General features: G+C 38.7%; 2 protein-coding genes and 2 pseudogenes across 2 annotated transcripts; 2 read left to right on the forward strand and 2 right to left on the reverse strand.

Annotated features, from left to right (window-relative positions):
- Positions 1–24,185: 24,185 nt before the first annotated feature.
- On the forward strand, positions 24,186–27,244 carry LOC145066047 (phosphatidylinositol:ceramide inositolphosphotransferase 1-like). The gene is made up of 12 exons (XM_079013201.1): positions 24,186–24,612; positions 24,720–24,809; positions 25,213–25,299; positions 25,407–25,475; positions 25,588–25,668; positions 25,783–25,854; positions 25,980–26,037; positions 26,160–26,262; positions 26,352–26,447; positions 26,547–26,593; positions 26,694–26,809; positions 26,905–27,244. Exons 1-12 carry the CDS (start codon positions 24,580–24,582, stop codon positions 26,980–26,982), a joined length of 930 nt encoding a protein of 309 aa, XP_078869327.1. The 5' UTR covers positions 24,186–24,579; the 3' UTR covers positions 26,983–27,244.
- A 3,400-nt stretch (positions 27,245–30,644) lies between these two features.
- On the forward strand, positions 30,645–32,608 carry HCEF1 (high cyclic electron flow 1). The gene is made up of 4 exons (XM_079013200.1): positions 30,645–31,141; positions 31,493–31,717; positions 31,841–32,347; positions 32,436–32,608. Exons 1-4 carry the CDS (start codon positions 30,725–30,727, stop codon positions 32,505–32,507), a joined length of 1,221 nt encoding a protein of 406 aa, XP_078869326.1. The 5' UTR covers positions 30,645–30,724; the 3' UTR covers positions 32,508–32,608.
- On the reverse strand, positions 32,504–34,551 carry LOC145067366 (laccase-7 pseudogene; annotated as a pseudogene).
- Positions 34,552–34,865: 314 nt separating this feature from the next.
- Positions 34,866–37,705, reverse strand: LOC145067367 (laccase-24-like; annotated as a pseudogene).
- Positions 37,706–72,089: the final 34,384 nt, after the last annotated feature.

A 72,089-nucleotide genomic window follows, 5' to 3' on the forward strand; every position in this document is an offset into this window, starting at 1 on the left:
ATATTTTAAGTTTAAATTCCACTATTTTCTAACAATAAAGATTTAAGAATAAACAGTGACTCCCATAAAACCAAACTTGCAGCAATACCAATAAACTCAAATTAATAAGAAAATAATTAGTGATAAAGCCCATAATGTGTTTAAAGGAAATTATGCTCCACGAGTTCTTACATTTCAAAATTCTTCATCATTTGTTTTAACTCATGAAAATCAAATGTAAAAATCAATTAGGCACAAAAACATGCAAAGATCAACCGGTAATAAAAAAAAGGAACAATCAATTTTGAAAGAATCAGCAACAACCTTTCGCACGATAAGGTTTTCATTTTTAGCATTAGAAATATACATGTGTATGCTCTTAACAATTGTCTCTATCGCCGACAACATCTACAAAAAAAAAAGAACAATCGATTTTAAAAAGAATCAGCCGCAACATGTTTCGCACGATAGGGTCTTCATTTTTGGAATCAGAAATGTACATGTATATGCTCTGAGCAATCGTCTATCGCCGACAACCCTGTTGTCATCGTTTTCGTCAATAACAACGCAGATCGGAGCTTTTGCTCGGCCGAAAAAAATTTCTATGGTGGACGAAAATGTTGGTGTGCAGATGAGGGAGGCGATCTTATTGAAGAAACCCTAAGTATATAGAGAGAGAGAAAGAGAAATACGGGAAAATGGAAGTAAATGGGTGAGAGAGTGAGAAATTATAGGATCATGGAAAGTTGTAATTACTAACATGCCCTTCTAACATTTTGAAGTTACACTTAAATGCCAAAAAATTTAGAATTAACATAAATGGTCCGTTTGATAATAGCCTTAGATTTTAATATTTATATGGTTCAGATTTGTTCTCGCATTCTCAACCTTTTTGGCGTTCTCATTTGAACCTACTCCTATCTATATATATATATATATATATATATATATATATATATATATATATATATATATATATATATATATATATATATATATTATAATTAAGGTTCAACATGCTTAGAATTGATAATTTTACTCTATTTCATGTTCCTTGTTTGGTTGTGGGCCTAGGGTGAAATTATTTATTCGACCGCCTTTTTAATCATTATTATAAAAATATTATATTTATATAAGTATAAAACCATTTAAAACTTGTAAAACAAAAATGTTATTTTTGCAATCTATTTCAGTACTATTTGAACATAAATGTGAATTTCACGGGACAACCGTATCATGGATTTTATAATTTAAATTTAACGAATTATTAACAATACAAAAGTTTTCGTTATATTCAAACACAAACATATAAACTATAATAAGTATAGTTTATGGAACTTACATATTATTTTTCAAAGTTCATAATACAATACGGAAAATCGACATATAAATTATAATAGATATAGTTTATGGATCACATGCACTAGTTACTTACTCATAAAATATTGTGGATAAAAAACATATAAGCTATAATAAATATAGATTATGAGATATACTTACAATTTATCTATTACAAGATAACTTTTCATTATTTTACATATAACTGTCCATATAGCATTTGTGAGACACGCTTCACGTACTTATTTAAGTACCAACCAAGTCCTGAAATTATAATCAGAGTCTCCTGGAGGGAGAGCGTAACACTTGCGTATAGATCTATACGGGATTGACAATCCCACACCTTAACTATTCGTTACAGTTAGGCCGGCAAGCCTGGGGTGACAAAATATCGTACCGATTGCGACGCCTGGAGAACGTCGTGTTCAGACCATCTTAGGTCATCAAGCATGGTTATGATAACTCACAATTTGGTATTAAACAATACGATTAGTGTATGAACAAGTAAACAACTTCACATAGTTTTATTAAATAATAAAACTATAATACAGTATTTTACATTACAACTGGTAATTCTAGACACTCACAATTACACAATTTTTATAAAGTACAAATGCAAAATACTATTCTAGTACAGAGAAAACATACTTTTCATGGTTTTATGTGAATTAAAACTACATTATACTATCTTAGAGTACAATAACATTTACATGTTTTGGTCTTAGAGTATTAAGACTACAACACATTACAACATAAAATATAGGATTTTCTGGGAAAACATACTTACATTTTCAAGGAATAAATAGCAGAATTCAGTTACAAACATGCTTATGAACTAATAAACTTAATTGTTGACACTCTTTTCAAAACTACTTGTATTCCCAAGAAATATTCACAGGTTTTGAGAAGACGGAGCTCCATAGACTCATGTCTTTTAGTTTTTGCTATACATTTTGGTGTCAAGTATACATTGATTTGAACACGGATTTAAGACTATACTTTATCAATGTGATGGTGGTTGTAATTTGATTACTATTATGCAATTTTTGTGATACTATACATGACGTCATCCGCCCCCGAACGTTTCCGCCGTTCCGGTTAGGGGGTGTGACACACACCTATCCATACTTTCCTCATCGATCAGCCCCGGTCCTACAAGACTTACTCATAATAATATCCTCAATACCTGCTCCTCAGCGAAACAACCGCACTAAAATACTCCCTAGGATATCCTAGGATTCCCACCCACCTCCCTTGCCATCAGCTGCTGAAGAACCCCTACTAATGTCGTCTAACCACTTCATGAATACAATTACATGCAACAAAGCTTAAATAATCTTTTGACTAAAGGACTCAACCCTACACTAGTTCGACTCAGACAAGAGTTGTGCAATAGGTCCAAGTCCTTCATTCTAAGACTATTTAACATTCATAACATGTGATTTAATGTATTCATTTGATGGTTAACTCACATTAACATGGGTCCTACAAAGCACAAAGCAAGCAACATTCGAGCAGAGGATCCGACTGGCACTAAAACACAAAAAAATCAGACAAATCCTCATACTAAAGTCTCAATCTCTATCTCCCAACATCTTGGGTGCACCTTCGCCCTGCCCTCACTCTCTCGAGAGTGGTTAATCATTCCTCACGTTGACCCGCTATGAACCGCACCCACTCATGAAACTTCGACCAACCCTGCAGCCACTCGTGCATGCTAATCATACATAACGTTGGATCCTATAGACAGTCGAATACTTGATAAGCCCCTAACCAGACAAGAATAGGAAATAAAGCTAAATCAAGAATTCTCAGGCTATAGAATATTTGTTATGTATAACTATGATGCACACACTAAGAAACTACAGTAATGATGTCAAATTCATATAAGGAAGACCCTAGGCTATCACACATCATATAATCAGACAATTCTCTCATGCAATTCCTGAAGATCCCTAGCCTATCACTAGCATGTTGTTCTAACATATTATAATGTTAACTAACAGTGTGGTAATTTGGGGTCACTTACTGGCTCCGACAGATCGTACACATCACACCCTTCTCGATTATTTTGAAAACAATTTTGGAAATTATTTATTTATTTATTTATTTTTAAATCTTTTCATTTCCTTAGTTTGAGACTGGATTCACACGAGTGTTCCTCTAATTCACTCAAACCAAGACTCTGATACCAACTTGTAACATCTTAAAAATTCAACAAAATTTAAACTTTTCAAAACGACCCTTTTATTATTAGACATATTACAAAAACCATTGTTTTCAAACGTTATTTAAAATCAGTGTCTCCCAAGATCCAATTAGTTGTAAAACCAGGGTTGTGTACGGTCACGCCTTCGCCTTGCCACAACCATCTAAAGCACCTGAAACAAACTGTAAGCACAATGCTTAGTGAGTTCCCCAAAAATACCACCATACAAACAGATAACATATACAATCGACATGCTCAAATACGTATGCCTGGCCTAATCAGCCTCAGGTTGGAATACCAGGCATGTCTACGATAGGCTCAGTCATCCCCGGGATGAATACCCTTGTATCATAAGTGGTTTGGTCCAATCAACCATCTGGTTGGAATACCAAACATGTCGGGTCTAATCAAACATCGATTTGGAATACCCCAGACCTATTGATGCACAAATCAGTCCAGTCTCACCATATATCCTACAATCATATCGGGTCTAATCAACAATTAGGTTAGAATATCCCATGCCCAGTTAACCATCTGGTTGGAATGGAAGTATACACACCCAATCATCCTTGGGATGGAATACCCTCAGGTCCAATCAACCATCAGGTTGGAATGCCCCCGGTTTATTGGCTCACGCACATAGCAGTAAAACCTCAACCATCAATCAACATATAACCAGTAAACAGACAATCGAGCAAATCTACATACCACTAAGCATAACAACATCCTATATACCAAGATACTGATCTAACATATCACTACAGTACAATAACATGCTCAATATGATATTGAATCCAAAGGGCTGACCTTGGTGCCTTTGATCCATAAGTATAGTGAGAAAAATTCACCTCGCACTGTCGAATCCCATAGAAAGAATCTTTGGCCGCTGCCTCGCTAAAATTCTTACGCTGCAAAATACCAAAATATTAATCCATCAATAATCAGATTTGGTCCACACTAAGTGCCTAAATTAGGATAGAACACCTTTTTACCCTTTACTCAACATGACCCAAACCTAGGCCCAAACCAACAATCCAAAGGCCTAAAGTCCAAATAAACACCCAAGGCCCATACATGGCCCAATTTTCCAAATTGGGCCCAAACCCCTTACATGATCCTTGCCTTAAATCCCAATACATTCCTAGTCCAAAATAATAATTGCATTCAGATGGCCCACAAATCCCTAAGCATCAAATCCCAAAAGAATGGCCCAAATCGAAGCCCAAAACGTCCGAAGCCAACTGACTGAGTATGCGGGGCGTACTCAACTGTATACTAAGCGTACATGCTTTAGGGCTTGTACGCCGTGCTTACAGGCTTGCACGCCCATCGTACTCCTCCCATTCAGTCGTCTTTCGCATTCAACTCTTAATCCCTTAAGACATTGCTCCAAAATGTAGATCTGACATCTTGAGCTGGATTATCACGTAAAGTTGCTAACTTTACATTCATGCATGGCTAATGTAACAGCCCGGATTTCCAGGTATTTTATTGTTTTGTATTTTTGGTGTTTTGAGAGGGGACTCGGCGAGTTGGAGCTCAGACTCGCCGAGTAGGGTCGCGATTCTGGACGCGGGATTCGTCTGGACTCGGCGAGTCCAGGATATGGACTCGGCGAGTCCACGCTGTTTAATGAAACCCTAATTTCTCGGGTTTGGGACCTATTTAAAGGGCCTTATGGCCGTCATTTGCACCCAACAGTCCATAGAGAGAAACCCTTGAGTGCTTTAGCGATTTGAGAGAGAAAGGAAGCATTTCTTGACATTTGTGTGTTGTTTAGCAAAGAAGAGGGAGGCTCTAGCCAAGAGGAGGCAAAGGGGACTGCTATTCGGTGGATTTGAAGCTTAGCCCTTCAATCTAAAGGTATGATTTCGGCTCATCTCCTGTTTTGTGAAGTATATTTGATTTTAGGGTTTCTTGTGACCTTGTTGAGTTGATTGGACGGCCAAATAGCCCCTTGCTAGTGATGAGACTTCGGATCTGGATCCATAGAGGTCCAGAGAGCCTCATTCATCAAGCTTTATATAGAACAATGGAGGTTATGACCTTGAGTAGTGAGATTTGTTGATGATTCTTCATATATGGTCATATAGAGGTTGTTTATGCACAAAGTCTGGAGCTTTACGTGGTGAATCATTCTAGGAAGGCCAGATCTATGAATTGTTGGAATAGATCTGACCTTAGAAGCAAGTTTGAATGATTGCATGGCATGGACTCGCCGAGTCCGATGAGCAGACTCGGCGAGTAGCTTGAAGATTGCCTTGGACCGACCAGTGAGTGGTCCAGTCGAGTCATGGATTGACCCAGTGAGTCAGGGCGAGTTAGAGAGGGTTGTCAAGTGGTCTGAGTCGAGCTGGGACTCGCCGAGTCGTTCTTGAGACTCGGCGAGTTGAGTCGAGGTGGCCCCGCGATTCTTCCAGGTGGAACTCGTCGAGTCAGGGGGAGTACTCGACGTGTAAGAAGGGAATCCTAGAGAGTTGGTGAAAACGTCTAGACTCGCCGAGTTGCCCTCGTGCACTCGGCGAGTCCGGTCAAAGTTGACCGTTGACCGTTGACCAGAGTTGACCTGTGTTGACTTCTTAAGGATAGTCAACCTTAGAGATAAAAAGTGTTAATTAGAGACATATGATGTTATAGGAGGATTATAGCTCGGAGGATCGGGCACGAGGGATTCAGGATTTGTGAGTCATCGAGATCCGCGAGGTGAGTCTTCTCACTATACTTTACCTTGAGTAGGTAATCAGAGTTATGTGTTAGTGTATGTATGTTATGTGTGTGTTATGTGTTGTACTGCATTATTTCTATGTGATTTATGCTGTGCATGATTACAGAGTTGGAATCGGAAGGTTCCTAGAGTTAGAACCTGAGGGTTCACAGAGTTGGGTGCACGGACCCATAGAGTGATAGCCTCGAGTGGCTAATATGTGTTTATGTGGTATTTTGGGGAACTCACTAAGCTTTGTGCTTATAGTGTTAGTGTTGTGGTTTCAGGTACTAGCGATGACCGTGGGAAGGCGCCGGCTTGATCTGTACACACGCAGGGGACTTTGATATATTTACATTGATCTTGGGATTTTGTGTAATGTGAATTGAGATTCAAATCTGATGTTTTTATGAAATTAATGAGAAATGTTTTTTTTTTTTTTTTTTATATTTTTTTAAATTTTCGGTGTTACAAGTTGGTATCAGAGCCTTGGTTTGAGGGATTCGAGTACACCTTCGGGCGTATTTGAACTCAAACTGAGGATTTAAAATGTATTTTCAAAAAGAGTAAAAGATTTTTTTGAAAAACGCAGAGCAAGAGATGTGTGTACGATCAGTCAGCGCCCGGACGGTGATTTCCCAAAATACCTTTATATATTATGTGATATTGATATGATGTATCCGCATGCTAGAGTAGGCTAGGTATTGCTATTAGGACTAGGGTGGCCTGATTTGTGATGCCTTAGCCTAGGGAGATGTGAGCTGCTATGAGATGCTTGAGAGTGAGTAGGTAGCAGCGAGGGGCTTATGAGAGATCTATTAGAGAGTGGTCTATGCATGATAGAGTACTTGAGACCTGGGATCCAAAGAGAAGGACTTGGAGTGTATTCCGGTGCGGTGCGGACAGTAGTATTGGGCCCGTACTACTGGAAGCACCGGGGCGGTGTGCAGCCCAAGTCAGAATCTTTGGAATGCCAAGAATCGAGGAGGAAAGAGTTGACGAGTGTGAGCATACTCGTGTGGATTCTAATTTATCGTATGTTGTATTTCAGAGGTAGATCATGGTGAGGACACGTTTGATGCCCGAGAGCAGTGGTACCAGTGAGGAGGAGATCCGCCGGATCATTCAGGAGGAGGTGGCTGCGGCCATCAGGGCCGAGATACCGGAGATGTTTGGGTCTATAAAGACCACATTGATTGAGACGTTTGATGAGCGTTATGCCGCTCTTTCTGAGGCTGCTGCTGCAGCGGCTACCGCAGCGATTGCTGCTGCGAGGCCGCAGGGTGGGGATGCGTTGCTGTTCCGTGAGTTCAGCAACACAAAACCACCAGAGTTTGATGGTACTCAGGATCCGGTGGCAGCTATGAGGTGGATATCTGATATTGAGGGGTGTTTCTTCACTTGCTCGTCTCCTGAGCATTTGAAGGTCCGGTTCGCGCTGAACCAGCTTCGCTTGGGAGCGAAGGACTGGTGGAAGTTCGTGACGGCGCATTATACGCCTGCTGAGCTTTCTGCGGTGACCTGGGAGAGGTTCACCACCATGTTTCGGGATGAGTACGTTCCCCAGGTGGAGAGGGAGCGTTTAGCACAGGAGTTTCTGACCCTCAAGCAGGGTACTGAGTCTGTTACAGCGATCACGAGGATGTTCCACGAGAGGGCGATGTTCTGCCCTGAGCACGTGTCCACTGAGCAGGCACGTATGAGCCGCTACTTGAGCATCTTGAGGCGGGATATTCGGGAGTTCGCTGCGAACTCCTCGTACCGGACATTTGCCGAGCTTCAGGCAAATGCCCGGAAAAGGGAGATTGAGCTTGAGACTCAGGCCAGGGAGGAGGCGGAGTCTCAGGGGAGGGATCGGCGACCGGCACTGTCGCAGCCGGCCGCCAAGCGGGCCAAGCCTGCTGATCCCAGACCAGGGAGCCAGAAGGGCCGCACTTGCGGAAAGTGCGGCAAGGGTCATGACGGAGTTTGCCGAGCGGGGTCTTGCTACAAATGTGGCAAGGAGGGGCACATGGCCAAGGATTGCCCCAAGGGGTTTGCAGTGTGCTTTCACTGCAACCAGACCGGACACCGGAAGGCCGAGTGTCCGCAGTTGCGCGGAGCATCTCAGGGGTCTGCTCCTGTCGCCATCAGAGCTACAGAGGGTCGGCCTGTGAAGGCCGAGGCGCCGAGAGCTCGAGGGAGAGCCTTCCAGTTGACTGCGGAGGAGGTCCGCGCTGTGCTCGATGTTGTGGCTGGTATGTTTCCTTTCGTGTATTTATTTTTGATATATGATGTTATGCTTATATTATGTCATGCGTAGGTACCTTTCTTATGAACTCCGTACCTGCTTTAGTGTTATTTGACTCGGGTGCGAGTCGGTCTTTTGTATCTTTGGCCTTTGGTCAGCATATCAGTGTTAGTCGTGAGGCATTGAGTCGGCCTCTGAGAGTTTCCATAGCTGACGATAGAGTGATTTGTGCCACAGAGGTTTTCCGGGGATGTGTGTTAGAGATTTTCGGGGTTGAGTTTCCGATTGATCTGATTCCTATTGCGATGGGTGATGTTTGTGTCATTGTGGGCATGGACTGGTTGAGCCGATTCGGCGCGGTTATCGACTGTGAGCGTCAGCTGGTGACTATATGAGACCCTAGTGGGGGAGTTCTTTCGGTGTACGGCGAGGGTACCCGTTCGGGATCAGCCTTTTGTTCGGCCGCTAGGGCGAGGCAGTGTCTACAGCAGGGCTGTAAGGGTTTTGTGGCGTATGTGATGGATACGCGAGCGACTTCCGAGAGACCGAGTTCAGTTGGGGAGGTACCGGTGGTGCGTGAGTTTCCAGATGTCTTTCCCGAGGAGCTGCCGGGAGTACCTCCTGTGAGGCAAGTGGAGTTTGGTATTGATTTGGTTCCGGGGGCTGCGCCTATAGCTAAGGTGCCTTATCGTCTTGCACCTCCAGAGATGCAAGAGTTATCCTCGCAGCTTCAGGAGTTGTTGGGGAAGGGATTCATTCGGCCGAGCAGCTCGCCGTGGGGAGCACCTATTCTGTTCGTCAAGAAGAAGGATGGTTCACACCGGATGTGTATTGATTACCGGGAGTTGAACAAGCTGACGGTCAAGAACCGTTACCCGTTGCCGAGGATCGACGATTTATTTGATCAGTTGCAGGGAGCCTCTTGGTTTTCCAAGATCGACTTGAGGTCGGGATATCATCAGGTGAGAGTGCGGAATGAGGACGTCCAGAAGACAGCATTCAGGACGCGATATGGGCATTATGAGTTTGTGGTGATGCCTTTTGGGCTCACCAATGCCCCGGCGGTGTTCATGGATCTCATGAACAGGGTATGCAGGCCGATGTTGGATCGGTCGGTGATTGTATTTATCGATGATATTCTGGTGTATTCGAGATCTAGAGAGCAGCATGAGGAGCATTTGAGGGAGGTCCTTGGGGTATTGAGATCGGAGAAGCTTTATGCAAAGTTCTCCAAGTGTGATTTCTGGTTACGGGAGGTCCAGTTTCTAGGACATCTCGTTAACCAGGAAGGGATTCTGGTCGATCCGGCCAAGGTTGAGGCGGTGATGAGCTGGGAGGTGCCAAAGTCACCCTCTGAGATCAGGAGCTTCCTTGGACTAGCAGGGTATTATCGGAGATTTATCAAGGATTTCTCCAAGATCGCAGTGCCGCTCACCAGATTGACCCGGAAGGGTGTTGCATTCTCATGGGGTCCCGAGCAGCAGACCTCCTTTGAGACACTTCGCCAGAGGTTGTGCGAAGCCCCGGTATTAGCTCTCCCGGAAGGGATGGAGGATTTTGTAGTATATTGTGATGCATCGATTTTGGGGTTGGGTGCGGTGTTGATGCAGAGGGGTCATGTGATAGCATATGCATCGAGGCAGTTGAAGCCTCATGAGACGAGATATCCCACGCATGATCTAGAGTTGGGGGCAGTAGTGTTCGCCCTCAAGATTTGGCGCCACTACTTATATGGGGTTCGATGTACGATATACACGGACCATAAGAGCTTGAAGTACTTGATGGATCAGCCCAATCTAAATATGCGTCAGAGGAGGTGGTTAGATGTGGTCAAGGATTATGATTGTGAGATCCTGTACCACCCGGGCAAGGCCAACGTGGTGGCCGATGCGTTGAGCCGCAGGGCGGAGAGCACTCCATTGCGAGATGTATGTTTGAGATTGACCATGATAGCTCCGGTGTTGGATGCCATTCGTGGGGCACAGGCCGAGGCTGTGCAGCCGGAGATGCAGAAGAGGGAACGGGTCGTTGGTTTGGTTTCAGAATTCGTTACGGATGGGCGAGGGCTTATGACTTTTCAGGGTCGGATTTGGGTACCGTTTGTGGGTGGTACGCGCACTTCTTTGATGGAGGAGGCTCATCGTTCGAAATTTTCGATCCATCCGGGGGCCACGAAGATGTATTTGGATTTGAGGAAAGAGTATTGGTGGCCCTGTATGAAGAGAGACGTCGCATGGTTCGTTGAGAGGTGCTTGACCTGCCGTAGGGTTAAGGCCGAGCACCAGAGGCCGCATGGCAAGTTGCAGCCATTGGAGGCTCCCGAATGGAAGTGGGAACAGATCACTATGGATTTCATCACCAAATTGCCGAGGACGGCCAGAGGAGTTGATGCAATTTGGGTGATTGTGGATAGGTTGACGAAGAGCGCTCACTTTCTTGCCATCAGTGAGAGTTCTTCAGCGGAGAAGTTGGCGGAGTTATATGTGAGAGAAGTGATATCTCGGCATGGGGTGCCGATCTCGATTGTTTCAGACCGTGATGTGCGCTTCACTTCCAGATTCTGGAAGAAATTTCATGAGGAGTTGGGTACTAGATTGCATTTTAGTACCGCATATCATCCCCAGACAGACGGTCAGAGTGAGCGGACGATTCAGACGCTTGAGGACATGCTTCGAGCATGTGTGTTGGATTTCGGGGGTAGCTGGGATGCGTATTTACCCTTGGCAGAGTTTTCCTACAACAACAGCCATCATTCGAGCATTGGTATGCCACCCTTTGAGCTGTTGTATGGTAGGAGGTGTCGGACCCCCATTTGCTGGGGAGAGGTTGGGCAGAGAGTGATGGGCAGTACAGAGATCGTGCTTCAGACGACAGAGCAGATTCAGCAGGTCAGACAGAGGTTATTGACCGCCCAGAGCCGACAGAAGAGTTACGCAGACAGACGCCGATCCGAGCTTGAGTTTCAGGTCGGCGACTTCGTTCTCCTGAAGGTCTCTTCTTGGAAAGGAGTGATTCGATTCAGGAAGAGGGGCAAGTTGGGGCCCCGGTATATTGGGCCATTTCGCGTGATTGCAAGGGTAGGCCGGGTAGCCTATCGTTTGGAATTGCCAGCAGAGTTGGGGCAAATCCACGACACTTTTCATGTGTCGCAATTGAGGAAATGTATTGCCGATGAGTCGGCAGTAGTTCCATTAGAGGATATTCAGGTGGATGCGAGCCTGAATTATGCCGAGAGACCAGTAGCCATCCGAGATCGGAAGATCAAGGTACTGAGGAACAAGGAGGTACCTCTGGTGTTGATTCAATGGCAACACCGGAAGGGATCAGAGATGACCTGGGAGCCGGAGCGCGAGATGCGGGAGCAGCATCCGGAGCTATTTTCAGAGTGAGACTTCGAGGGCGAAGTCTAGTTCTAGTGGGGGAGAGTTGTAACAGCCCGGATTTCCAGGTATTTTATTGTTTTGTATTTTTGGTGTTTTGAGAGGGGACTCGGCGAGTTGGAGCTCAGACTCGCCGAGTAGGGTCGCGATTCTGGACGCGGGATTCGTCTGGACTCGGCGAGTCCAGGATATGGACTCGGCGAGTCCACGCTGTTTAATGAAACCCTAATTTCTCGGGTTTGGGACCTATTTAAAGGGCCTTATGGCCGTCATTTGCACCCAACAGTCCATAGAGAGAAACCCTTGAGTGCTTTAGCGATTTGAGAGAGAAAGGAAGCATTTCTTGACATTTGTGTGTTGTTTAGCAAAGAAGAGGGAGGCTCTAGCCAAGAGGAGGCAAAGGGGACTGCTATTCGGTGGATTTGAAGCTTAGCCCTTCAATCTAAAGGTATGATTTCGGCTCATCTCCTGTTTTGTGAAGTATATTTGATTTTAGGGTTTCTTGTGACCTTGTTGAGTTGATTGGACGGCCAAATAGCCCCTTGCTAGTGATGAGACTTCGGATCTGGATCCATAGAGGTCCAGAGAGCCTCATTCATCAAGCTTTATATAGAACAATGGAGGTTATGACCTTGAGTAGTGAGATTTGTTGATGATTCTTCATATATGGTCATATAGAGGTTGTTTATGCACAAAGTCTGGAGCTTTACGTGGTGAATCATTCTAGGAAGGCCAGATTTATGAATTGTTGGAATAGATCTGACCTTAGAAGCAAGTTTGAATGATTGCATGGCATGGACTCGCCGAGTCCGATGAGCAGACTCGGCGAGTAGCTTGAAGATTGCCTTGGACCGACCAGTGAGTGGTCCAGTCGAGTCATGGATTGACCCAGTGAGTCAGGGCGAGTTAGAGAGGGTTGTCAAGTGGTCTGAGTCGAGCTGGGACTCGCCGAGTCGTTCTTGAGACTCGGCGAGTTGAGTCGGGGTGGCCCCGCGATTCTTCCAGGTGGAACTCGTCGAGTCAGGGGGAGTACTCGACGTGTAAGAAGGGAATCCTAGAGAGTTGGTGAAAACGTCTAGACTCGCCGAGTTGCCCTCGTGCACTCGGCGAGTCCGGTCAAAGTTGACCGTTGACCGTTGACCAGAGTTGACCTGTGTTGACTTCTTAAGGATAGTCAACCTTAGAGATAAAAAGTGTTAATTAGAGACATATGATGTTATAGGAGGATTATAGCTCGGAGGATCGGGCACGAGGGATTCAGGATTTGTGAGTCATCGAGATCCGCGAGGTGAGTCTTCTCACTATACTTTACCTTGAGTAGGTAATCAGAGTTATGTGTTAGTGTATGTATGTTATGTGTGTGTTATGTGTTGTACTGCATTATTTCTATGTGATTTATGCTGTGCATGATTACAGAGTTGGAATCGGAAGGTTCCTAGAGTTAGAACCTGAGGGTTCACAGAGTTGGGTGCACGGACCCATAGAGTGATAGCCTCGAGTGGCTAATATGTGTTTATGTGGTATTTTGGGGAACTCACTAAGCTTTGTGCTTACAGTGTTAGTGTTGTGGTTTCAGGTACTAGCGATGACCGTGGGAAGGCGCCGTCTTGATCTGTACACACGCAGGGGACTTTGATATATTTACATTGATCTTGGGATTTTGTGTAATGTGAATTGAGATTCAAATCTGATGTTTTTATGAAATTAATGAGAAATGTTTTTTTTTTTATATATTTTTTTAAATTTTCGGTGTTACAGCTAAATGAAATTCTTAAAACTCAAAAGGACTTATAGGTGACTAAATGCATGCAAGTGACCAAAAATCCCATAAAACTTGCACCTTTATGCTTAAAGAATCCATAACAAGCTTAAATCTAAAAGAATAAGTCCTTAAAACGTCCCAACTCCTCAAACCAATCCAAAAAGGGACCAAAAGCATAAAAACCAATATATAAAGAGATCTAAGCATGGAGAAGGCAAGGTTTGAACTTGATACCTCAAAAAGCTTGAAACAAAGGTGATGATTCTGGATCTAAAACCTTCCCACCAAGCAAGGCACTTCCAATATTCTTTAATTCCTTCACAAAGGGCAAAATAACCACCAAAATCTTCTCAAGAGCTCAAGAATATCACAAGGAAGGCTTAAGGGCCGATTTACGGTTTTAAGAGGTTTGGAGGCTGGTAAAGAAGCCAACCCAAAAGACTTAAGGTGCTTAAATATGGTACAACACACTTAAATTAGGGTTTCTTTCACTCCTCGTACGCCTAACGTACGAGGTCGAGGCTTCGTGATCCATCTACTAACTACGCTCAACGTACGTCAATGTACACCTCGTGTAATGGTCCTCGCACCAATACACCCACGTACTTCCCATGTACGCCTCGCGTACTAGGGTTTTCCCGAAACCCTAAATTATTCCGAGGGCAATAACTTCTTCATTACAAATCCGATTTCTACGATCCTTATATCCATGAAAAGGTAACGAGAAGCTCTACGCTTTTATCATCTCATAATTGCCTTAAAACTTCCCGAATAAAAATCCAATTTCCATAAAAGCCCAAACCGACACTTTACCAAAATACCCTTAGCCTCCAAAACACAAACCGAACACCCGAATAACCTCAATTACATTACTCACACCCAAATAGGCCTATATATCACCTTTCCAAAGGCCATAAGCCTTATGATGACCAATCTTCGGGCCACAACCCTGAATTAGGAATTGATTTGGAACAGAGTGTTACACTTTGCTTTATAACAACATGAAATATTCAAACATAGAAATCAGAGCATGTAAGATCTTTTTATGATTTCTTGGACTTTCTAGAGTTTCATCTCCATTTCAGGTGCTAATATTTTTTCTTTGAATTGATTCTTCTATAAAGTCATTTGTCGTTGCTCTTGTTGCACTACACATGGAGAAATAGGTTGGTATATCATATTTATTCATATGTAACTATGTGTCATTTGGTCTAATTTGATTCCCTTCTTTACTTGAAAAGAATGTTATGCTCAAATGTACACACATACCAGTGAGCTATAAGAAAGACTGGATTCTCTCACATGATATGAACATTTACGATTGGACATAAAAGAAGATGAAGCAATCCATAGAATTAAAGTATTCGAGGTCGAGTATTTTGACTATTTTAATGTTTTGATTTCTTCAAATTTATGTCAAGATGTTGATAATTACATGCATTTAGTGTTAAATAGGTGTATATTTTTAAAGTGAAAGTCGTAGCTACAAAAAGTCAATTGTAGATTGGGTATGAATGTATAATTTAGTAAGATCAAACTTGGATGTATTTTGGATATTTAGCATCCATATGCCACGAGGTATACTACATTATTAATTTATTACATAATGTTTTAAAATGTAATTTGTTGTGGATGAATTTTTTGATGAGTTGCAGCATTTAGATGGAATCGAGTTTTGATGTTTAGTTTAGTTAAGAAAGCCATGTTAGAAGTTCTGACCGAGTTACCTTCTAACTGAAACTTGTTATTTGATTTTGCATCTGACTGACTGTGCAAAATGATTATATTACCCTCAAACAACATTTTTATAATATATCAATAATCGAATTTTCTTTATTTTATATCATTAACCTCCAACATTTAAGTTCATTGCAGTTTTCCAAATGATTCACAAGTAATATATAATCCCAAAAAGACAACACATGAAATTCCAAATTGAACTCCAAATGATTCAGTTTCAATGAACGTATGAGAATCAAAACTTCAAAAATAAAGAACATAATACAAAATTAAAAAACGGAACACATATTGATTATTATTGAGTATTGTTTAATAGTGATACCAAAATAATTATCCATTTAACTAGTTATCAAATACAAAAAGGGTTCCAATTGTAGACCCACAAACAAAAACACGAGCCTTTGTCAAAAGAATAGATAATGCCATCACAATCTTCTTGAATCTCTAAACATAAACTATAGATTTAGAGAAAGAAGTAGTAACTTGAATTAAATTTTTTAGGAAGTTGAAAATAAGCAAAATTGAAATCGATTTCATTAATTGATTTTACTGAAAATAAGCAAAATTGAAATCGCAAGCAATCAAACCTCAATTTTATGAAATTGATTTCATTTATTGATTCAAACAATTGATTAAAGAGGAAGAGGACCCTTGGTGAGGGGTGGAAAAGCTATGTGATTGATTGAAGGAGAACTTGTGTTCTTGAAGGAGGTGAACGGCGTTAGAGAAGACGATGGGGAGGAGGTGTCCGACAATCGATTGCAGAACTGGTGGTGGTGGAAGGAGAAGTTATGTGTTGATTTGAAAGAGAACCAAGAAGGAAGCATGGAAAATGAGTATAATAGAGGGGTCATCGAATATTTTTTCTTGGACCGAATCAACACAAAAATAAGGACTGGATCCTTAATTTGGACCGAGTCCAAAGGTGTAGAAAGGAAAACAAACAAGCTACTTCGGATTGAGGACCGGGTCCTAACTCTTGACCAATTAGTAGACAAATCAAACGACCCCTTTGTTATTTCCGTCAAAAACACATTTATAATTATTAGATTACCTAATTTTGTATAAATAAATATCCCTTTGAAATTTAAACTAACATATTATATTTTATTCCAATGAATATTTTTCGAAAATGACAATTGTTACTGGATCGACATTTTTCCTTATCAATGTCAATTATCAACCCAAAATTACAATATCTTTTTTTCTAACCCAACATATGTACGTACAAAAACATGTACATATTTTTTCAACCAAAATCATGTACACATTTTAATTTTAAACCCAAAAAAAAACACAATTATATTTGTTTGCCGGAAAATATTCGCCAAAACAACACCATTTGTTGTCCGCCGCTTTGCCCGAGTAAACAACTAAAATATATATATATATATATATATATAAAAGTCACCCGTAAATAGTTTGTTATTATATCTCTACTAACTAAATTAACAATTTATTTGTATTCAGCAAAAAGTGGTTGAGAAAATGCAAAATCTCAACCACAAAAGCCCAAATGTGAATATAAAGAGACAGAGATCGTACTAAACTAAATTTGAAAATGGACATAACTTTTAGAGAGTTTGGGTGTAACATTATGTTTTTATGACTAAAAGCTTTTGGGCATTTTGGTAAAATTAATTTTTTTCATAAATTCAATTAAAATAAATTGCTATGAGATAAATGAATAAATCAAATGAATATTTTAGAATAATAAAAATAATAACTTGGTTGTTAATTTAAATAAAACATGATAGATGATTTGGCGTTAGATAAGACTTTTGTAAAAGAGAGACTAATAGTGACAATTTAGTGAAACTTGTTTTTGACCCGAGGGTTTGACCAAATAAGCATCCCGGACTAGGTTTGCATGAGTATGATGGTGAAGGACCAATTGTAGGGTAAAGATAAGTTTTATTAAGTTTTTAGCCAAATTAGGGACCGATAATGAAAGAGAATTAGAGAGGGGGACCAAAACTGCCAACTGTGCCAAACTCATGGAACGCGTCGCGCCCCTTGGGATGCGTCACACTTTTGTCGCATGACTAATTTGTATTAACGTTGTTGGCTACTTTTTTTACTCATTCCTCCCCACTCAATTCTAGATTCCCTTCCACCTCTATGATCGATTTTCCCCACTTAATCCCTAGTGTTTTGGTGATATCGCATAAGAGTTAGTTCCTTTTCCTATTTTTCTCCAAATTCTCATTAGGGTTATGATGAAATGGTAAATCTAAATTTCGTACTCCATTGGTGATTTGTATATGAGATTAATGATGTAGTTTATTTCCTTAATCCATCTCCAAGCTCCAACCAACAAATGGTTGTGAGATTTATGAGATTAGAGTTGTTTTGATGAGTTTCCTTAACCATCAATGGTAAAATCCGAAATCATGCTCAAATCAGGTTGTTATTAGGGGTGTCAATTGTTGACACGACACGATAAAAATACACGACACGAAACGAAATCTGAACGAAACTGAAATTCGAATTCGTGCTCGTGTCGTGTTAAGTGTAAAAAACACGATGTCGTGTCGTGTTCATGTTTAAAATTCGATACGAAATTGACACGATATAGTATTTATTTGTCGTGTTTTTCGTTTTTGTCGTGTTCTCGTGTTATGTATGATTAAATATTAAATAAATAAACTAATTTTTTTTACTATGTTATATTTGTCGTGTCGTCTCGTGTCGTGTTTGTTGTTTTTTAATCGGTTCGTTTTCGTGTTAGTTAAAAAAAACACGACATTGTGTCGTGTCGTGTTCGTGTTACGTTAAAAATTGTCGTGTCGTGTCGTGTCAGACAAAAACATGACACGATGACCCGATTTGCCACCCCTAGTTGTTATTGTGAAATACTTGATGTGACTCTATTCCTTGATCCAACTTTAAGCTCTAACTAATTAATAGTTTTGAGATTTGTGAGTTTGGATGTGGTTTGGTTGGTTTCCAAAACCCTAGATCTTCAAATATTAAAATGGTATGCCAAGTAATGATATAAGCTTGAATTTGTGATTAGATTGCTTATGTTCTTTCAAATCTATGATACATTTGTTAATTCATGATTCATGGTGAAATTTCTAGTGTTTGATTCAAGTTTAGCTTTCATGTGATGGTTTGGGTACTTTCAAGCCCTAAGTGTTTTAGATCAAGTTCCATGGTTTCAAACAATGATATGAGTTTGATGTTATGCTTAGATTATGTATTCTATGCCAATCTATGATGCATTTGACAAACATATTTATGCAACGCCTTACTTGAAATTGGAATTCCTAATCTTGATGATTGTGGAACTATGTTCCAAGTTTTAATTCATGTATTGATCTTAGTTTTGTATCTAGATGCCATTCTATCATACTTGATGATTTATATAGCAATTTATCCATCTGGTGTCATAATTGAGAATTAAAGGTTTAAAAATTTTAAGAATATTGGTTTTTGGTGATGGGTTATGTTTCAAGCTTCAAGTTTCATAGCATCCTTATTCCTCTATGATATGGTTTTGGAGCATTTATTGTAAGTATGGAATCAAATAAATTGTCTTTTGAAACGATTCCTCAAATTTTAAATTTTTTATGCTCTTTGACCTTTAAAATGACTTTTATAAAAAGTCTAGGAGTTTTAAAGTTATTTCAAGGATATGAACCACTCGAGGATCATTTCTTATGTCATTTGAAGTAATTAAACAAGTATTTTAAGTTTTTGGGATCATTGAATTTGTTTTGAAGCCTTAGTGAAAGTTGATTGACAAAATGAGAAATACGACCCAAATTTTATGTTTTCATGTTCATTAGTAACCACACATTTCTTGATTGTTCCATCTTATCCTTGTAATCTTTATGTGTTGAGCATAAGTCACTTATTTGGTCTCTTTTGGCATCCTAATTTCACTTTAGATGATTTTGGCATATTTTGTGCTTAGAATATTAAGTTGACCCATAGAAGAGTATTATAGTATTTTAACACCTTGTAATGATACTAGGTCTTTTATTTGGGAAATTTGGAGTTGGAAATAGCATAGTCCATGATTAGAAGATTTGTGGTGTTGCAAGCTTAGGACTTAAGGTGAGTACACTCACCTTGGAACACTTGTCCCCACAATGAGTATCTTACTTGTATTTTCCATTATGTGCTATGTTACATGTATGTATATTATTTGGAAACTACATGTACAATATATGCTTCGTTTTGTCGTTGTGATAGTTTATTTTTTGGGACGTCCTTTTTGAACTAAGGACATGTTTTTGACAAATGGATTTATTTGTAGGGGTTAAACTTATACTTTAGTATATTGGTTTTGGGTTTTGAAGTTATCTAACATGTACTTGATTTCTAGTTGCCCGTATGGGGATTAGTTGTGCATTCATAAAATTATATTTTCATAATTGCTTTTGGTTGATATAAAGCTAAAAATGCTTATTTTAAGAAAATAGATTTTTAACATCATACTTGTTGCATACATGCATATCATGATATGATGGGTGTGATTTTGTGGTCTCGAGTACCCAATGGGGATTAGTTGTGCATGTACTTGATTTCTAGTTGCCCGTATGGGTATCCAATGGACAATTGTTGTTGATTGTCGTTTGTCTAGGAGTATATTTTTAGACAATCCTAATGAGCACGAGTAGAGGCTCGCTACCCCTCGTGTGACCTAGGTTGGATGGCCCCTAGTGCCTTGCTTGTGAGTGTTAGCGCGACTCGACAATTTTGACTGTCGTGCATTCTTCGCAACCGACCATCATTATTTTGTTATCGAATGCGAGTACAAAGTTGGTTGCATGTTATAAGTTATTCACATACAATGATTGTTGTGAGTTGGACTTTGAGATTGAATTGGGTTGGGGTAATTGCATGCATTGCATTATCCATTTGGATTTTTTCTTCCTAAAAGTATATATTTTTGGACAAGTATCAAGTTTTGTACACTTATTTATTGATCGAATTATCTTTTCTGAGTGTTTTGTAACTCACATGAGTATTATTTGATCTATAAGGTCTTGTTTGGATTTTGATTACTGAGAACATTTTTATTTGAGGAACTTCTACCATATTGTTTATTCACTTGTGAAGTTTATATGAGATTTGTCATAAACGACAACGTACTTTGACTTATGTAATATTTCACCCCCAAGCTAACTTTTGATGTTGAGTTTGTTGCTTTGAGAATGTATGGGCTTGCACATTGATGTATGAACCATAATGTTCATTTATACATCGTCCATAATGTCTAGCCATGAGATCATACTCGCTAAGCTCCTCATAGCCTAACCCATTTGTTGATAAAATTTTCCAGGTTAGTAGATATTGTCAGAAGCTTAGGAGACTCATAAGCTCTGGATATTTAGCATAAACAAGCCTTGATCTAGTTAATACTTTTATGAGCCAACACAAAAAGTGTTAAGTCATTCCTAAGGGACAAAGAGATTAAATATTACAACTTGTTCTTCATGTGATCTTCAAGCTCCCACTTGCAATAACAACCGTGAGTCTCCATGGTTCTTCAAAAAATGGTATTCATCTTCATCTTGTTAAATATTTTATAAAATAAATTTGGTCTAAAAATAATCTATTACATTAAAATAACAAGAATAAAAAAACTAGCTACTTTTATTACATACTTTATGAATAAAAGAATACTATAAAACCATTTAAATCAAATCACACAAACAACGATATAAATTTTCCAAGGCTTGTTTATGCACTCTAAAGTACATATAAACATAAAACAACCTTTGTTTTACTAAGACAACTTTAAGTGACAAAAAATGCATGTAAGCTTTTGTCACATAAAATAACAATTAAGAAGTTGTCAAAAAAAAAATGTATGAATTTATTTTTATACAAAAACAAGTTATCATATTCTCCAAAAACTAAGATTTCCAAAAATCATAAAATCTAACCAAACTTGCAAGGTGGCTGATACCAATTGTTGGGTTTTTATTCAAAAACTAGTTTAAAAAACAAGAGATTTAGCAATAGAAGACTTTGATTTATAATAACATAAAACAAGTTTATAACCAACCATGGATCTTCTTGCAAAGTTTGGAAAGAAAGACAAGCACCAAAGAAGAAGATGAAGAAATAACAACCTTTGTAGATCTTTGGGTCCTCTTGGGAGGCTTGGAAGTTAATGGAGAATGTGGAACCTTTAAGACACCAATAAGAACTCAATTTTATGTAAATATGTTAGTCTTTGTAAGAAAACTTAATCTTTAAGTCCATATCCAAATATGATTTAAAAAGAGAAAAATGCAAGCAAGTAATATTTTAACACTTATTTGCAAGAGAGAATATGAGAGAGTATGAGGGAGCTACAATTTTTGTGAGTAAAAAATGAGTAAATGAAAGCCTTAATAAAGCTAAATCATTACCCAAGAGTTCTTAACACTTTAAACACTCCATACTCTAAATCCTACATGTCTCACATGCCTCTCAAGTCATGCTTACTTTCCCTTATTATAATTAAAAGACCATGTCTTGTTTCCTATAAACTAGCTCATTTATATATATATATATATATATATATATATATATATATATATATATATATATATAGAGAGAGAGAGAGAGAGAGAGAGAGAAGAGAAGTTTATAAAATTCTTATAACTCTTTATAAGATATAAACATTAACTTTTAGCTAAAAGACAAAAGAGTCTTTTTAGTCCAAAATAATGTATATGACTTAATAAATCATACCATATGATATATTATGTTACTTGCTAATAAAAATTAATATTTCCATGAAATAAATAATTTCCAATTAATTATAAGAGTTTATTGAATATTCATTAATATCAATTTATAATAAATAATCAACTATATCAAGTTTTTGTTAGTGTGACTAATTAGTATCATATGTTAATTAGCAATATCACTTTAACATGACTCTTGAACATACTAAATCTTTCAGTTTGTACATAAGATGATTGTATGAAAGACAAACAAGTACAACAACCTATATGATAGAGGTATTGATGGTTGATGACTTTATTTCATACTTATGTAATAAGATACTTATAGATACAACTTGTATTATTTATGTTAAATAAAGTATTATTGTCGTTGGAATGTAAAACTGACATTACTGAATTGTTTACATAAAATGTATGCAAATATATTATGATGAAACCAAAACAAAGCAAATGATATTGCTCAAGAAAATATATGAGTTACACTGTTTGCGTCTTGCATTTTCGATATAGTTCCATGTGGTAAATTAAGGAAGTGATCTGGATTGGGTTAGAGATCATGTTTATAAGATTCTTTTTGCTAAATTAATATATCACACGCCTCATTGTATGTTTATCATTACATTGATTGACTTTTTCTATTTAGAAATCTAAGTACTCACGGGAAATATGTTTTAGGATGACATGATATTGTTTAGAAATATAAGAAGTGACTGTAAGAACATAATTCTTATATTGGTTGACTATGTTTTAAGTTTCTTATTTTGTGTAAACTAGGGATGGCAAAAAAACCCGAACCCGACGGGGAAACCCGAAACCCGATCATTTCGGGTCGGGTAACGGGTCGTTATCGGGTTTTTTATCGGGTTCGGGGCAGGGAGTGGGTTATCCTCGCCCTGACCCGCCCCACCCCGATTATATATATATATATATATATATATATATATATATATATATATATATAATATGTTCAAAAAATTTTGCTGTCAATTGTACGCGTTCAAATATAAAATACTTATCGTGGACAATTTTTTTAGTTATTAACAATCCGGTGTTAATGATCATTTTTATGTGTTTTGACGTATTAAAAAAACTTAAATCAAATAATTTTTAATATAACGTCCAGTTTATTTTATTAAAGTGATGCATCATGTTTTTAATTTAAAAGAGTTGCTAGAACATGTATATTTTATAAGACATTGGAATACCCTAAAAGAGAATAAAGATTTCGTTATCAATTGTTGTAAACCCGATAAGATACCCGAAACCCGACGGGGAAACCCGAAACCCAATGGGGCGCCCCGATAAGATAACCGAAAGTTATCGGGGCGAGTTTGGGAATCCATGCCCCGCCCCGAACCCGCCCCGTTGCCATTTCTAGTGTAAACATCAATTGTACCTACACATATTTTAGAAACATGTATCATCGCTACATATCTTTATAACTAGAGACTTTTATTTCAATAGACCGATTTGATTCAATCCGGTCGATTTTGGTTTCATAATATTGAAAGTAGTCTAGACTAGATTAAAATTTGATATGGACCATTGAACTTTATAATTTAGTCTTCAAAAGTACAAACATTTCAAAAATGTATATTTTAAGACCAAATTTATATACCATTCAATCTCATGCATCTTAATCAATTCAAACAAATGAAATTAAAACAATATTTTTGTTATGAATTGAAACACGGGGCTCGCAAGTTTGCACCCCATATATAGTTTCTGAGTTTTAGCGAAGAAAAGAAAAAGAAGTAAGGACATAAAAGAAGAGAAATGAAATGATTTTTTTTTAAAAATCTTTTTGTGCTCCCAAATTGAAGAGAAATAAAAGAAAAATTAAACATTTTATTATTTGTCTTCTAATCTTTCTAAATCGAAAGTAAAGTTAGGAAAAAAAGTGGTTATTCCATTTTCTTCAACTTATTTTTTTATCTCCCCATTCGGGAACACTATTTTTTTTGCTTTATTTTCATTTTTATCATTTTTATTCTCATTAAGTTGAACTCGGAAACAAGGTAGTAAAAAAGGGTCTTTATGTTAATTTTAGAATTTTGAGGGTTGAAAAATGAAATATTTATAAAGTTGAGGGCTGTTTAATGGCCTGCCGTAAAACCAAAGCCCCCTTTTTAATCACTTTCTTCTCTCTCAACGGTCGCTCCGTGTTCAACTCGCGTTTCAGCGAAATCATATAAAGAATTTTCTTCGTGAGCAGCCATCTGTGAAATCGAACTTTTGATTCTCGAGTTCTAAGTATTTTCATATTATCTCTTCGATCTCTGTTTTCCGATTTTGTTTAATTTTTTTGAAAAGTCTGATTTGCTGCGAATTTCACCGTATTCATCTCGATTTCAAGGGATTTACGAATTGATTTGCTAATCGTACGACTCAAAAATTAAAACCGACTTTGGAAGATTTGATATATCGATTTCGGGTTTAGAAGAAATAAAGGTTGGATTTTGTTGATTTTGTGAAGAGCGATGTCGTCGTTAACTGTTAGGTTTATGATGTAATATGGCATTGGCTCTCTCCCACTCATACGATGTCGCTTTACATTGGTCGCGAGGCTTCCAAGGTATAATTTCTTTTACACTGTAATTTCCTATAATCATCCCTTTTAGAACAAGTAATTCGTTAATCTAACTTTAATTTTCCATTGTTGTTGATTTTTTTTTTGAAAAGCTTTGGAAAAGAATATGTGCAGAAACTACAACTGAAATCAACCTTCTTCTGGAGAATTGGAAGTATATTCTCGGCGGTTTAATTTGCCAGGTTTTTTTTTCATCTTAATCTCGTTGTTCTTGTTATCTCCAGTTCTGTTGAGGCATCTCGATCCATAGATCAAGTTCAGAGTAGAGATGAACAATATAATAATCTGGACCATTTTACTCAAATCAGCTTTTTTCTTCCTTGAGTGAAGGCTTTATCAGTGATCTTATGCAAGGATGACAGCATCTTTTTACTTTAAAAACTGTTTGGATTTGAAAAGTTATTTTTTACTCCATTAATTCCCACTTTTCTGGCCAATTAAATTTCAAAAGGTGCTTACCATATCCACCAATGATGTTGCAATATTAGTGATATATTGATAGTTAAATCTTGCTGTTCTATTTGCTTAACTCTCATAGCAACACAATATTCTTATTATATTTCATTTTTGAACAACTTTTTTCAGTACATTCATGGGCTGGCAGCTCGATCAGTTCATTATTTTCATCATCCAGGACCAATTCTACATGACTCCGGGTTCTTACTTCTTCCTGTATGTATAAATCAAAGCTCAGATCTTTCTTTATTCATAAAAGAACATTCTTTATGTCTCTAAAGTGCTAATGATCATATTTATAATTATGTTTATTTTTCGTGAAGGAACTTGGGCAGGAAAGAGCATATGTCAGTGAGACAGTATTCACCTTTGTCTTCCTTTCCTTTGTCCTGGTAATTATTCTTTCCATTTAATGTTTTGTAAGCTCTAATTACGTTGCATTTATGACTGTTATGTACATTTTGTCCTCATATTTTGTACTGTTTGACTTTTCTTCTTTTCCAGTGGACTTTCCATCCTTTCATATTCAAAAGCAAAAAAATATACACAGTTCTTATTTGGGTCAGAGTCCTCGCGTTTCTAGTTGTAAGTGGCCTTCTGTACCTTCATATATACATATATACACAGTTTCACAATACACTCATATTATTATTATTATTTCTTTTTTGTGTAATAATCTTTTCCTCTTAACTTTTGCAGGCTTGTCAATTTCTTCGTATCATTACATTTTATTCAACTATACTACCTGGCCCAAACTACCATTGCCGTGAGGTATTTAACTATTTATCATTTAACTTGTATTTTATTTACTTTATTTGTTTACTAATCATTAAAATATTTAAAAAGTACACTCAAATTGAGTATTAATTTCACTCATTTATCTTGCACAATTTCAGGGCTCACGTCTTGCGACACTGCCTCGTCCAGATAATCTTCTTGAAGTTTTTGTAATTAGTAAGTTTTATTCTTTCTTTCTTTTTTTTTTTGCTAAAAAGTATATATATATATATATATATATATATATATATATATATATATATATATATATTTTTTATAAATATTATCTAAACTTGCAGTTCCCCGGGGTGTTCTTTATGGTTGTGGTGATTTGATATTCTCATCTCATATGATCTTTTCTCTGGTATTTGTTAGAACATATCAAAAATATGGCTCCGGGAGGTAATGTTTAAAACTTAACGTAACTTTATCATATATCAACATTATAACTTCAAAACAAAAAAAAAATCTTTATTGTTTCTTTCTTGTAGATTTATAAAACAGTGTGCTTGGTTAATAGCAGTGGTTCAGAGTTTATTAATAATTGCATCTCGTAAGCATTACACAGTTGATGTCATTGTGGCATGGTAAAATAACACTTTATTAAACCTTTTATATATCTTCATCACTTATTTATTTATTTATTAATTTCGTCATGTACTAAGTTTATAGATTTGTTACCACAGGTACACAGTTAATTTGGTTGTGTTCTTTGTTGATCACAAGTTACCAGGTTAGTATAACATAAACAAATATATATTCTTGTATTGTATCTAATTCTTTTTTTTTTATTGTTATATTTATGTTTTATTAATTCTAATTATTATTTTCAGAGCTGCCTGATCGAAGTCTAGGTGGAGGACCTATGTTACCTTTGAGCAAGGATGGCAGAATGAAAGAAGAAGGGACTAAACTTGTGAATGGAAACTCTGTTGATCCTGTGGATCGGGTATTATGAATTTATACTTATAAACATTAAAGTTTGTTGAAATTATTTTTGTTATTTTAGTTAAGTGGTTGACTTTTATAATGTTGGTGATACAGAGATCAAGAAGTCAAGCAAATGGGAAGGTGAATGAAGAAAGTGATAGTGTACACGTGGACGTATTAGATGGTGCATAGTTGATGAAACAAAGTTTCTATTCAGCAATTATGACTTGATATATTGACTTTTCTTTGGTGGAAAGTCAACCATGGTAAAAAGAACCCAAATTTGTATCTTTAAAAAACTTTGAATTTGGATGGTTGTGTTTTTCTTAGTATTTTATGAATAGGTGTTGATGTATTATTCATTTTGATTTTTAGATTTTAGAGTACCCAAGTTGTATTATGAGTTATGGACTTTGAATTTCTTTATTAGCATTTACATGTTCCAAGCTGTTAATTTATTGCTTATTTCACTTTATTTTGGGAAAATATCAATTGTATATGGTTCTGCTATCTTATTGAAACTTTGAACATGTCCAAAAAATAGTGTAATCTTTCCAAATCTATATTGTAGAAACTTTGAATCTTCAACACAAGTAAGAAACCTTCCTTCATGTTTTTGTTTGATAAACAATACATGCCCATATGAGTTATTGCTACAAAAAAATTTAGACAAAATTACAAGAATGATCATGTGGTTAGGTCGAAATTGCTACTTAGGGTAGGTCGAAATTGCTACTTAGGGCCAAACAGGTTTGGACTAGTATTCATGGTCCAAATGTTTTATTTTTTTTTTGCCACTTTGGTCCAATTCACTTTAAACTTTTTTATAATGACTATTTTGCCCTTGGTATTTGCTTTTTCAGTTTTTTTTTTATTTATTTAAATACTTTTATAATTAAAAAATAAATAAAAAATACATGTCTCCCTTCTATTCCCCTCCACTAGTCAACCACTAGCAGCACAACCGGTTACCACCACCACCACCCTCGACTTTTCGGTAAACACTGCCACCACCGGTCAATACCTCTCTCTCCCACCATCACCTGCCGGAAAAATATGAACAACCACCACTTTCACATGCCGGAAACCACCGCCTCTCTCTCTCTCTCTCTCTCTCTCTCTCTCTCTCTCTCTCTCTCTCTCTCTCTCTCTCCTGATGAACCCACAGTCTTTCTCCAGATTTTCTAACATACATGAATACAAAAAAATCGACAATCAAGAAATTTGAACACACACACTAAAAAATCATAAACTTAAAAAACAAGAACACATACAAAACCCATATATTTTCTATCACTTCAAGTGGGAGACGAAGAGACAGAAATGTTGATCGGAGATCAGAGCTACAAACTTTGCTTGGTCCGTTATCACTTCAAACCTTCACAAACGTAGATCGATCTTCTGCCTCGTATCACCGTCTTCTCCTATAAAACCCTAATCGTTCTTCTGCCTCCTATCGCCACCGCCCTTCGTGGTGAAACCCTTGGTAGTTTTGATGCCTCTGATCGATGAAAGGGAATTCCAACAACTAGACGAGAAGGGAGGTCCGAAGATCTGTTTGTGGTGAAGGGGTGAAGCAAGAAAGGAGAGAGACGCTCAAACCCAACAACGTCGCTCAAATCCTTACGTTGGCGGCTAGGGTTTTCATATGGATTGTCCTCTATGTCCTCTGCTCCGATGACGACTTCACCTCTGCAAAGCCTACATCGAAACCCCCTCGTTCCAGCTGCCATCATCGCCTCTTTAAACCCAAACTTTGTCTCTCCCCTTCTCCAACGATGGTGCCTAGTTTCAGATCAGAAAGGAATCAGATCAGGTTCAAAGGTTGCATAGTCGTGGTGGCGGCCAAGAGTTAACAGAAGAAAGGAAGACGGCGTCGGAGGTTGGTGAGGGCGGCGGTGAAGGCGGATAGTGGTTGCAGTTGGGGTGTTATTGTGTGTGTGTGTTTCCCTAACAGAGAGAGAAAGAGAGGTGACGAGAGAGAGAGCATTTTTCTTTTCTTTTTTATTTTCTTTTTTTATTTATTTTGTAAAAAAATTGAAAAAACAATATGCAAAGGTCAAAGTCGTCATTTAAAACTATAATGGATCAAACTCGCAACAAAATAAAACTGTTTGGACCATTGGTGCCAGTCCAAACCTGTTTGGCCTAAAGCGGCATTTTTCAACATACAATAGGGACCATTCTTGCAATTTTGTCAAAAATTTAAACTAGGATAGAGTGTGCTTCACTTCGGACAATAAGTGCTAGTATCATTCATATTGTATCCCACCTAGCTCCAGATGCATTTTTTTTTTCATCGAAGTCAATATTGTAAGGTATTTTTGCACATTTGATACCATAAGGTATTTTAGCATTCAAGTTTAAGTTCTCAGTGGCTTTTGGCGCTTTTTCAAACTTATTTCTTATGAAGGTTTGAATGTTTCTTTTTCTAAATACGGAATTAGTCTAAAGGTGGAGTTTGTTGAAATATAATTTGATTCCATCCTTTTTTTTTTGCAACACTCTGTTAGAATTTTTGTTTATGCGAGTTATTTTCTCTTTCTGAGGACATCACCTCAAACAGAAGGAAAGAGTTAGGCTTGACATGGAAAAACTTTTTCTTTTCGAGATGACCTCAAATAGGAGCGTGTGGAGACGAAAAATCATAGTGGACGGGTAGCCTTGCTCCCGTGTATGTTTTGTTTCATGATTGACCATTTGACATATATTTTGTGCTCTTATCTTTGCATCATGGTCTATTCATCTATTGTTTTACTGCTCACATTTTACGTACTTTCTATTGTCTTGCCTATTTTCTAGGTTCTTGGAGTTGGAGACCCTAATTTGATTTTTTTTTTAATCTTTATGTATTTATTCTAACTCTGATTTACATTCTATGTTTGCATTTTTTACATGTTGTCAGTTGCTCATGTCGGAGGTCATCTATCCAAAGCAATCTTTTTACCTCATATGGAGGTATAAGTGCCGACATCTACCTCCCCTACCCCATCTCAATGGGATATCTGAGGTTTGTTGTTGCTGTGTTATTCTTTGTTAAGGCAACGTTTCTAGAATTATCGTTGCATAAGGTGTTTTGTTTTGTTTTGTTTTTTTTTTTTTTTTTTTTTTTTTTTTTTTTTTTTTGTGGTTCGATTTCTATCCTGATTAGGAGGTCGTTACTTGGTTATCAAGTCACAATATTATTTAGGAATGTTTCCCTTATTATTAGGATTATTATTAGGAGTTATTCAAGTAAAAACATCCACAATGCATTAAACTCCAACAAAATCAATAGATTGTTACATCATTATTCCATGAAACTTTATCATTTTGATATTCCAATGCATTGAACTCTACAAAATTCAATGAAATATTAGGATAGTTAATTTATAATATTTATAACTCCATGTGTTGTTTCCCGTGTATGTTTGTCAATTCTTTAATCAAAGGCATCCCATTTACCATATGATTATTGACGTGACAAAACGCTAATGCCAAAGATAAGAAACATTCTATGTTCATGTATAAGAGTTGCTATGCAATTCATCTAAGCGTATCCAAATTGTTCAATTCTTCAATTGAACACAATGCGACTTAAACTTGAGCGTTATTAGCTTAGACACTTCTCCGTGATTAGTTTCTCCTAAACAACTTCTTCATAGATGGGCCTTTAATACAGTTTGAAAAAAATACGAATGGGCCTTTATAACTCCATGTGTTGTTTCCCATGTATCTTTTTGGCCCGATTGAAGGCCCAGTTGTTGATTCCAATATTCAAAGAATATTTCTATTTATCTCCCACAAGGATCACAAATGAGTGGTAGATAGCTGGGTCCCATCTTCATACACCCCTTCACCAGCCTCACATTTCCATATCCCAATCTAAACTTTTAATAAAAATAGTTTACAAAATAAAAAAAAAAACACAAATCTTTGCCTTCTGAACTCAGCCATGGCAGCAACGACATCTTCAAACCTCCTTCACTTCTCCAGTTCCCACTCAACTTCACGCCTATCCCCTCTCAAAACCGCCCTCTTTTCATGCTCCAAGAGAAAGCTTCCGGTGGCCGGTGGTGGTGCCGCCACCACCACAGGAGGAGTACGGTGCATGGCGGTGGCAGCAGAGGCGGCGTCCGTAAAGAAGACGAGTTCTTATCAGATAATGACATTGACAACCTGGTTGTTGAAACAAGAGCAATCTGGAATCATCGATGCTGAACTTACCATCGTCTTGTCCAGCATTTCAATGGCTTGTAAACAGATCGCATCTTTGGTGCAGCGAGCCAGCATCTCCAACATGACCGGAGTTCAGGGAGCTGTTAATATTCAGGGAGAGGATCAGAAGAAGCTCGATGTCATCTCCAATGAGGTCTGTTACATCACTGTCACTAGTACTGTACTTTTTCGCAAATCATGTCTCAAATTGATCCCAATACATTTAGACAAAAATAATATAATAAGTAGAGTAAATTTTTGCTTGAATTTTAACTGAAGAAGAAGATTACAGTGACTTTTATTTATTTATTTATTTATTTTGAATCACTTTGGGAAAACAGGGTGTTGCGAATTTTCACAAATGAACAGCTCTTCAAATCTTGCATGAAATAATTATATGATACCTAAGCGGATACTTCATTTAGTGATACATTCATCCATTTCTACTTGAATTGGAAAAAAGAGTTGGGTGTTAACTAGTTGAAAAATGTGGTGGATTCAACAGGTGTTTTCGAATTGTTTGAGATCGAGTGGAAGAACTGGGATCATTGCATCGGAGGAGGAGGACGTGCCGGTGGCGGTGGAAGAGAGTTACTCCGGCAACTACATTGTGGTGTTTGATCCTCTTGATGGATCATCCAACATTGATGCTGCTGTTTCAACTGGTTCTATTTTCGGAATCTACAGTCCAAACGACGAGTGTCTCCCTGATCTTGACGATAACTCCACGGTAACTTCCCGATCAACTTGACTTTTAAGGTCAAACAGATTCCAATCAAACGCCGATTGTTGGCTCTTGAAGTGAAAATAGATGTTTGAAGCTAACAATAGAAATTAATTCTTGTATATGCAGCTGGACACCGAGGAACAGAGGTGCATCGTGAACGTATGCCAGCCCGGAACCAACCTTCTGGCAGCCGGTTACTGCATGTACTCAAGCTCCGTCATCTTCGTGCTCTCCATAGGAACCGGCGTTTATTCATTCACATTAGACCCAATGTATGGTGAGTTTGTTCTGACTCAAGAAAAGATCCAAATCCCGAAATCGGGTAAGATTTACTCGTTTAACGAAGGAAACTATCAACTATGGGATGATAAGCTCAAGAAATACATGGATGACCTAAAGGACCCTGGTCCTACCGGAAAACCTTACTCCGCTAGGTATATCGGTAGCTTGGTCGGTGATTTCCACCGGACGCTTTTGTACGGAGGAATTTACGGGTACCCACGGGACAAAAAGAGCAAGAACGGGAAGCTTAGGCTCTTGTATGAGTGTGCTCCGATGAGTTACTTGGTTGAACAGGCCGGCGGAAAGGGCTCCGATGGGCATCAACGAGTACTTGACATCCAGCCGACTGAGGTTCGTAAATCGTAGAACAATGTACACATGTTTATTTTGACTTTTCATTTAGTCAAACACTCACCAAATTGTTACTTTCTATTTGCAGATTCATCAACGAGTTCCTCTATACATTGGAAGCGTAGACGAAGTGGAAAAATTGGAGAAGTATTTGGCTTAAATATGAAAAACTAAATCCAAATTTTTTTATTTTCCTTTACGTGTTTCAAACTTATAAGATTGCCGTTGCTTCAAATCAAACGTTATCGATACAAGGATCAACTTTTATTCTATATAAAATAATTGCACAAACACCGACACATACACACACAATAAAGATTAAAGACGGACGTTTTCAGTTTTCTTCTAGCATTTTGGCAAGTCCGCCGGTGGCGGTGGCACCGTCGAGTCCTCTGTCCCTCCATTTTCAACCACAAACGCGGTGGCAAAACCCAAACAAGTGTACGTCCAGATGACAGTGCATGATCCATACACCTGTAAATTGTAAAAACGAATATATAAATGACTAAAAAGTGAAAAGGTACCACTGATTTCGGCCGGAAAGTTTATATTTTACCTGGATTATTTGCTCGGAATCTCATGACCACCCAACCGCCGACAGGCACACCGATAGTATTCCGTTGTTATGGGTTCACAAGATTAAACTTTTTCCTGTCGTTTCCTAAAGGGAAAATGACCTAAAAGCCTAACCAAGTTTTCAAATTTAAAAAAAAACCCCAATATTGTTTTGGTTGTTTAAGAGAACCCAACAAAGTAAGATTTCGTTCAAAAAACAGCATCTAACTTCACTTTTTTTTTTCTTATCTAACTGTGTGGTAACCCGAGGGCAACCGGAGGAATAATTGAATAGATGACTTGACAGTTTTTTTTGACATATGGATTGCTTTGTTGGCTTAAAACATGACATGTAGGATATATTCATCGATATAACCCATCTTTACTAAAACAAATTAGGGTGTCAAGCACCAACATTTCAAAATCAAAGGGGACACTTGATGATGGGAAGCATTGCGATTGTGGGTACGTTGCTCGAATTTGGACATCAACCACCAAAGCTAATCTTGAAAAAAAGCTTATGACTTGTCCCTGTTCTTTGGTAAGTCTATCTGAAAGCTGTTTATATCCATTTCGTAATAATTTCTTGGTTATGTGAGTTAATTTTTTCTGAACATGAAGAATCGAAATACGAAAGTTGTAATTTCTGGAAATAGGTTAATGCTGATGAACCAAAAAAACAAGACTAGGATAAATGAAGAAGAACCAGAAGCAAGCTCAATGGAAGTGAAGATTTTAATACCGGAAATGATTTAAAATTTTTATAATTTGAAGACAGCTGAGGATGCTATGCTTTTTAGAAAGAAATCCGATGAATTGACTAGGAAGAACAAACACCTTTGTGGTAGACATCAATGGTAAGGGAGTCACCATCTCTTGACATGGTTGTTGCACACTCTTTGAGCTCTGTTTCACCTTCTGTAAAAACGATTTTAATTTCGCATTCACCCCTTCCTTAAGCCACAACCACAACGATTTCACCTAGTAAGAACCCTAGATCGTATATGTTCCAATTTCACTGAAAGGTAAGTCTTTGTGATAGAGAGATTTTTATTTCCAAGTAATAAACGATAATTAGCCATGTCATCTTTTCTTGTGGTTCACTTCCATTACCCGGTAAACAAAGAGTTTTAACCCACAGATGCCGGTTACCCTTAATGAGAAGCCTAAGTTAGTTTGGCTTTTTTAGAAAAATGTTTACTTCCTTGGGTTTTCTTGAACAACCAAAACAATATTGGGGTTTTTTGAACTATTTGAAAACTTTATTGGGCTTTTAGGTCATTTTCCCGGGTCATAGTTGCCAAAACCTTGAGCCAACACAAAGAAGTTATATCCATGCAAATGTACGGGATGGTTGACTTGGGTATATCCAATCAATGCAGTGTTGTGAAACACAATCTCCACCGTCGAATTATAATTTAGTTTCTTCACGCTCGTTGATTTGGGTGTATTCAGAAGGGCTTGATTCAAACTTTTGTTGACGTTGGTGTAATTGAATTTCACCGGTGGTTCATTAGGGAAGTCTGACGTATAGATCCCACTAACGTTAAAGAAATGAAATGAGTTTCCAAGATTGACAATTTGGTCGGAAGCACGAAGGAGTGGTTATTCGTGCTAGCGGAAAACTGATGCCCGAGTGGATCTCCACAAGTTTAGTGACATAGCAAAGATTTTGTTTTACAGTAGACAAAATAATAATATATAAAATATGAACGAGTGACAAAAATTTTCAAACGATAACTATATATATATATATATATATATATATATATATATATATATATATATATATATATTCTTAACTAAATTGTTTATTTCAGTAGGGATGCACTTCGGGTCGGAACCGAACCGAACCCGAATAACCCGAAACCGGAATAAGGGTAATTGCATGAACCAAAAACCGAACCGATTAACCAATACGAGTTCGGTTCAGTTCGGGTATTAATCGGGTTCCATTCGGTTATTACCCGGATAACATGTACAAGATTTTTAATGACCTAATATAATAAAACAACAATGTGCTTTTATACATCAACATAAAACATTCAAATACTAACATAACACAATAACACATTGAAAGAATAACAACATATGTAGGATATCGGTTTGTGTAGGCTGCGTCCACCGCCACTACAGTCATGTTGTAGTTGGCTACCTCGAAAAACATTTGGGTGTTGAGGGCGGCGTTGATTATGCGTAACATATATGTTTTTCCTTGCACAACTTCCAAAGTGTGTGTATTTGAAATACAATTAAACAAATGATTTAACTCTTTATAAAATGAATATCGATTAATGGTTAATCGACTTACTTCTTGAAGGACAAGAAAATAAATCCTTGGCCGATCGTGTAAGCGGTAGACCTGTTAGCTACGCCACCGGTGGCTAAGGAAGCCTTCTCTACATCAATGGGGTTAGCATTCCACCATTCTCCTAAAACATATATCCATAAGTAAATTTAGATAAAAACTACTCATTTCACCATATATAATATATGATACATAAAATAAAATAACTAAAATGTACCAATGATGATTATATCTTCTTGAAAGGGCTTAGGAAAAGGGTATTCTTGTCCATCTCTTGGTCGGATGACTAATGCCCCATAGATAGTTGCCCGGAGCCATTATACATGGGCGTGCCACCAAAGGGGGTGTTTGGCTTAGCTTTTTAGAGGCCAAAAGATCTTTTTGGAAAAGTTACAAAAAGTCAGGTTTTCATGACTTTTCCAAAAAGTTGATTTTCCTTCTTTGCAAAATCCAAAAGTAGCTTTTAGAAGTCCTTTGCCAAACATCTTTTGCCTATGATCTTTTTCTAAAAGGACTTTTAGCCATTCAAAAGCTAAGCCAAACACCCCCAAAGTGTTCCTTCTTGGCCGGTGATGTTGAACCGATAAGTGTAGCTATTCCTCGGCATGATCGGGCATTGAATGATGGAGCAAGGTCCATCAACCCATGGTGTCAACCTCTGAAATATCCTATGCCTATATTAAATGAAATAACTAGATATTATTTGAAAATACGTAAGGATATATATATATATATATATATATATATATATATATATATATATATATATATATATATATAGGGGAGGGTTCAATTGAGAAAAAAAAAGATTGAGAATGGGGGAATCATTCTCAGTCACTCAATTACTTTTGCCGCAAAAACCTCCGTTGTACCAGTAAAAATGAGAAATGAATAGACATGTATTTTCTAACAAAACATATTTCCTTAAACTATGCTAATCATTACCTTAATATATACAAAAACATAGTTTTTTTCGTTTTTTTTTAATTTTTACAACTATTTTTATTAAAAAATGATTTTAAATATACCAAAATTCATGATTTTTTATTTTCTACAAATAGACATCCATATTGATATAGTTTTAAGATAAAATAAAAAAAATATTATTTTTTTTATATTTTCAGCTATCGTTATTCATAAATGAATAAAAATGCATCAGATTTTAATTACAATATATTCGTTATTCACTTATGAATAAAAAATATGACTTTTTTTTTTTACAATTTAAGTATCATTCATATATGAATATAGCATATAATAAAGATAGTATATTCATATTTAAATATTGGACGATGTATTCACTTGTAAATATTAACATAGTATATTTACTTGTGAATATTAGATGATATATTCACTTATGAATATTAAATGATATTTTATGTGAATATTACATAGTATTACATGGTATATCACATGTGAATATTACATAGTATATTCACTTGTGAATATTAGATGATATATTCACTTATGAATATTACACAGTATATTCACATATGAATATTACAAGGTATATTCACTTGTGAATATATTCACTTATGAATATTAGAAGGTATTTTGACAAATATATATAATTTTTATATGTTATTCACATATGAATAACATACAGACTTGCATATTTGTTTTGTGTTTTTAATAATCATATACTGATTCAGGTGAGAAAACATATTCATATATGAATATAACGTGGTAATTTAGTTTATGCATTTCATCAAACAGTTGGAGTGCATACAAGTTAACTATTTTAAAAATGTTAAAAACATCAAGTTATCAATTCCAAATCATCATATACTTCCGATTTCGACTTCAGATGCGACATCCTATGTCTGATCGATTTCTCATTTTGATTTTGATTTCCGAAAATCCGATTGGGAACCTGTAAGTACCGATTATGAGTCCTTCAATGTCGACTGTGACTGCGAGTCCAGAACTCCGATTCCAATTTCATGAACAACGAAGAAATTTCGATTCCAACTGATTTCGTTTGCGAATCTGGGAAATTCCAGTTCTAAATCCGTTATGAACTTTAACAAATGTTTGCAAGCTATGAACATTCAGAGTATTCAATAAAGAAATCGATGAATTTGGGTTGCGAATTTGTCTTGAACGACGAACCTCCCAGCCACGAATATCAATGATTGATTAACACTGGATGACATTGATGATGGTTTAGTTGAAGAAATCTGGATGATTGTTGAAGGTTGGAGGAGAAATTTTGATGATGAACAAACTGTTATCAAATTCTTGTATTTGAGATTGAAGGTTATTAACATATTTACAGGTTTGCCACCGTGTCTTTTTATGCTTAGATTAAATGAGTGGCTGAGAATGATTCCCACATTCTCAACATTTTTTATTTTTCTCAATTTAACCCACCTATATATATATATATATATATATATATATATATATACACACACACACACACTAGTGGTGTACCCGCGCAAAGCGGCGGCGGCGAATAAATTGTTTCGGTAGTTATTTCCTTCTGGAAACATGTTGTATTTCTAGGAACATTCATGTTGTATTGGTCATTTTTGCAACAAATGTTGTTATTAGTCGGTTTTACGATAGCGGCGATTAACTTCTTTTGGATATTAGTTTCCTTTCGTTGGACTGTGAGTAATATTTCGTGGAATAATTTCCTATCGAAAGATTATCTATTTTAGTATATCGTTTTTTATTTGTGATTATTTTCTTTTCGACAGTTGACAAATAATTTATTTTAGTGAATAATTTTCTTTGTCGATTAGTTTTATACGGAAACATTTTATATTCCTGATATATGATGGTTAATGTGTAAACTACTACTCGGTTACATTTATCGGAGGGGTGGTGCAACAAATATAACTATGCGTTTTTGATTTTCTATTGGGAGGGGTGTTCTTGATTTTAGATGTGTTTTGATGGGTTGTTGATACTGACAACATGACTTTGTTTTTTTCCTATGGGATGAGGCGTGGAAAGTCGTACGTCTATATTTTGTTGTAGATTGAATTTTGAATCGGAAGAAAAATGAATTTCAAAAACAGCCAAAAAGAATTAATGAGCACGATTCGATTTTTGCCAAAAATCAATATCTAGCGAAAATCAACCAAATCGAATTCAAATTCGTCTAGACCAAACCAAAACCGAATTCTAATTTGGTTTAGTTCGGTTTGGAAAATGATGTAACCAAATATTATCTTAAAAGATTAGTGTTTCAATTTTCCAAACGTAAATTACAAAGTTCCAATTTTCATCAAGTAGTGAGCTGAGACTATCAACGGTACCGTCGTTTGTAGCTTTGCAGCGTTCTTGGAGAGCATCAATTCATGAGAACATTAGCAGTGAAACTTGAATGAGTGGGAATGACAAATGAGGTATCAACGACGATCAAAATTTCGTGAGGGACTAAGGGAGTGAGAGGGTTATCAAAATTGAACCCTAAATTGCTAAAAACTGTAAAAGGGCTAAAAATGTATTTCTTTAAAATTATTATTTAAAAAAAACTAATATAAAAAATATAAAATATAATTTCTAAATAATTAGTAATGAAATTCGGTTTTTCTATTCATTTTGGTCTAAATTTTAAGAGCCCAAAACTCAAACCAAAAACTAAAGTTATAATTCGGGTTGGTCGTGGACCAAACCAAAAATTGAATTTGAATATGGTTTGATCTGAAAACAATTTCAGTTCGATATGGTTTTTGGGTTATTCGGTTCAAGATTTCTCACTCTTACAAAACAACACACCACATGTAAACATTGTTTTGGTTGGTTTTGCATTTGTTGGATGTTGTCATTTTTCTCAAAGCAAAAAATGTTATATAATTAGTTTGTTTATATATTACAAAATTCCTTTCTAAACAAAATATTTTTGAAATATATCTAATTATTGCAATGTAGTTTGAGTCAGTGTAGTATGATTAATAAACGTTCAATATCACTTTCTTAGGAACAATCAAAGTACATTGTTATTAGGAAAACATATCTACATATATAAAACATATGATAATATACATTGTTATTACACATTTCAAGAGATTAAAATCTGTAATACAAAAAAATTACTACTAAACATTAACAAAATGACAAAAAATAGTCGTTAACCCTTAATTAAAATACAATGGTTAACAAACACATCACTATGTCACCGACCTATAAACTATTTCCCCCTCTTGTTAGCTAGCTATATTCCCATGATAACAACTTTTTTGGTTAATGAGCAATAAAGGGAGGCCCATTTTGTAATAATGAACTTCAAATAAAGTTAGAAATTTCTTTATTTAAAAAAATCCTTAAATATTTTTTAATTTATATAACTCAAACTAAGCCACATGAAAACTATAAAGGATAAAAACCAATATCATAGAGAAAGATCAGAAACCCCAAACCCCAGTAAAGTTTTTGCATTATAAATTGAGTATTCCAAACTTTTTGAGCAAAAATAAATTCAATGTCGTAGTTTCCCAATTTACAATTATATTCGGTTAACAGAAGAAAATGATCCAAATTAAGTTCATACTATTAGATAGACACACACAATCACGCATACAACTAAAAATTTGAATCCGGTTTCAATTAGATACTCACAACTTGTAGCAGCAACAACATGAAAATATACAACCCCATATGGCTAAAAGTTGTACAAAAAATGAAGCTTAAAAACTAAAACCGAACCAGATTCCTTTTACTGATTAAAAAACAGAGATGAAACCTCTCTACTGACTAAAATTTTTAAATAAGCTTGTAACTGAGATACAATAAACAGGGATGAGACAACTTACATAAGGTGGTGGAGCTATGGTGACCGTGGGTCGTGATGACTATGTTGAGGGATATAAATGGTAGTAGTGGTGGTGTGTAATGGTCATCTTTCTCAATTTTTGTGAACTATCAAAATCAGATGCTCTTATGTCTATATAATCTCATTATTCCTCTTCAATATCATATTAGGACACCTGTGATGGTTAAATCTAATGTAAAATAGAAATAATATTTAAAAATTTTAAAAGGGTTCATAGTGCATACCTTGGTTGAATTTGAGCATACACCTCCACAATCATCAACATCCATTTTAATCAAAAGTTCTTATTTCATTCCTTTGTTAGCCCTAAAAGACACAATTCATAAAAAATAAGTGTTAAGTGCAACTGAAACCATCATTCATTAGCAATATTAACTCATAATAATCATCGACAATTGAAACCATCAACCATTAAAAACATCAATAGCTGGAAAAAACGCCTGAGAAGAGCTTAGAACACTGACCATAATGCTTGAACTCCACAAGCTTCCAAAACACTCCAAGAAAATTGAACTTTAGCTATTTACTTTTAGCTGGATAGATCTATAGCATAAACAAAATCAATACTTGATTATAGTTTAAGGATCATGAGTTACCAGTAAAAGCAACGAAATAGCACCAAATACAAAATTAATGACTCCTTTAGATCCCTATCTAACATAAAAAGTGAAGATGATTGATCCTAATTAACACCTCAGCTCCACAACATATCCAAACCTCTAACCAGAATCTAAGATTTTTCTAAATTGAATAGTTTGAATTGTTTAAACAAAATCTAATATTTTTCTAAATTGAATAGATAACTCAGCAATCCAAGCAATAGGTAGCGAACTTTGAACCGTTTAAACAAAATCAAGGAAACATACTTCAGAAGGGCCAATAATCTATGTAAGACATATTCCTTGATTCCACTTCTTAATCATCTTCCTGTTGGATTAGTGTCTAAGTCCATAACTATTTTGGTATTTACTTGCCCCGATGGTGCATGATCCTTTTGGGTTGCCTTCACCAAAGCAACTTGATAGGATGAATTATGGAGAGAAAGGATTAAATATTATTTATTAATATATTATGAGAATAATATATTAAAGGAGAAATCATATTATTTAATTAATATTAGTCAAGAATTAATTGATAATTAGTTTTGTGACTAAAAGACATTAATTAAACTTAAGGGACTAGAACTGTCAATTGTATGATAGTTGAATATTGAGCTAATAGACTCCATATTAAAGGAGTCGACGAATTCTATGGGGAAACCCATTAGAAATCGTCCTAGGCCTTTAAGGAAGGAGTCAATGGGTTGCTTAGGGCCTAAGCATCCAAATTAGGGTTTCCTTGTTACATAACCCTAATAGCCTCTCTATTTAAAGGACCCTTATGGCTCAAAAACGTGGTGAACTTGTTGATTAGGGTTTCCACACGTTTTGGTAGCCTCCTTCTCTTCTCTTCTTCATCCTCTTGCTCTTGGTGTTTGTGAACCATTAGAGGAGTGACATTTGTGACTCTAAGCTTTCTAAAGTCATTACAAGGAGGATTCGAGATTGTTATTGCTACATAACAATCAAGGTATTGTAACACCAAGAATTTAAAAAATAATTTTTCGCATTTAATAAAGACAACTTCAATTAATATTCTTAAAACATCATTGTTTGTAATCCATTTCATAGCATATATAAAATCCCCAAGATCACATAATATAAAAATCTCGCGTGTGTGCACTGATCAGCCCGGCGCCTTCCCGCGATCCTCACTAGTACCTGAAATAATTAACACCAACACTGTAAGCATAAAGCTTAGTGAGTTCCCCAAAATACCATATAACACATTTTAGCCACTCGAGGCTATAACTCTGTGGGTCCGTGCACCCAAACTCTGTGAACCCTCAGGTTCTAACTCTGGGAACCTTCCGGTTCCAACTCTATAAACATGCACAGCATAAATCACGTAGACATCATACAGTACAACACATAGCATACACATAACATACACATACTCTGTCACATAACTCTGATTACCTACTCAAGGTAAAGTATAGTGAGAAGACTCACCTCGCGTGTCTCGATATCTCACAACCTGGGAATCCCTCGTGCCCGATTCTCCGAGCTCTAATCCTCCTATAACATCGTAATGTCCCTAGTTAACACTTTATATCTCTAATGTTGACTATCCCTAAGAAGTCAACACAGGTCCACTCTGGTCAACGGTCAACGGTCAACTTTGACCGGACTCGGCGAGTGCTAGGGCGACTCGGCGAGTCTAGACGTCCTCACCAATTCTCTAAGATTCCCTTTCTACTCGTCGAGTATCTCCCCTGACTCGACGAGTTCCTCCTAGAAGAATCGCGGGGCCACCCCGACTCAACTCGCCGAGTCTGAAGAACAACTCGACGAGTCCCAGTTAATCTTCAAGCTACTCGCCGAGTCTGTTCCTCGGACTCGGCGAGTCCATGCCATGCAACCGCTCAAACTGCTTTCTAAGGTCAGAACTGCTCCGACCATTCATAGGTCTGGCCTTCCTAGACTGATTCATCACGTAAGGTCCTCATTTCGGTGCTCATAATACACCCCATGACTCATAATTTACATTTTGACCTAAGGCATAAGGATTCCAATCCAAAACCTCCATTGATTCACGAAATGCTCAGGCATGGGACATTCTGGACTTCCAAAGATCCCAATACAGGGTTCCAATCGTTTGGGGGACTAAGGTAACACTCAATTTAGCCACAAAAGGGTTCAATAAACCCTAAATCCATATACACATCAATCATAGGAGGATGCAATTCGAAATATTACCTGAATAACGTGCTCTATGTGTCCCCAATTCTCAGAACGTGGCTTCCCTTGTTGTTCCCTTAGCCAAGCCTCCTCTTCCTTGCAAAACAACACTTCCAAAATCAACAATGGTCTTCTACCTTGCTCCAGATGCTCACAAACGAATTAGGGTTTCTCTCAGAGGACTAAGGTGAACAATGACGGCCATAAAGTCCCTCATATACGTCCCAAACCTGAACGGTTAGGGTTTTCGCTAAACAGCGCAGACTCGCCGAGTCCATATCCGGACTCGTCGAGTCCAGTCGCGAACCTGCGGCCAGATCCGCGATCCTACTCGGCGAGTCTGAGCTCCAACTCGCCGAGTCCCCTCTTAAAACACCCAAAAATCATAAATATAATGATACCTGGAATTCCGGGCTGTTACAACTCTCCCCCACTAGGACTAGACTTCGCCCCCGAAGTCTCACTCTGAAAATAGCTCCGGATGCTGCTCCCGCATCTCACGCTCCGGCTCCCAGGTCATCTCCGATCCCTTCCAGTGCTGCCACTAAACTAACACCAGAGGTATCTCCTTATTCCTCAAAACTTTGATCTTCCGATCTCTGATGGCCACTGGTCTCTCGGCATAATTCAGGCTCGCATCCACCTGAATATCCTCTAATGGAACCACTGCCGACTCATCGGCTATACACTTTCTCAATTGCGACACATGAAAAGTGTCGTGGATCTGACTCAATTCCGCTGGCAACTCCAAACGGTAGGCCACCCGGCCTACCCTCGCAATCACACGAAAAGGCCCAATATACCGGGGCCCCAACTTGCCCCTCTTCCAGAATCGAATCACTCCTTTCCAAGGAGAGACCTTCAGGAGTACGAAGTCGCCGACCTGAAACTCAAGCTCGGACCGGTGTCTGTCTGCATAACTTTTCTGTCGGCTCTGGGCGGTCAATAACCTCTGTCTAACCTGCTGAATCTGCTCTGTCGTCTGAAGCACGATCTCTGTACTGCCCATCACTCTCTGTCCCACCTCTCCCCAACAAATGGGGGTCCGACATCTCCTACCATACAACAGCTCAAAGGGCGGCATACCGATGCTCGAATGATGGCTGTTGTTGTAGGAAAACTCTGCCAAGGGCAAATATGCGTCCCAGCTACCCCCAAAATCCAACACACACGCCCGAAGCATGTCCTCGAGCGTCTGAATCGTCCGCTCACTCTGACCGTCTGTCTGGGGATGATATGCGGTACTAAAATGCAATCTAGTACCCAACTCCTCATGAAATTTCTTCCAGAACCTAGAAGTGAAACGCACATCACGATCTAAAACAATCGAGATCGGCACCCCATGCCGAGATACTACTTCTCTCACATACACCTCCGCCAATTTCTCTGCTGAAGAACTCTCACTAATGGCAAGGAAGTGAGCGCTCTTCGTCAACCTATCCACAATCACCCATATTGCGTCGACTCCTCTCACAGTCCTTGGCAATTTGGTGATGAAATCCATAGTGATCTATTCCCATTTCCACTCGGGAACCTCCAATGGCTGCAACTTGCCCTGTGGTCTCTGGTGCTCGGCCTTAACCCTACGGCAGGTTAAGCACCTCTCGACAAACCATGCGACGTCCCTCTTCATGCAGGGCCACCAATATTCTCTCCTCAAATCCAAATACATCTTTGTAGCCCCGGGATGGATCGAAAATTTCGATTGATGTGCCTCCTCCATCAAAGTAGTACGCGTACCGCCCACAAACGGTACCCAAATCCGACCCTGAAAGGTCATCAACCCTCGATCATCAGTAACGAACTCTGAAACCAAACCGACGACCCGTTCCCTCTTATGCATCTCCGGTTGCATAGCCTCAGACTGTGCCCCACGAATGGCATCCAGTACTGGAGCTATCACGGTCAACCTCAAACATACATTTCGTAGTGGAGTGCTCTCCCCCTTACGGCTCAACGCATCTGCTACCACATTACCTTTGCCCGGGTGGTACAGGATCTCGCAATCATAATCCTTGACCACATCCAACCACCTCCTCTGACGCATGTTTAGGTTGGGCTGGTCCATCAAGTACTTCAAACTCTTATGGTCAGTGTATATCGTGCAACGAACTCCATACAAGTAATGACGCCAAATCTTGAGGGCGAACACTACTGCCCCCAGCTCTAGATCATGCGTGGGATATCTCATCTCGTGAGGCTTCAGCTGCCTCGATACATATGCTATTACATGCCCTCTTTGCATCAGAACTGCACCCAACCCCGAAATAGATGCATCACAATAAACTACAAAATCCTCCATCCCTTCTGGGAGAGCTAACACCGGGGCTTCGCACAATCTCTGGCGAAGTGTCTCAAAAGAGGTCTGCTGCTCGGGTCCCCATGAGAATGCAACCCCCTTTCGGGTCAATCTAGTGAGTGGCACTGTAATTCTGGAGAAGTCCTTAATAAATCTCCGATAGTACCCTGCCAATCCAAGGAAACTCCTGATCTCAGAAGGTGACTTCGGCACCTCCCAACTCATCACCGCCTCAACCTTGGCTGGATCGACCAATATCCCTTCCTGATTAACAACATGTCCTAGGAATTGGACCTCCCGCAACCAAAAGTCACACTTGGAGAACTTCGCATAAAGCTTCTCCGATCTCAACACCCCAAGGACCTCCCTCAAATGTTCCTCATGCTGCTCTCTAGATCTCGAATACCCCAAAATATCATCGATAAATACAATCACTGACCAATCCAACATCGGCCTACATACCCTGTTCATGAGATCCATGAATACAGCCGGGGCGTTGGTGAGCCCAAAAGGCATCACCATAAACTCATAATGCCCATATCGCGTCCTGAATGCTGTCTTCTGAACGTCCTCATCCCGCACTTTCACTTGATGATATCCCGACCTCAAGTCGATCTTGGAAAACCAAGATGCTCCCTGCAACTGATCAAATAAATCGTCAATCCTCGGTAATGGGTAACGGTTCTTGACCGTCAACTTGTTCAACTCCCGGTAATCAATGCACATCCGGTGTGAACCATCCTTCTTCTTAACAAACAGGATAGGCGCTCCCCACGGCGAGCTGCTCGGCCGGATGAATCCCTTCCCCAGCAACTCCTGAAGCTGCGAGGATAACTCTTGCATCTCTGGAGGTGCAAGACGATAAGGCACCTTAGCGATAGGCGCGACTCCCGGAATCAAATCAATACCAAACTCCACCTGCCTCACAGGAGGTACTCCCGGCAGCTCCTCGGGAAAGACATCTGGAAACTCACGCACCACCGGTACCTCCTCAACTGAACTCGGTCTCTCGGAAGTCGCTCGCGTATCCATCACATACGCCACAAAACCCTTACAGCCCTGCTGTAGACACTGCCTCGCTCTGGCGGCCGAACAAAAGGCTGATCCCGAACGCGTACCCTCGCCGTACACTGAAAGAACTCCCCCACTAGGGTCTCGTATAGTCACCAGCTGACGCTCGCAGTCGATGACTGCGCTGAATCGGCTCAACCAGTCCATGCCCACAATGACACAGACATCCCCCATCGCGATAGGAATTAGGTCAATCGGAAACTCAACCCCAAAAATCTCTAACACACATCCCCGGAAAACCCCCGTGGCACAAATCACTCTATCATCAGCTATGGAAACTCTCAGAGGCCGACTCAATGCCTCACGACTAGCACTGATATGCTGACTAAAGGCTAAGGATACAAAGGACCTACTCGCACCCGAGTCAAATAACACTAAAGCAGGCACAGAGTTCACAAGGAAGGTACCTACGCATATCATAACATAAGCATAATATTTCAACATCAATATAAATATATGAAAGGAAACGTACCAACCACCACATCGGGCGCAGCGCGGACTTCTTCCGCAGTCAGCTGGAAGGCTCTCCCTCGAGCTCTCGGTGCCTCGATCTTCATAGGCCGAATCTCTGTAGCTCTGATGGCGGCAGGAGCAGATCCCTGAGGTGCTCCGCGCAACTACGGACACTCAGCCTTCCAGTGTCCAGTCTGGTTGCAGTGAAAGCACACTGCAAATCCCTTGGGGCAGTCCTTGGCCATGTGCCCCTCCTTGCCACATTTGTAGCAAGACCCCACTCGGCAAACTCCGTCATGCCCCTTGCCGCACTTTCCGCAAGTGCGGCCCTTCTGGCTCCCTGGTCTGGGATCAGCAGGCTTGGCTCGCTTGGCGGCCGGCTGCGACTGTGCCGGTCGCCGGTCCCTCCCCTGAGACTCTGCCTCCTCCCTGGCCTGAGTCTCAAGCTCGATCTCCCTCTTCCGGGCATTTGCCTGAAGCTCGGCAAATGTCCGGTATGAGGAGTTTGCAGCGAACTCCCAAATATCCCGCCTCAAGACACTCAAGTAGCGGCTCATACGTGCCTGCTCAGTGGGCACGTGCTCAGGGCAGAACATCGCCCTCTCGTGGAACATCCTCGTGATTGTTGTAACAGACTCAATACCCTGCTTGAGGGTCAGACACTCCTGTGCTAAACGCTCCCTCTCCACCTGGGGAACGTACTCATCTCGAAACATGGTGGTGAACCTCTCCCAGGTCACCGCAGCAAGCTAGGCAGGCGTATAATGCGCCGTTACAAACTTCCACCAGTCCTTCGCTCCCAAGCGAAGCTGGTTCAGCGTGAATCGGACCTTCAAATGCTCAGGGGACGAGCAAGTGAAGAACCACCCCTCAATATCAGATATCCACCTCATCGCTGCCACCGGACCCGGGGTCCCATCGAACTCTGGTGGTTTTGTGTTGCTGAACTCTCGGAATAGTAACGCGTCCCCACCCTGCGGCCTTGCAGCAGTCACCGCTGCGGTAGCCGCTGCAGCAGCAGCCTCAGTAAGAGCAGCATAACGCTCGTCGAACGTCTCGAACAGTGTGGTCTTTATGGACCCAAACATCTCCGGAATCTCTGCCCTGATGGCTGCAGCTACCTCCTCCTGGATGATCCGGCGGATATCCTCCTCACTGGTACCACTGCTCTCGGACGTGAAACGTGTCCTCACCATGATCTACCGCTGAAATACGACATACAATAAATTTAGAATCCCCACGAACACACTCACACTCGTCAACTCTTTCCTCCTTGATTGTTGGCATTCCAAAGATTCTTACTTGAGATGTACCCCGCTCCGGTGCTTCCAGTAGTACGGGCCCAATACTACTGTCCACACCGCACCAGAATACACTCCAAGTCCTCCTCTTCGGGTTCCAGGTCTCAAGTACTCTATCATGCGTAAATTACCCTCTAGTAGATCTCTCATAAGTCCCTCGTTGCTACCTACTCACTCTCAAGTATCTCATAGCAGCTCACCTCTCCCTAGGCTAAGGCAACACAATCAGGCCAATCTAGTTCTAATAGCAATGCCTAGCCTACTCTAGCATGCAGATACATCATATCAATATTAACATCACATAATGTAAGGGTATTTTGGGAAATCACCGTTCGGGCGCGGGCTGATCGTACACACATCTCTTGCTCTGCGTCTTTTTAAAAATCTTTTAATCTTTTGAAAATTACATCTCAATCCTCAGTTTGAGTCCAAATACACCCGAAGGTGTACTCGAATCCCTCAAACCAAGGCTCTGATACCAAATTGTAACACCAAGAATTTAAAAAATAATTTTTCGCATTTAATAAAGTCAACTTCAATTAATATTCATAAAACATCATTGTTTGTAATCCATTTCATAGCATATATAAAATCCCCAAGATCACATAATATAAAAATCCCGCGTGTGTGCACTGATCAGGCCGGCGCCTTCCCGCGATCCTCACTAGTACCTGAAATAATTAACACCAACACTGTAAGCATAAAGCTTAGTGAGTTCCCCAAAATACCATATAAAACATTTTAGCCACTCGAGGCTATAACTCTGTGGGTCCGTGCACCCAAACTCTGTGAACCCTCAGGTTCTAACTCTGGGAACCTTCCGGTTCCAACTCTAAAAACATGCACAACATAAATCACGTAGACATCATACAGTACAACACATAACATACACATACTCTGTCACATAACTCTGATTACCTACTCAAGGTAAAGTATAGTGAGAAGACTCACCTCGCGTGTCTCGATATCTCACAACCTGGGAATCCCTCGTGCCCGATTCTCCGAGCTCTAATCCTCCTATAACATCGTAATGTCCCTAGTTAACACTTTATATCTCTAATGTTGACTATCCCTAAGAAGTCAACACAGGTCCACTCTGGTCAACGGTCAACGGTCAACTTTGACCGGACTCGGCGAGTGCTAGGGCGACTCGGCGAGTCTAGACGTCCTCACCAATTCTCTAAGATTCCCTTTCTACTCGTCGAGTATCTCCCCTGACTCGACGAGTTCCTCCTGGAAGAATCGCGGGGCCACCCCGACTCAACTCGCCGAGTCTGAAGAACAACTCGACGAGTCCCAGTTAATCTTCAAGCTACTCGCCGAGTCTGTTCCTCGGACTCGGCGAGTCCATGCCATGCAACCGCTCAAACTGCTTTCTGAGGTCAGAACTGCTCCGACCATTCATAGGTCTGGCCTTCCTAGACTGATTCATCACGTAAGGTCCTCATTTCGGTGCTCATAATACACCCCATGACTCATAATTTACATTTTGACCTAAGGCATAAGGATTCCAATCCAAAACCTCCATTGATTCACGAAATGCTCAGGCATGGGACATTCTGGACTTCCAAAGATCCCAATACAGGGTTCCAATCGTTTGGGGGACTAAGGTAACACTCAATTTAGCCACAAAAGGGTTCAATAAACCCTAAATCCATATACACATCAATCATAGGAGGATGCAATTCGAAATATTACCTGAATAACGTGCTCTATGTGTCCCCAATTCTCAGAACGTGGCTTCCCTTGTTGTTCCCTTAGCCAAGCCTCCTCTTCCTTGCAAAACAACACTTCCAAAATCAACAATGGTCTTCTACCTTGCTCCAGATGCTCACAAACGAATTAGGGTTTCTCTCAGAGGACTAAGGTGAACAATGACGGCCATAAAGTCCCTCATATACGTCCCAAACCTGAACGGTTAGGGTTTTCGCTAAACAACGCAGACTCGCCGAGTCCATATCCGGACTCGTCGAGTCCAGTCGCGAACCCGCGGCCAGATCCGCGATCCTACTCGGCGAGTCTGAGCTCCAACTCGCCGAGTCCCCTCTTAAAACACCCAAAAATCATAAATATAACGATACTTGGAATTCCGGGCTGTTACAGGTATGATCTATACCCTAATTTATATGTTATATTGATTATCATATACTAGATCTAGGGTTTATAGTCTTGGATGAATTGCATGTACAATAGAGAAACCTAGATCCAAGCATTAGGGTTTGTATGAGCACATAGGATGTTCTTATGACTAAAACCCATCAGTGGTATCAGAGCTAGGTTGGTTTCTATTGTATTGATGCCTTGTATGTTTGTTCAAGTTGCAAAATCATTTTTGGCCTCCCTGCCTGATGAACTTGGTGAGTCCCATTGTGGACTCGGCGAGTAGGCCCCTACTCGGCGAGTCCATAGGGGTACTCGGCGAGTTCGAGCGTCAGAAAGAGGGGATTTCAGGATTTCTTGCTGTTTTACTCATGGATACTTGCCTTATCTGTTTTAGATCATTAAAATCCGATTTTATACATATTTATGAGTATATCCTTGATTAAACAAAAGATAATTACCAATTGATTAGATAATAACTTCCTTATATGATAAAGTTTGATTATTTTGTATTAATTGGGTAACTTATTTTGCAAGAAATTGAAATTAGGTCAAATATAGATAATGATAAATTTAATTGTTTAATTTATATTATTTGTTATTTGATCCTTGTGTTTTGAAAAGTTTCAATTTTCACCCTTAGGTTTTATAATTTAAATTTGAACTTAAAAGTTTTGTTTTTTGAAATTTAAATAGTTAAACCCTAATGTTTTGAAAATGTTTCAAAACTTGACCTCAAGTTTTGGAATTTAAATTGTGGATTAAAAGTATAATTTTGATGTATATTTAAATTCTAAACCCTAATGTTTTGAAATGTTTCAAAACTTGCCCTCAAGTTTTGAAATTTAAAAGTTGACTAAATGTTTAATTTAGGAATGTTAAATTCTAAAACCCTCGTATTGTTTTGAAAAGTTCATATCACACCCTTATGGTTTTATTAATTAATTAAGGTGTATAATTAAAAGAGGTTTAATAAATCCATAAAGTTTTGGTTCACAATTTAATTGAATTAAGAGTATAATTATTAAATTTGACTACCTAGTATTTTAAAAAGTTTAAAATACACCCTATACTATATATATATATATATATATATATATATATATATATATATATATATATATATATATATATAACATTAAAAGTCTAACATTATATATGTATGAGTAAAAGTCAGTCTTACCGTTAGTAGGCCTCATTCACGAAGCTTGTCTATAAGGGGTGTTTAAGGAAATTGCCTATAAAATGGCGATTGAATGGGTATCCACTCTTACCCACCGCACTCTTGACTAGTGGAGGGTCGTTAGCTGAACGGGTAGGATAGGACAGAACCTTCTATTATAAGTATAATGAAGTACAAAAGTAACTAAATGTTTTACAAATTCCCAATCTTAGTTACTTTAGGCAAAATTGAATTGATGCAATTCCATGAAATTACACTTTGTGCCCTTGCGAAGACGTTAGTGGAGCGTGTGTGGTTAACCGGCACACTAAATGGTTCGAAGCAAAGGTAGCAAAGGGTGACTCAATGTTTGTCATAGTTCGGTGGAGTGTGTGTGGTTAACGGTCACATCGAATAGGCGACTGTAACATGTGGGAGCACCATGTAAGTTTGCATGGTTATTCACACCCGCTTTGTGATCCTCGACATCCCAGTCACAAACTTGAGGGGCATATCGAGATTTAAACATGCCATTGAAAAAGTTCAATGAATCTCAAAGAATCTAGGATTTTTCAAAGCATTTAAAACTTAATCGTTTTTTCGTTTTTCATGGTGGGAAATTAGTGAATCGTCATTCACTTACCTTCAAATATTCTGCGACTAGATTACGGCATCCCTTTTCTAAGTTGTAGAATATTGTGTTGGGTCCTAGCCTTAGTATCTCATTTGGGTGATTTACTAAGGACTCAATCAATCAACTAACTTGAATTTATTTTTCTCCCGTTTTGTAGATGTCAAAGTACGACAACTATGGTCTTTCCAAATCCCGTGGAACAAGCATTCCACATGAAGATGATATTCCACGATTCAATCGAGGAACAAGAGATCATGCTTCACTTCCTCCACTTCCTCCAATTATTCTCCCTAACCCACAAGATCGAAGAATTGAAAGGTTCAATGTCACTAAAGCCCTATTGGAAATGAAACATGAAGATGGTAAAACCGTGTGTGCCTACGTTTTAGGAATGAAATCACACATCGATAGGTTGATAATGTTGGGTGCGTCATTCCCTGATAAGTTGGCTGTAAACTGGGTTCTAGTCACTTCCTGAATCATATAATGAGTTCAAAAGAAAGTATTATATGATGGATCATGACGAAAACCTCATTGACCTAACTTACATGCTCATTGCTGCTGAATCAGAAATGATTTGGAAAAGCAATGGAGCATATTTGTTGGGAAAGTCAACCAACCATGCTTACGAGGACGTTCTAGGAGAACCGACCTGCGTTTGCTGCTAAGTAAAAGGGCGTTGGATACAAGTCTGCCCTAAGAACCTGAAGAGTCCAGAAGATGGGAGAGTCAAAGAGTATGGCTGTGCTTCAGGTAAAATCCACTCTCTAACTTCATTAAGTTCCTATTCGTTGATTCTTAATACATGATGTGATAAGATTGCATTTGAATGTTTTGCAGGATCAGTGAAAAGAGAGGAAGCTTGATGAAAGAGCAAGATGAGTCTAATCACGAAGAAATGGATCTCGATCGCATGGATTTGAAGATTAGATTTTGAGCTTAGAAAGTTATGATAGAGTTGTTAGAAAATTTTCTTTTTGACTACATAGTTTTCAATTGATTTTGATTTGTAAGGACAAATGTTTTCCACTGCTTTTATGAATAAAATAAATTTTGGTTTGACTCATTTATTTATTTATGTATTTCCTTGCAATGAGATCATTATGAAAAATTGATGTTTGCATATTTCTACAACGAATGGATGTGATTCTTAATTATGTTAATAGTGGAAATGTCAAGAATTTACCAAATAGGGAGAGTTTCTCATCACCCATGTTTCAAGTGGACAGAAACTTGGAATCATGCAACTTGGTTGCATGATGAATAAGAAATTTCATATTTGGAAATTAGACTAATCCGTTGACAAAGTGTCAAGTAAAGGACTAGGAGATCGAGTACACAAAGTTGCGTATTGATCAAATCCACCACAAGAGTAACAAAGATATTCGTCGTGATTTACTAAAGGTTTACTAAATGTGATTATACTTATAAGATTAAGTGTAATTCTGAATTGATTGAAAAAGGTTAAAATCAATAGCAGAACGAATAAGAAGAATCAAGTAGGCAGAAAGATAAAAGTTTTTCTATTCTAAGAAGAAGGGAGAGTACCTTTTATTATGTTTTAGGATAGGTCTTAATGATTAAGAACCATATCTCAATTGATCTTCTAAGTGAGTCTTAGTACAATTGTATGTCTAAGAAGAGGAATCAAGAATTGAAGAAATGGTTAAATCAAGAAATCAATCATACTTCGTTCCAAAAACAAGTCTCAGAGTAAAGATTGTGACATTGAGTGACAAGTCTTAAGAAGGTTTATAACATTCATCAAATGTGGAAAGTTGTGATGTCTTGGATAAGACAAAGACCAACTACAACCAATTTTATAAAGTGTTTTTGTCTTGATAAATGCTACACTAACTCTTGAATATTTGTTTCTCAAGAAATGTTTATTGACAAGAGAATCTTATATGTCAAGGAGTCAGTGGGAGTCTTAATGATCTTGAAAGGTTTCAAGAACAAATCAAGAATAAACCTTATCGATCATCACTAGCACACGACTTGAGGTTTATAACCTATCGTATTGACACTATTTTGTTTCTGTGCCATTCCAATTGAGTTAATTATGCATGTGAGTTCTATGAGTTCTCATTTGAACGCATAAAAGGCAAGCACATTGATCAATGAAAAGTACATTGATAGGAAAGAGTGAGCTGCTTAACTACTTGGAAGACATGGTGGGCAGCCGTGTTACCGTAAGGCAAGAAATCAAGATTAAGAGTTCGGTCCATATGAGTTTGAATTTGTCATAAACTTTGGTTTTAACAAATTCACATGGATAGGAACACATACACCATTAAAATCTAAGTGTCATAAGATTTCCTCCTTCATGGAAATGACTGTGAGGAAATGCTTTCACTAAGAGAGATTTTAAGAAGATAGTGATTGTGAAAATTGGATTCTCAAATTCGATTATGGTTACGGTATCCCTTTCCATGATTCGAATTGTGAGATTTGGCAATTAGTCTGAATTGTTTAGACATACATATGAGCTATCTAAGACAAAGGTATATAAGTTCAAGAAGCCTTGATAAAAGATTATCAAAGCATTAGGTATTAGAAACATGAAGTTAAGAAATTCAATAAGTATTGTTTTTCTAGAAGTTAAGCTGGTTTCTGAATACATGTCAAAGCTAGTGGGAGCATAAGTGTTATGTTTATAATAATCATCATGGTAGTGGGAGCATAAATGTTATGATTGTATGATTATTAAGGCAAGTATTGCAAGTTAGCAATATTAATTATAGAAAACAAGAGTCATACTTTGCAAAGTTGTAAGGGTTGAATAGTTGTTTTTCTATAATTAAGGGAGAGAATATTATGCTTCATTTCAAATCTAAAGGCTTAGGTTGTGGAATATTAATAAATTAGTCAATGATACATAGTGCATTCTTAAATTTCGATTATGATTACGACATTCCTCTTCATAATTTGAATTGTGAGAACGTAGCACATAAAATATTATGGCAGAAGATTGATAAAGTATCAAATCTTTATGTAAGACATTATGCATCGTGTCCCATACGCTTCGGATATAGGATCGATTGCAAAGTTTATAATATTTGATCATTCTAAAATTTTCCAAATGTTTAGCGCATTTAGAGGGAAAAGGACAAGAATCTGTTTTGACTAAGATAGTTAAACAACTATCAAAGGACAATCCAAAGTTCGCCGAGGATTGGTCGCTTGTGAGTAGTTGGAAGTATAGTATTGGATGGACCATTTCGACATTATTATGAATAGAAAAGATTCTATTAAGAATGAGTTGTCATATGGCAAATATTGAAATGGTTCCATATTGGGAGTTGGATATTGAGAGTCTATGTCTTGATTAGAAACTTTTATGCAAAAGGATGTTCAAAGGAATGTACCTTGAGTGAGAGACATCACATCTATGGAATTGTCTTGAAACAATCTCCGATAGAAGACTTTGTAATTTCATTGGCAATAGTCATTGTGACTTTAGTGCAGTGATAAGGATCATTGCATAAAATGTTAGAATCTAACATATTCCATAAGTGGCAAGAATTTGATATTCTTTCACTTGTAAAAAGGATTGGGAGTTGTGAAATGAGTATGATTGGAAATGTGTTCATTTGATCTATTTCACAAAGTAAGGACCATAGGTAAACATTTTGTGCATGCTAAGAGCATAGGACAAGTATAGTAAAAATTCACATTGTGTGCATGCTAAGAGCATGGGACAAGTGTATTAAAAATTCAAGTAAGAAGTTGATTACCCGAAACAAAAAATAATGAGTAATCAATATGGTGATAAATAAAAGGTGTTTTATTTATACTCAAGGGTTTGGGACCATATAGGATTAGTATTATCTTGTGTTTCACTTTGCATGTTTTGACTTCCTGAATAATTTAATTGGTTTAGAACAGTCAAATTATTCAAACAGACCACAATCATTCATATGTTGGAAGTAGGTATGAATGAAGACTGTCGTGAATTGGTGTGTGGATTGTCTAAAGTGTATTAGACATAAGCAAATGTTTGCTGCAACGTTCATGAGTGATTATGAATATGATTTGAGCATTGGATTAAACCCACGCTCACTTGGATCACTTCATGGATTTTATCATGAGTGATTGGTGAGACGATAATATCTTATATTCTTGAAACCGAGATGTGTGAGTTGTATCTTGCAAATCGGTTGCACATTGATAATATGTAAACGCACCAGTAACTTGGTGTTATAAAACATATTGTTGTGTGTGATTCGGTGAGTAAGTGCAAGCAAGCATTGAATCAAAGTTTATCCGTTCCTGTTATCCAAAGTAGGGTGAAAGCGATATCTGTGGGCCCCTCGATGATTTAATGATGGCACCTAAGCGCTTGGCCAAGCCGGGACTAAATTAATGTGTTCAATTGTAGTCTGTTGTCAGTCGTCATAAATCTGAAACCGGGAAACAGCACATAGACAGAGAGAATGATTTAGATCCATGTCTCAGTCTATACGATATCTAGAATGGAGGAATATATGATCACTTATCTAAAGGACACGCGTATTTGATAAGATTAGAGTTGACAACGACTTTGGAAAGCTACGATTGCAGATCAGGATCTGAAGTTATATGCAGAATAGTTATTAGACTTATCCAAGTGGGAGACTGTTGGATTAGTGTCTAAGTCCATAACTATTTTGGTATTTACTTGACCCGATGGTGCATGATCCTTTTGGGTTGCCTTCACCAAAGCAACTTGATAGGATGAATTATGGAGAGAAATGATTAAATATTATTTATTAATATATTATGAGAATAATATATTAAAGGAGAAATCATATTATTTAATTATTATTAGTCAAGAATTAATTGATAATTAATTTTGTGTCTAAAAGACATTAATTAAACTTAAGGGACTAGAACTGTCAATTGTATGATATTTGAATATTGAGCTAATGGACTCCATATTAAAGGAGTGGACGAATTCTATGGGGAAACCCATTAGAAATCGTCCTAGGCCTTTAAGGAAGGAGTCCATGGGTTGCTTAGGGCCTAAGCATCCAAATTAGGGTTTCCTTGTTAGATAACCCTAATAGCCTCTCTATTTAAAGGACTTATGGCTAAAAAACGTGGTGAACTTGTTGATTAGGGTTTCCACACGTTTTGGTAGCCTCCTTCTCTTCTCTTCTTCATCCTCTTGCTCTTGGTGTTTGTGAACCATTAGAGGAGTGACATTTGTGACTCTAAGCTTTCTAAAGTCATTACAAGGAGGATTCGAGATTGTTATTGCTACATAACAATCAAGGTATGATCTATACCCTAATTTATATGTTATATTGATTATCATATACTAGATCTAGGGTTTATAGTCTTGGATGAATTGCATGTACAATAGAGAAACCTAAATCCAAGCATTAGGGTTTGTATGAGCACATAGGATGTTCTTATGGCTAAAACCCATCACTTCCCCACTTCTTCCTACATGAAAACAATTCATTAGAAAACCATTTATGTATCTCAAAAAAATTGCATCTTAATTTTTTTATATAGTTTAATAAGTAAAGTATAAGTTTTTTAAATACAAACACCAATTATCCTTACCAAAGTCAACACCATCTAGTAAATCCCTGCTTTAAGAACCAACGACATAAAGAATTATAAGAGTTCATATTCTCAAAATTTGTAAACAATACATGTAGGAAAGGATGGATGGCTAACTTGTGTCCAGATGTTTAGTGTTTCATTGTATGAACATCTCATTACTAATAACATTATTTAACATCACAAAACCCCAAATAAATTTCAACAGCTTAAATTTAATAAAAAAATCAACAAAATGTACCTAAGAATGCAAACAAATTTAAGCTTTCTGTTTTGCTTTATGATCCGAAAATGAAGTCGTCTTCTTCCAAGAAACCCCAAAAAATCAATACAAAACGTATAAGCAGAGCATCATAATTTCATATCAAATAGCATAAATCTAGAAAAAAAATTAAACCAAAACATTATACGAAACATAAAAAATTCATAAATCGAGGTAGAGAGGTACCAATGGTGGGTTGTAGATGTTAACTTTTGACAGGAAGCTTGTGGCTGTAGTGGTGGAAGAGATAACTAATAGCTAAACGGTGTGTGATGATGACGCTAAGTCAGATAATACTGTTAATAAATAGAAGAGTACCGAACAATAGTAGACATCGCCGATCTCATCTCCTCTTGCATACTAATCCATTGTCTAACGGTTAGGCTTTTACCTGGTCAGATGAAAGAGAGAGATAGGATTTAGGGTTTTCAAAGAGAGAAGTAGGGTGGAAATAAGTTCCGTGGTTGGCAACTATGCTTTATGGAGGTGTGACGGTTGTGACAGATAGGGTTGCTGGAGGTGCGTTGGACTTAGTTGTAGGAGTGGTGGAACGTAGAACGTTTTAGAACAACATATTAAACAATTAAGGGGATATATGGTGGTAATGAATGGTGGTAACGAAGAGGCGAAGATGGATGTGCGATGGTAGTTAAGGCGGCTGTTGAGATCAGGGTTTCTAGAAAAGGGGAGAGAACACATCAATATTTGTTGTTTCTTCCAGGATTTGAATGACTTTTTAAATTTGAATAATTTGTATTACCTATAATTCGGGGAATTTGAAAGTGTCCTCTTCAACTAAAATTAGATAATACTGAAATATGAGACCCGTCGCACCAGGGGCGGACGCAGGATTTTATAGTAGGGGTTGCACGGTAGTAGAAAAAATAAAAATTTTGAAAAATTTCGAAAATTTTTCCACTGCGGCCGGAAAAGATAAGGGTTGTCGGTGCCACCGTGGACCACCCATAGGTCCGCCCCTGCATCGCACTGAAATAAGATAGCATACTGCAGTGGATGTTTGTACTCATTGTATTATCATTTGGACGATATACATTATAATATTATTTTATTGGTGGTTACTTGTATTGTTAGCTTAATAGTTTGAACGTCTTAAAAGAATTATTATTATATTGAATCTATTTATAGAAATAGTGAGATTTCTTTTATAAAATAGTATATATATATATATATATATATATATATATATATATATATATATATATATATATATAAAAGGAGACTTGTTAAATAAATGAACAACTATCCCATCACCCTCTTGAACATTCAGTGCTGCTACTGGTAGGCTTTCATTGATAGCTGTTAGGGATGAGCATATGTGGGTACCTGCCTCATTTGGCGAGAACCGAAACCGGAACCGGAACCGGCGGTTCCTAGAACGTTAGAATTGGAACCGGAACCGCTTTAGGCAGTTCTTAAATTCTTGGAACCAGTCCCGGAACCGACGGTTCCGGTTTCGGGAGCAGATAACCCGGTTACATTAACTTTGTTAACTTTTGTCGATAAAACCGCAACTTAGTTCGATCTAAATCGAATCAATTCGTACTAAAAAGGGAAAAAATCGGACCGATATATTGTTAACCGGTCTAAGTAACATATACATATTTTATATGAAATACTAATGTGTGTGTGTCTATATATATATATATATATATATATATATATATATATATATATATATATATATATATATAAACCGGTTTCGGCGGGTAACCAGAGGGTAGCGGTTCCGAAAAAATGAGAACCGGAACCGGAACCGCTTAAGGCAGTTCCAGTTCCAGAACCGGCAGTTCCAAGGCGGTTCCGGTTCCGATGCTCATCCCTAATAGCTATTATCCCAGTTAAAATTAGATCATCTAAACGACGGACTAATGGTTCAACTCATGAAGAAAAAAACATTTACATGAAGTCATTCATAATATTCAACTCTTCTTATAACAAAAGCACATTTACATGATCTAATTTCGATCGAACGTCTATTCGAATTTAAAAATTTGTATTAACAAGTGACATTTATAACAATTATAGGTGAAAATTTTGACTGTAACCGATTGTGTAAAAGACAAGTGATAATAGCTATCAACGAAAGACTCCAGGACCAGAGGACCATCACTGAATGTTCAAGAGGGTGATGGGATAGTTGTTCATGTATTTAACAAGTCTCCTTATAACCTTACAATTCACTGGTATTTTTTTATGAATTATAATTATACGTGATGTAAAAATTATCTGTTGGAAATTAATAAATTTATATATGTTTACTTAGCTTTGGACACATTTAAATACATATATATGTTGTACGTACAGTTAATCATTAATGGATTGTGTTTTCTAACGTGAGAGCTTCATAATGATATATAGATGATGTTTGTTTTTTATCTACACATCTTCTTGGTCTATTTTTTTGTGCCGCGCAAATCACGTGTAGACATTAACCTTTGCAGACTGTTCGTTTTTTAGAAAATCGCAAACCTAAAAAGGTATGTGTGTCATCTTCTTGGCGCATATGTAGACTAGAATCTTCTAACCTCTTCGGTCATCTTTTTGCCTAAAAAAACACATATATCTTTATTTTTTTTAAATCAAAACTTATATTTATTCCAACTTTATATAAGATAAACATAAACAATCTAGAAAAAATGTGATAATACTTAAAGAAAAATGGTTCGATAATACAACCATGACTTTTATAACAAATTTATAAATAAATATTTAATAACAATGGTTGTTTGAGCTATTATATAGGTAATATTTAAAGGAACATCATTCATTTCATTGGAAAAATATTTATGGTTAGTTTTTAATTAATTTACTTAAATAAAAGTAAAATGAAAATTTTGATTTTGATATCAAAGTTTATTTCCATCCATTTTATGTGTTCAATTCTTTAATTTCTAGTTACATTTTTTAGATATAAATTTGTGAAAAAAGCTTGTTAGTTTTTATCAAATATATATGTTAGTTTGTACCATTTTATTTTCACTTATTATACAATAATATATAAAACTTGACCTAGATTTGTTAATTATTTATAAAAAAATCATAAAGTTATTGAAAAACTTTTTTAAGTTTAAAAAAATCAGTTTATTTTACCAACATACAAACGTTAAATAACAAACAATTTTTTTAGGCTACAAACGATTGATCCACCTCTTCTACTAAAATGTGTGTAAATATAGTTTGCAGTATGTAATTTTCTAAAAAAAACTGATTGTTTTTACACCACCAAAATATAATTTCTACAGCCACACTAATAAAAATCTAAAATATATAAAAAGACAAAAACAAAAACGTGAGGAATTATATATAAAGTAAAAATGTCAGATTATATTATATTAAGTTTAACATGATTATTCCTAGATTCATATATAGAAAAAATAACATCATAAATGGTCCAAGTGGTTTTGAAGTTGTTTCCGGGATTTAAAAATTTCACAGATGATTTTTATGCTTTCAAAACAAATTTCACAGATGATTTTTATGCTTTTAAAACTTTTGACGACTGGTCCTTATTGCTAACTCCGTCATAGTTTGTCTAGGACATTTTCTACATTTCACTACCATAGGGACCATTTATAAAGTTTTTTATTATTAAAAAAATAATAAAATAAAATAATCCCTATTCTAATAAATGAATAGTTTTAATCTCGTTTTGCCAAATGTCACTCTAACACAACACCTCATTAATATTATGCCATGTGTCATGTATATATATTAAGTAATTCATTTCAAAATTCAAATTTACATTTTCTAATTATATGTTAAATTTAAAGTTATAATAACTTTAAAATTTTGAGATATCTTTTAATTAATAATTTATTTAAAATAATTGATTAATAATTATAATTTTTATTATAAAAGTTTAATTAATTTTATAACTATGGATTCCACGGGTTATAAACTAGTTATTTAATATAAAAGGGTCTCTCTCTCTCTCTCTCTCTCTCTCTCTCTCTCTCTCTCTCTCTCTCTCTCTCTCTCTGGTTTTTCGTCAATTCGATTCTATAGTTCTTAAAAATCTAATTTTTGTTGGCCATAGAAACAATGAAGCCGTTGTTGGTTCTTCCAATCTTTGCAGTAGAATTGAAGATTAAAATCGTATTTCGAATAATTCAAGGCAAGAGCAATGTGTTTGGGAGTATAATCATGGAGAATTGCTAATTTCGCTACTCAATTTTGTCGTTATACATGTATTACATTAAAAAAAAGGTTAATGTGGATGAACAAACAAATGATTGTTCAGTTGAGATCATAATAATGAAGTGTAATTTGCTTTTACTGTTCTTCTTGTTTTTCTTCCGAAATACATTTCAACATCACCACCAGTTTCTCCCGTTAAATTCAACCGCAGAACAGGCTGCTCTGATTTAACTTAAAGCATCATTAGGTTTAAGAGCCATAGAATGACCTACAAAACCTGACCCATGCTTAACTTAGATTGGTCTTCTACGTCAAGGTGGTCATGATGTTGGGATCAATATTTGAGCGTTTATGAGAACCCCACTTGGGAGTCGAAACCCTAAATTTTCAGTTGATGCTCTTTCTAATTTCACCAAATTGATTTCGTTTAATGCCCCAGGATTCTCACTTCCAGGTTCAATACCGAATTGGTTAGGGCTTCATCTTCAAACCCTTAAGTTTCTTGATCTTAGTTCTTGTGAAATCCCTGGTGCTTTTCCTTCTGGTATCAAAATTTTGTCTAATCTTAGGTGTTGTTTGTTTTGTAAGTGGTTAAATGTCTTTTGTCTTTTTCCAAGTTTGCAGAAGAAGACGTGCACTTGCAAAACGTCTACCCGCCAGAAGGGAAAAGTGCTCAAAAAGTACTTTTGTAGAAAAACAAACGAGGCCTTAGTGATACTCTTAATGGTACAATTCCATCTACTTTGAGTCTATTATCACATCTTTCAATTCTTGATTTATCCAAAAACTCACTTACTGGTTCAATCCCCACTCAACTCAGGAATCTGTCTAGTTTGATTGTCCTTGATCTGAGTTCAAATTCGCTTTCAGGAACTGTCCCCTCGGAATTTGGGAACTTAAAGAATTTAAAGAGAATGATGATTCGTAAAAACAACTTCACAGTGATCTTCCAGATACATTATATGTAACAACGCAAATTTTCAAACAAATTTTTCATTTTTAAAATATAATTATTTCCATTCAAAACAAGGCATAAATAGTTTAAGTATTCTGTCAAATATAAATATTCAAAATCCCAAGATCATAAAAGCATTCTTCAGTGTGTATCGATCACGCCGGCGCCTTCCCACGGTCCTCACTAGTACCTGAAATACATACACAACAACTGTAAGCATAAATGCTTAGTGAGTTCCCCAGTATACACTTACACACATACGCCTTTCCAGGCCCTGACCTTCCGGTCCTCAACACAACGCCTTCCGGCCCATAACATAATCGCCTTCCGGCCCACATAACATACATAGCTCACAGATAACAAATAACTTATCACATATAACATACATATCACATATCATATCCGACCTTCCGGTCACACAGTCAAACCCTTCCGGGTACAGTATAGTGAGAAGACTCACCTCGTAAAAGCTGAAAGCTAGTAAATCCTGAAATGACTCGTGCACGATCCGACGAGCCACAACCTCCCTATAACATCACATATCTCATTAATACTTATATCTTCTAAGTGTGACTATCCTTAAGAAGTCAGACTTAGGTCAACTCTGGTCAACGGTCAACGGTCAACTTGACCGGACTCGGCGAGTACCATGGCGACTCGGCGAGTCTAGACGTACTCCAACTTTCTGAGATTCATTATATACTCGTCGAGTATCCTCCACGACCCGACGAGTTACCCCTGGAAGAATCGCGGGGCCACCCCGACTCCACTCGTCGAGTCTGAAGAACAGCTCGACGAGTTCCAGTAATTCTCCAACCTACTCGCCGAGTCTGCTCATCAGACTCGGCGAGTCCACGCCATGCAGTCGATCAACTGCTTCCTGAGATGAGTCTCGTCCCGAAATACACAAGCATGGGACCCTCTGGACCCTTAAGGTCCTAATACAAGATTATAGTCGTTGGGTAACAAGGCACTAGTTCATCTAATCACCCAAATGGGTTCCATAAACCCTAAATCCATGCATACATCAACAAACAGAAAGGAATCCGAAATATTACCTGGAATATGCCCTCTCTGTGTCTCCAAACCGCAGAATTCGAATCCCTTGCCGATCCTTTAGCCCAAAACCCTTCTCCTCCTTGCCCAACAATTTCTTCAAGCCCTAATATCCTCCAATCTTGCTCTAGATGCCCACAGCCGTTTAGGGTTCCTCTCAATCGACTAAAGACGGACAATGACGGCATATAAGAGCATTATATACGATCCAAAACCGAACGGTTAGGGTTTCTGCTGAACAGCGTCGACTCGCCGAGTCCATATCTGGACTCGTCGAGTCCAGTCGCGGACCCGCGACCAAGTCTGCGATCCTACTCGGCGAGTCTAGGCTCCAACTCGCCGAGTCCCCTCTTAACTTACCCCAAAAACATAATTAAACAATACCTGAGATTTCGGGCTGTTACAACTCTCCCCCACTTGGATTAGACTTCGCCCTCGAAGTCTCACTCTGCAAATAGTTCCGGATGCTGCTCCCGCATCTCGCGTTCCGGTTCCCAAGTCATTTCCGATCCCTTACGGTGTTGCCATTGAACCAACACCAGAGGTACCTCCTTGTTCCTCAGAACCTTGATCTTCCGATCTCTGATAGCCACCGGTCTCTCCGCGTAATTCAGGCTCGCATCCACCTGAATATCCTCCAATGGAACCACTGCCGACTCATCGGCTATGCACTTCCTCAACTGCGACACATGAAAAGTGTCGTGGATCTGACCCAACTCTGCTGGCAACTCCAACCGATAGGCTACCCGGCCTATCCTTGCAATCACACGAAATGGCCCGATATACCGGGGCCCCAATTTGCCCCTTTTCCTGAATCGAATCACTCCTTTCCAAGGAGAGACCTTCAGGAGAACGAAGTCGCCGACCTGAAATTCAAGCTCGGATCGACGCCTGTCTGCATAACTCTTCTGCCGGCTCTAGGCGGTCGATAACCTCTGTCTAACTTGCTGAATCTGCTCTGTCGTCTGAAGCACGATCTCCGTGCTGCCCATTACTCTCTGTCCCACCTCTCCCCAGCAAATGGGGGTCCGACACCTCCTACCATACAACAGCTCAAAAGGTGGCATACCAATGCTCGAATGATGGCTGTTGTTGTAGGAAAATTCTGCTAAGGGTAAATATGCATCCCAGCTACCCCCGAAGTCTAACACACACGCTCGAAGCATGTCCTCCAGCGTCTGAATCGTCCGTTTGCTCTGACCGTCTGTCTGGGGATGGTATGCGGTACTAAAATGCAATTTAGTACCCAACTCCTCATGGAATTTCTTCCAGAACCTGGAAGTGAAGCGCACATCACGGTCTGACACAATCGAGATCGGCACCCCATGCCGAGATACCACTTCTCTCACATATATCTCTGCCAACTTCTCCACTGAAGAACTCTCGCTGATGGCAAGGAAGTGTGCACTCTTCGTCAACCTATCCACAATCACCCAAATTGCATCAACTCCCCTGGCAGTCCTCGGCAATTTGGTGATAAAATCCATAGTGATTTGTTCCCACTTCCACTCGGGGATCTCCAATGGCTGTAACTTGCCATGCGGTCTCTGGTGCTCGGCCTTAACCCTACGGCAGGTCAAGCACCTCTCAACGAACCATGCCACGTCCCTCTTCATACAGGGCCACCAATACTCCTTCCTCAAATCCAAATACATCTTTGTAGCACCGGGATGGATCGAGAATTTCGATCTATGAGCCTCTTCCATCAAAGTAATACGCGTACCGCCCACGAACGGTACCCAGATCCGACCCTGAAACGTCATAAGCCCTCGACTATCCTTAACAAACTCTGAAATTAACCCCACAACCCGCTCTTTCTTCTGCATTTCTGGTCGCACAGCCTTTGCCTGTGCCCCACGAATAGCGTCCAATACTGGAGTCATCACAGTCAGTCTCAAGCATACATCTCGCAATGGAGTGCTCTCCGCCCTGTGGCTCAACGCGTCGGCTACCACATTAGCCTTGCCTGGGTGGTACAGGATCTCACAATCGTAATCCTTGACCACATCCAACCACCTCCTCTGACGCATATTTAGGTTGGGCTGATCCATCAAATACTTCAAGCTCTTATGGTCCGTATAGATCGTACATCGAACCCCATACAGGTAGTGACGCCAAATCTTGAGAGCGAACACTACTGCTCCCAACTCTAAATCATGCGTGGGGTATCTCGCCTCATGAGGTTTCAGCTGTCTCGACGCATACGCTATCACATGACCCCTCTGCATCAACACTGCACCCAGTCCCGAAATCGATGCGTCGCAATATACCACAAAATCTTCCATCCCTTCTGGGAGAGCTAATACCGGGGCTTCGCACAACCTCTGGCGGAGTGTCTCGAAGGAGGTCTGCTGCTCGGGCCCTCATGAGAATGCAACACCCTTCCGGGTCAATCTGGTGAGTGGCACTGCGATCTTGGAGAAATCCTTGATGAATCTCCGGTAATACCCTGCCAACCCAAGGAAGCTCCTGATCTCAGAAGGTGACTTCGGCACCTCCCAACTCATCACCGCCTCAACCTTGGCCGGATCGACCAATATCCCTTTCTGATTGACAACATGTCGTAGAAATTGGACCTCTCGCAGCCAGAAGTCACATTTGGAGAACTTTGCATAAAGCTTCTCCGACCTCAATACCTCAAGGACCTCCCTCAAATGCTCCTCATGCTGCTCTCTAGATCTAGAATACACCAGAATGTCGTCGATGAATACGATCACTGACCGATCCAACATCGGTCTGCATACCCTGTTCATGAGATCCATGAACACCGCCGGGGCATTGGTGAGTCCGAAAGGCATCACCACAAACTCATAATGCCCATATCGCGTCCTAAACGCTGTCTTCTGGACATCCTCCTCACGCACTCTCACCTGATGGTACCCCGACCTCAGATCGATCTTGGAAAACCAAGACGCTCCCTGCAACTGATCGAATAAATCATCGATCCTCGGTAACGGGTAACGGTTCTTGACCGTCAACTTGTTCAACTCCCGGTAATCAATACACATCCGGTGTGAACCATCCTTCTTCTTGACAAACAGAATAGGTGCTCCCCATGGCAAGCTGCTCGGCCGAATGAATCCCTTCCCCAGCAACTCTTGGAGCTGCGAGGACAACTCTTGCATCTCTGGAGGTGCAAGACGATAAGGCACTTTAGCAATAGGCGCGGCCCCCGGAACTAGATCGATACCAAACTCTACTTGCCTCACAGGAGGTACTCCCGGCAACTCCTCGGGGAAAACATCTGAAAACTCGCGCACCACAGGAACCTCCTCAACTGATTTCGGTCTCTCGGAAACCTCCCGCGTATCCATCACATACGCCACAAAACCCTTACAGCCCTGCTGTAGACACTGCCTCGCCCTAGCGGCCGAACAAAAAGCTGATCCCGAGCGGGTACCCTCGCCGTACACCGAAAGAACCCCCCCGCTAGGGTCTCGTATGGTCACCAACTGACGCTCACAGTCGATGACAGCGCCGAATCGGCTCAACCAGTCCATGCCCACGATGACACAGACATCACCCATCGCAATAGGAATCAGGTCAATCGGGAATTCAACCCCGAAAATCTCTAGTACACATCCCCGAAGAACCTCCGTAGCACAAATCACTTTCTCGTCAGCTATAGAAACTCTCAAAGGTCGACTCAACGACTCACGACTAACGCTGATATGCTGACTAAAGGCTAAGGACACAAAGGACCTACTCGCACCCGAGTCAAATAACACTAAGGCAGGCACAGAGTTCACAAGGAAAGTACCTACGCATATAATAACATAAGTATAACATCTCGACATTTAAAATAAATACATGAATTACAACATACCTGCCACGACATCGGGCGCAGCGCGGACCTCCTCCGCAGTCAGCTGAAAGGCTCTCCCACGAGCCCTCGGGGCCTCGACCTTCACCGGTCGAGTCTCAGTAGTCCTAGCAATAGGTGCAGATCCCTGACGAAGCTGCGGACACTCGGCCTTTCGATGGGCGGTCTGGTTGCAATGAAAGCAAACCATAAACCCCTTGGGGCACTCCCTAGCAATGTGCCCCTCCTTGCCGCACTTGTAGCAAGCACCGGCTCGACACGCCCCATCGTGACCCTTGCCGCACTTTCCGCAAGTGCGGCTCTTCGAACCTCTCGTCCTCGAATCGGCGGACTTGATCCGCTTGGCTGCCGGCTGAGACTGAGCCGACCGCCGGTCTGCCTGCTGAGACTCGGCCTCCTCCCTGGCCTGCGTCTCCAACTCGATCTCACGCTTCCTGGCATTCGCCTGAAGCTCAGTAAAAGTATGATAAGTGGAGTTTGACACAAACTCCCGGATCTCCCTCCTCAGAACACCCAAGTACCGGCTCATCCGAGCCTGCTCTGTGGCCACCAACTCGGGGCAAAACATCGCCCTCTCATGAAACTTCCGCGTGATTGCCGCCACCGAATCAGTACCCTGCTTGAGGGTTAAGAATTCCTGAACCAATCTTTCCTGTTCCACCGGGGGAACGTACTCATCCCTGAACATGGTAGTAAACCCCTCCCATGTCACCCCTGTAGTCTCTGCCATAGTGAAGTTCGCTGTCACGAACTTCCACCAGTCCTTCGCTCCCAGACGGAGCTGGTTCAAAGCGAACCGTACCCTCAGGTGCTCCGGGCATGAACATGTGTAGAAGCACCCCTCTATGTCCGCGATCCACCTCATCGCAGCAATCGGATCCTGCGTCCCATCGAACTCCGGTGGCTTCGTGTTGCTGAACTCTCGGAACAGCAACGAGTCACCTCCCTGTGGCCTAGCAGCGGCCACAGCTGCGGTAGCTGCAGCGGTTGCAGCCTCAGTCAATGCGGCGTACCGCTCATCGAATGTCTCCATCAGGGTGGTCTTAATAGACCCAAACATCTCCGGGATCTCAGCCCGGATCGCGGCCGCCACCTCCTCGTGAATCATCTGACGAATATCCTCGTCACTCACATCGCTCGTACTCGCTCCGTGGCGTGGTCTAACCATGATGTCTCTGAAATACAACATAAAACTATCAGAGACTCCACCGAGTATAATTGTACTCGATACGCAACCCTACTCAGTCCCCGATATCCAGGGATTCTTACTTGGGTCTCCCACTGACCCGGTGTTTTCGGTAGTACGGGCCCAATACTACCGACCACACCGCATCAGTGTTCATCCCAAGTCCTCCTCCCCAAACTCCGGATAGTGAGTACTCTACTTCTGATATGCACTATCCACCCGCATACTAGCAACGCATCTCATATAGGCAAACTTCCCTAGACTAAGGCATCACAAATCAGGCCACTCTAGTCCTATCATGAATACCTAGTCTTCTAGCATGCATAACAATTCATATCATATAATATTGTAAGGTATTTTGGGGATCTTTACCGTTCGGGCGCTGACTGATCGTACACACTGTTTCTTTCTTGCTTACCACAAAACCATTTACAAAAGTTTATGCCTTTATTTAAAAAGTTTCCCTCAAATCCTCGGTTTGAGTTCAGCTACTCCCGAAGGTGCACCCGAATCCCTCAAACCAAGGCTCTGATACCAATTGTAACAACGCAAATTTTCAAACAAATTTTTCATTTTTAAAATATAATTATTTCCATTCAAAACAAGGCATAAATAGTTTAAGTATTCTGTCAAATATAAATATTCAAAATCCCAAGATCATAAAAGCATTCTTCAATGTGTATCGATCACGCCGGCGCCTTCCTACGGTCCTCACTAGTACCTGAAATACATACACAACAACTGTAAGCATAAATGCTTAGTGAGTTCCCCAGTATACACTTACACACATACGCCTTTCCAGGCCCTGACCTTCCGGTCCTCAACACAACGCCTTCCGGCCCATAACATAATCGCCTTCCGGCCCACATAACATACATAGCTCACAGATAACAAATAACTTATCACATATAGCATACATATCACATATCATATCCGACCTTCCGGTCACACAGTCAAACCCTTCCGGGTACAGTATAGTGAGAAGACTCACCTCGTAAAAGCTGAAAGCTAGTAAATCCTGAAATGACTCGTGCACGATCCGACGAGCCACAACCTCCCTATAACATCACATATCTCATTAATACTTATATCTTCTAAGTGTGACTATCCCTAAGAAGTCAGACTTAGGTCAACTCTGGTCAACGGTCAACGGTCAACTTGACCGGACTCGACGAGTACCATGGCGACTCGGCGAGTCTAGACGTACTCCAACTTTCTGAGATTCATTATATACTCGTCGAGTATCCTCCACGACCCGACGAGTTACCCCTGGAAGAATCGCGGGGCCACCCCGACTCCACTCGTCGAGTCTGAAGAACAGCTCGACGAGTTCCAGTAATTCTCCAACCTACTCGCCGAGTCTGCTCATCGGACTCGGCGAGTCCACGCCATGCAGTCGATCAACTGCTTCCTGAGATGAGTCTCGTCCCGAAATACACAAGCATGGGACCCTCTGGACCCTTAAGGTCCTAATACAAGATTATAGTCGTTGGGTAACAAGGCACTAGTTCATCTAATCACCCAAATGGGTTCCATAAACCCTAAATCCATGCATACATCAACAAACAGAAAGGAATCTGAAATATTACCTGGAATATGCCCTCTCTGTGTCTCCAAACCGCAGAATTCGAATCCCTTGCCGATCCTTTAGCCCAAAACCCTTCTCCTCCTTGCCCAACAATTTCTTCAAGCCCTAATATCCTCCAATCTTGCTCTAGATGCCCACAGTCGTTTAGGGTTCCTCTCAATCGACTAAAGACGGACAATGACGGCATATAAGAGCATTATATACGATCCAAAACCGAACGGTTAGGGTTTCTGCTGAACAGCGTCGACTCGCCGAGTCCATATCTGGACTCGTCGAGTCCAGTCGCGGACCCGCGACCAAGTCTGCGATCCTACTCGGCGAGTCTAGGCTCCAACTCGCCGAGTCCCCTCTTAACTTACCCCAAAAACATAATTAAACAATACCTGAGATTTCGGGCTGTTACATTATATTCACTACCTGTTTTGATTTTTCTTTATGCATCTGATAATAACTTTATGGGATCTCTACCAAATCGTAGCTTGAGCCCTAATGTTACCTTATACCCTTGATTAAAACTTCCTTCGCCATGACTCATCGGAAAAAATTGAAGCAATGGACGTTGTGTTAGTCGTGGATCGCTTGTGGTTATATTAATTGTGAAGATGATGTTGGAAGAGAGTTTATGAGATCTATGGAGTACGATGTTATACTAAAAGGATTTTTTTTTTTTTTTTGGAGAGAGAGACTCTTTTATTAAATAACTAGGTTATAAGCATGGATAAAAAAGGAAAAAAAATATTGAAAAATTAAAATAACATAAAAAAAATATTTTATAATCAAAATATTATGTTAAATGCAAAAATATGAAACATATTTTTTTTATTTATCCATTTATTATAACATTCCACTTTTATATTTCCTATTTCAACAATGTACTTTAGAAAATGTTGTAAAAGTCTAAAAGAGCATGTTTTTGAAATCAAAAGAATAATACATTACTTGTTTTTAAATGAAAATAAAAGTTTTTTTAAAAAAAATCTACACAAGCATGTATAAACTATTTATATGTAGCATATTCAAAAATATTTTGTCTATTCTAGTCATTATAATATTTTCAAAAGTTTGTTATTATTATTTGTAAAATTTAGAATGCGGTTTCCATAAATTATCATAGCTCCAATAGTGAATTACTTATGAAAATATTATTGTTTTCGTGACTAATGAAACTGTTCATATCTAAGTGTTATACATATAATGGTTTTTCATTAATAACAGACCCAACACACGTAATAGCTAATAAAGAACGACTAAGTATTCATTCAACTTAACATGTAAATTGTTTTTTTTTAGTTTGACTAAACTTAACATGTAAATTGTTTTTTTTAGTTTGACTAAAAATCAAAAGCAATTTGAGTTCTTAGTTTGCATGATACCATAGTCTTTTTAAAAACATAAGGATATAATTACATACAAACGGGTAGAGGTGTCTTGTATGAACCTTAAAATATTCTTTTAAAAAAAATTACAACTTACAAATAAGTGCATGTAAACTTTCTTGATTAAATTTAGAAAATATAAAACTGCAAATTTTAAAAATCAACAAACACCAAATAATACAGCACGTTAAATTAAAACAGGAAATAAAATATTTATTCAGTCCAAGAGCAACTATTAACAAAGTGTTATTCAAGTTTTTTGCTTCCAAGAGTATATGAGATAACATAATTGAAGTTGTTTGTCCTCTTTGCACCTGTGAGAAATAAAAGTAGCAG

Source organism: Lactuca serriola, chromosome 8 (genome assembly GCF_051521515.1).
Source record: "Lactuca serriola cultivar US96UC23 chromosome 8, Lser_US96UC23_V15, whole genome shotgun sequence".
Taxonomy (NCBI): Eukaryota; Viridiplantae; Streptophyta; class Magnoliopsida; order Asterales; family Asteraceae; genus Lactuca; species Lactuca serriola.

What these genes read in the sequence shown, in the direction of transcription:
- LOC145066047 (XM_079013201.1), top strand. Translation starts at nt 24,580, where the DNA reads ATGTCGCTTTACATTGGTCGCGAGGCTTCCAAG. An exon ending in TTGGTCGCGAGGCTTCCAAG is followed by an intron (nt 24,613 to 24,719) that starts GTATAATTTCTT and finishes TTTTTTGAAAAG; the next exon opens with CTTTGGAAAAGAATATGTGC. An exon ending in TCTTCCTTTCCTTTGTCCTG is followed by an intron (nt 25,476 to 25,587) that starts GTAATTATTCTT and finishes CTTCTTTTCCAG; the next exon opens with TGGACTTTCCATCCTTTCAT.
- HCEF1 (XM_079013200.1), top strand. Translation starts at nt 30,725, where the DNA reads ATGGCAGCAACGACATCTTCAAACCTCCTTCACTTCTCCAGTTCCCAC. An exon ending in ATCTTGACGATAACTCCACG is followed by an intron (nt 31,718 to 31,840) that starts GTAACTTCCCGA and finishes TTGTATATGCAG; the next exon opens with CTGGACACCGAGGAACAGAG. An exon ending in TTGACATCCAGCCGACTGAG is followed by an intron (nt 32,348 to 32,435) that starts GTTCGTAAATCG and finishes TTCTATTTGCAG; the next exon opens with ATTCATCAACGAGTTCCTCT.